This window comes from Micropterus salmoides, unplaced genomic scaffold (assembly GCF_014851395.1).
Source record: "Micropterus salmoides isolate LMB-PRFRI ecotype aquatic unplaced genomic scaffold, ASM1485139v1 Ms_hic_scaffold_5, whole genome shotgun sequence".
Classification (NCBI taxonomy): domain Eukaryota; kingdom Metazoa; phylum Chordata; class Actinopteri; order Centrarchiformes; family Centrarchidae; genus Micropterus; species Micropterus salmoides.
Genome location: NW_024044237.1, coordinates 16719219 through 16770625, shown reverse-complemented (window position 1 = coordinate 16770625; position 51407 = coordinate 16719219). Strand labels below are relative to the sequence as shown.

Sequence of the window (51407 nt, the reverse complement as noted above, 5' to 3'; positions counted from 1 at the left end):
ATTTCTAAGATTTATTGACTCACTCGGAAGCTGCTGAGTCTTGTGTGCATTCCTTGAAACTAGTGTAAAACAGATTTTCAGAGATGCTCAACTGGCGGTCCAGAATTCTACCAAGATGTTTCAAACTTTCAACAGTTTCAGCAAGTTGGTTGTCAAATACCTTTCTGAGAAATCCTGCTTGACACAAATAATATCTTTAGTCTTATCAACATTAATCTCCACCCAACTAACAATTATTTTCTATATAAAATGACTGAAATGTGAAGTAGTATGCCTGGAAACAAAATCACAAAAATTAGTTATTTGCTTGCACTTTAACTTCTTTACACGTAGTCTTGGTAGACAACAGTGTGTCAATGGCTAAGGTGAATGAGACATATTAGCATTTATTTCTGTGTGAAGGGTAAGAATTGTTGCCGCAGCTACATTATGTCACCTTGCCACAACATTGATGATGATAAAAATTGATCAGAGCAAAAAACAAATCTTTGAAATCAGACACACGGATGTCCATGTATCACTTGCAGTATGTGCAGCGATAATTAACAGACATTTCACTCAAACAACAGACTGCGAGCTTACTGAAAGCATCATATGCTATGCCTCAGTGTAAGATTAACAGGATAACACAGCCTACTGAGAAGCAAAGGGGGGCTAACAGCATGCACCTACAGCTCATTGATTGGCAGTTGTTTTGAGAGGCAGGATGGTCTATGACGACCTGGTGGCCTCTGTTTGGTTTATCCCCAAGCTTAGAGGTGGCAGCAACCTCCCTATGGCTTGCACATCTGGAGAGGGGATTAACAGCATCATGGAGGATGTTTTTATCAAAGAGCTCTGGAACCACGCCAGAGATATAGCCATGTGTGTGATTTGTGCATCCATATGTGCGTGTGCGTCTCTGTTTCTCTTTTTTGCCACTGCTTAATGCTGCACCGCATCTCAAGGATTTCTCCCCAACTCGCCACTGACAGCAGCTGCTGCGGCTCCTGTCCAGCTGCCTGCACACTAACAGAGCTGTTCTCTCTCTCTGGCTTCCAGCACTCATAACAGTTTGGAAGTAACAACTCGAGGGGGTTATTAAGTTCTGCTCCTCTGAGTTCATGGATGCACATCTGAGGTCAGCAGGTTTGGCGGATTTGGTTGAGAGCACTGCTGATATGATGGAACTGTAGCTGGACTAATTATTAACACACCTGTTACTCAGGCCATCACGGCCTTCTCCCATGGTGAGGAGGACATTATCTGTGGGTAGTGGGGTGTGTAAGTAAATACGTGTGCGTGTGTGTTAAGAAGATCTCAGAAAATCTCCCAGATAGTTAATTTCCAATCACAACATGCTTGATCTTGTGTCCTGGCAAAACACACAAAAGTGCCTGAACATTCAGTGCAAGTCAAGCAGATTACACTGAACGTGTTTGAAATACTTTCACTGACTTATCTCATGGAAGAAATTATCACTTAATACCATGGCTTTAATCTCTGCAGGGTTACTGTACGTGATGATGAACAGCAGAGTTGATACTTTTCTACCACCATTTACCACCAGATGTCAGATTTCCCCAGCTCTTACATGTAAAACTAGGAGAACCTCAAAGAACAAGCATCATAAATCACATCAAACAGTCCTCTTAATCTTGGAATGTTTATCTGGCCCCAAATCAGGTGAAAAGTAGCTGGCTGAGCAAACATCATTTATCACCTAATACACAATGTATTTTCCCAAAGTATGCGTCATTAAGTTAAGGCTTTTGTGTTATTGATTAACAGTGAGGTCTCTGATGATGGAGCAAGTTAATCTACAAGAGATGAGTTGTTCCTCCTGACAACTACAGATTTGGTGGCGTATTTAAAGATGATTGACTCTTCAGTTTGACACTTTCCTTTCCAGGGGGTCATACACAACACCTGTCTCAGTCAAGGTAGGATATTTTACTGCATATGCCAATGTCAAATATTTAAGATAAGTAACATTTTCACACTAATCCCATGTGTTGAAAGCCACTATCATCAACACTGAAGCTTTCTGTTGTCATTTGAAATGAATAATTTATTCTAAATTTAATTTTTATCTAATGCCATGGGACCTACGACTCATGTATCCTTTAGAAATTGTTGGCGAGTCAGCCATCACTCACGACAAGAGTCACATAATGTTTCAGTAATCCTTTTTGTTTTTCTACTTCCAGTAAAACTCTATTAGTGCAATTTTGGTGAAGCACAAACAGCATAAAAATATACCCTTGAGTCATAGATACTTAAAGGCAAACTCACAAAGAGTACAGAAACAGACAGAAACCGAGAGTGGCAGACCGGCAGACAGATGAGCGTGGGGCAGATAGATTAGAGGCTAACCAAACACACACACATAATAAGTACTTTCAGAGTTTCTTCAGCTGCAATCTATGGAACTTGTCTCAAATGCTCCCACATACAGATAGCTGGATGTACACATGCTAGCCGGGCCTCCCTGCACATCAGAACTTGCAGGAGGATGCCACACAAAAAGAGAGAGATGCAATGACTGTGATTACTGTCATTTTGGCTGCTGTAATTGCTGAACTCACTTCCATCCTCTTTGCTTTTAAGAGACACATTAGTACTCCCTCCTTCACCGGGGTCCCCAAAATACGGCAAAGTGGCTGACGTGAAAAGGGGGAAAAAACAGTCTCTTTAAACTGAGAGAGTGAAAAACCTTTGAAAAGGCGTTGCTGCTCTGTAGACAGTGGAGAGTCCCTTTAAGAGCTGATTTGCAGCTGCAGGAAACGGAGGACAAGACAAGTTCCATTGGTACTGATGTTTCCTTATTGATTCTGACAAGGCATTCATTTGTTGAGAGGCGAAACGATGCCTTCGAGGTGTATTTGGCCTAAGTGTGTGATTTGACAAGGAATTAAGGACAGCTGCCAATTAAAAAGAACGTGGGCCGCCTTTGTTCTCTCCTTATTGCTTGTGTGTTGATCTCAGTAGCATGGTGAGTGATGGGATCACGCACTGTACAGACATGTTGGTCTCCTCTGGCTTCTTTTTACTGCTGCAAGTGGCTGATAAACAACATTCACTCTCACAATAGCGTCATCCTGGGGTTTTAATTACCTCCTTGTCTCCACACAGCATTCAAAGCAGCATGTCATCTCGACCTATAACTATAGTGTCCTCTAGACGGAGCACAGGGCTCGACTACGATGGTAACTTATTCTGTTAAACTCCGAGCATTCTTTTTTATAAGCCTTTGAAATGCGTCAGAACTGATCTTGACCACTGGAGTGTGAATTCTTTTTCTTTGTTGTAGGGTTGAGGATTCACAGCACTCAGCTCTCCTCACAGGCCAAACTCCCGCTGGAGGAGGACAGGGAGTCTGGCATCGGCTCCACACTTGACATCAGCAGCAGCATTGAGGGCAACAACCAACATACCAATCACCACTCCAGTACAACTTCACTCAGGGAGGCAGACAGACTCCCTAAAGAGAAAGGTACAAGAGTGGCACGAAGAGGAGAATCACGCATTCATCTCCAGGGTTGGCAGCAGGTCGGGTCTCTTTGAAATAACAACAGCAGAAGCTGAACCACATGCTCATTAGATAAGAACATGCTCAAAAGACACACAGGGCCAGTGGGATAATGCAGTCTGGGCAGCAAAGGCAAAGCCCTGCTGTCACACTGCAGTATTTGGCTGCATATGGATAATGTAGTACATCAGATGGCTTTGCTCTCTACATGTGAGATTTCTTACTGTGGCTGTCTGTCTCATCCAGAACACAGAAATCACAGAAAGACAGAAAGACATATTTCTGTTATCTGTGATATGTTTTTGTTTTTATTCGTTTTTTTTTTTAAACAGGTCAACTTTGCACTCTAGATTTAGGGCACATTGTGAGGCTAACCATCTTCCTGGTTGTTGTTTTGAACAGATAGCTCTCCACAGGCCACAGCAGTGAGTCCAAACAAAATCAAGCATCTCCTTATAAATCTATCCAAGATCCCTCTCCTCTTCGTCCTCCTCTTCTTCTTTGTTTGCTCCTTGGACACACTGAGCTCTGCCTTCCAGTTAGCAGGGGGTAAGTACCATAACCCCCACTGCTCGTGACTAACACCAGCTGATGTTTGACAAATAAGTGAGTCACCCACTAGGGCCCCGCTGTATAATTAACTGCAAACCTTCATCGGGTGACCTTTTTGGATTTGGGGAAACAAGCAGTTTGAATGTTGTTTAACACGGCTCTTGGCGACCCTGTCATGTTTGAGACCAGTATGTGTGTGTGTGTGTGTGTGTGTGTGTGTGTGTGTGTGTCTCTGTGTGTGTGTGGGCGGCATATTTAACCAGGTAAAGTGGCAGGGGACATTTTCCAGGACAATGCAGTGCTGTCTAACCCTGTGGCAGGGCTGGTGGTGGGGATCTTGGTGACTGTGCTGGTCCAGAGCTCATCCACCTCCACCTCCATCGTTGTTAGTCTGGTGGCCTCTGGACGTGAGTAGGCGTATGAAAATGTGTGTTAATGTGCTCATTTAGTCTGAGATGTGTGTGTGTGTGTGTGTGCTGTATACTCTATATGCCTGTGTATATCTCCAGGCTAGTATTTTGCATGTAAAGATATTAAAGTAAACAGAAAAACAGTAACATACAGTAAATATACAGAAAACTCCCATGGTGCATGTGTGGCAATAACAAATAGATCAAATTTATTTGCGGTTTATGGTTATAATCTCAGTTTTCTGGCTTCTAGCCCAGTCTCATGCTGTATTAAGTATGGAACATACAGAAAATTATTCAACTAGATTTGCTGCTCAGCATTAAGGATCAAATTAGCAAATATCACTTATGGTGAATACATAAATATGAGCAGATAAATGTGTGTTAGGACACAGGAAGATTTTCTCCAGCAGTCAAGTACAAACTTCCAGGTGATGAGCCAAGAAATTTGTTCCTATTTTGTAACATAATTTAAAATAAGGCTGTTGTTATTCTATATTGATCTTGTCACCAAATCCCACTAAAAGAAAAAGACAGTGTTAGTCTGTTTCTCAATATTTTGATACTTCCACACCCTGTCTGTGGTTTTCAGGCCCGTTCATTCTTACTAAACATCTTGTTTTCCAAATACATATTTTCATTCTTAAAAAGGCTTTCTAACTGGAGTTTTTAGCAAACATAGTAAAATGAGTAAAAAGTAATCATTTGTTTTATCACTATTTTTGGCTGTGGATTAATACACATTCAGGGCTCTTGTGAGTATTTCCTGTAGCCAGACGGTATTTGTGGGATTGACTCAAAATATTGTCCTAGAGAAGGGAACATTGGTGATTTAGCTCGTTGATGTGTTATTAATAGTTTTTGGACAACAACACACATAATACATAACATTCCATTAGAGATTTTTGATAATTAGAAAAATATAAAATATCATTGGCATTATCCTTTCTATTGAATTAAAATGGCTAAATGAATAAACTTTCTTATGTGTGATTACCATCTGACTGACTGACCTGAAATTGCCCTTTTGAGATTGTAGTGCTCTGTTGAAAAACATCTGAGCTTATTGTAATCTAGCAGGTTGGACAGAAATCAGAGAGGTAATCAAATCAAACCATTTCACACCCTAATACTGTATCTTAGTCTATATTTTATCGTGCCTATCATTACTGGCGATGTGTTTCTAACGAGGCTTGAGGTCTCTTTTGTCTGTGCGATTACAGTGAATGATATGAAGTGAAGTATGCAGAAGCTGCATCGCTGCTCCTAAATCCTTTCTGTAAGAGCGCTAGGAGAAAGATTATTGGTAATTATCAGAGACAAAAAGAGATGCGGAGGCAGAGTGTCTGTATGAGTGTGTGTGTGCGTGCATGTGTCCTCTAGGTCATCATCATTAGAGGCATCCTGAACAATAAACCCCAGTGCAGAGTGTGAATGCTAAGCTGTCTCCTCTTACCAGCAAATTACAATTACCTTTTATCTCCATTAAAACTCATGTAGCATTCTGAAATGGGGAAGGTCATGTGTAATGAGTTTGTATGTGACACATTACCATTCACAATTATGGCAAACATTTACAATGTTTTTTGTTTAACTATATAGTTTTAAGAGTTGTTGAGATGACTTTAAAGTAAAATGTATCATTGTGTGTTGTCTCACCTCACAGTGCTAGAAGTGAGGTCAGCTGTTCCAGTCATCATGGGGTCCAATATTGGGACTTCAGTAACAAACACCATAGTGGCCATGATGCAGGCAGCACAGAGGACCGAGTTTCAACGGTGAGTGAAGAACGGTGGCGAGGCAGAGGATGAGCGGAGGGGACGCTAAAGATCAGGGAAGAAGAAACTGAAATGGAAAAGTGAAGAGTATAAGTGGGGAGATGGAGAAAACAGGGATAAAAGTGATGAAAGTGCAGGAGAGAAAGCAGAAGAGAAAGCTTTAGCAGCTGTTCACTGCCTCTTTGCTTTTGCCTCTATTTGAGAGTCATTTCTGTAACAGTGACAATAATGGCACCAATTCACATTGATCCCACACCAGTAACCCTTTGGCATGAAAAATACGGCACCGAACAGATGGCATGTTACTTAATCTGTGTCTGGTAAAATAAGCAGAATTCATTAATCTTTCACAATATACTCACACACTGAGTCAAAACTAAAATGCTCATCACATCACACGCATCCAAAAAAGTTGAGCCAGGAAAAGCAGATTAACAAGTAATCATTTAGAGTAGTTGATCATGCTGATGGCTGACCTTAGCAGAAAATAATTGTGACCCACTGCAGTGCCTTTGCCGGGGCAACAATCCACGACTGCTTCAACTGGCTGTCTGTCCTGGTCTTGCTGCCGCTGGAGGTGGCGACTGGCGTCATGACCCGGCTGTCGCACCTGCTCGTTACCAGCTTCCGGCTTCAGCCTGGGGAGGAAGCTCCTGAGCTGCTCAAGGTCATCACCGAGCCAGTCACCAAGCTCTTTATACAGGTAAAACTATTAGCCAATCATAATCTTTGTAGCTGAGTGTTTGCTAAACACCTCCCCCACACAGCTATTGTCCAATCATAGCTTAGCAACCATAACTGGTCACATCAGGTCTGTCAATCTTTGGATTTCTGTAGTAAGAGCTGTGGTGAAATGGTACAATTTTGATGTATTTCACTCAAGTAGTTCCATTTAATGCTACTTTATACTGCTCTCCATTACATTTCAGTGACAAACATTGTACCTTTTTCTCCAATACTTTTATTTGACACTAAAATTTTTTAAGTGCTTACTGAATTACTGTGCTACAAAGTATCTCAAATTGGCTCCACATTGATGAACCACAACATAAAAATATTCTTACACATATTTGTTTGATAAAAACAGAATGATTATATTATATTCAACATAACATTTTTAAATGTTCAGCATACTGAGTACTTTAACTTTTGATACTTTACATTTGGCTGATAATGCTTCTGTTTCATTTACTTAAGTAACATTTTGATTTCAGTAATGGAGTATTAACCTGTATGGAATATCGACTTTTACTTTAGTAAATGATTTGAGTACTTCTTCAACCAGAGTACGAGCTAGTATAGTACTCTGCATTTGTGAGTGTGGAGGGTAGAGCTTTTTCCAAAACCAAAAACACAAGAGTAAAAGTGTAAGGAATGCACTAAACACTATACTTATCTGCTTAAATGTAAGCTATAATCATGAACATGCCTGGCTAACTAGCTTTTTTTTTTTTTTTTTTTAAACCTGTCCTGCCCAGCAGCCTGGTATAGAGTATAATGACCTGGATACCATATTGTGCCAGACAGATTTTACTTTAACAAGAGAGTATTAAAATACTCCTTTGTCTGTTTTATTATTTATTTAATTATGTATTGATTTGTCACCGGGCCGGACAGGGGGGCAGACACGGGGATGGGGGGGCACAAACAGACAGCACAGAGAAAGGACAACACCTGCAAGAGAAGGGGGAAAGGGGGATGGAGGGTGGGGACAACAGGGAAAAGCTGTGGGAAACACCAATTGCAGAAAGCAACGAAACCTGCAAGAGAACAGAGAGGGGGGCTTGGGGAGGAGAAAAACAACAACAAACAAACACAAACAAAAAAAACAATAAAAATAATAATAATAGTAAAAGAAAACCAGCCGAACAGCAGCAATAAACAGCTGACATATTAATGACATATTAAGACAACTAAGAGAACAATGAAAACAAGAAACAGTCACACACACTAAATAAGCAACACAACACAGCCACGAGAGCTGGAATAATAATTAATTTAAATAAGTAACTGAAAGAAAGGCATCAGGAATAATTCTACCAGGGACAACCTAAGTTTGTTTGTGTCTGTGTGGGTGAATGTGTCTGTATGTGTGTGTATGTACATGTGTGTGCGCATAAGCCTGTTAAAGAATGTAGTTGTTAGAGAGAGTGGGACGCCACGACTGTAACAGGCAGGCAAGAACCCCAGTAGCCAATAGGGGTGGAAGAAAGAAAAAGAATAAATCAAATCAAAAAAAAACAAAGACTCCCAGATGCACCGCGATGCAAACGCAGAAGACCCCGACCCAAATGCCAGTTGACAACGTAATGCCGACGGAACGCAAAAGAGGAAGAGCAGCGCCCGGACCGACCGCGGCGCAGACACAACATAGACCAGTGGCCTCCCCCATCCAGCACCCCACCGCCGCGCAGCAAACAACCACAATGCCCAAATGCCACGCAATCATCAACACCAATGCACAAGTGACGAGCCCAACGCGCACACTGCGCGAGCACGGCGACACCCATGCCCAGCAGCCCCCCGCGAATCCCGCGTGCGAGGTCGGGCAAATGAGAGAGAGCAAACGGAACAACACGACAGCGAAAGCCAGCGGAGAGAGACACCAGCAGCAAGTCCCAGCCCGGCAGCAAACGCGCCGCACAGGTCACCGTGCACCCGCCAATAAAAGTCCACCGTCCCCCCAACCGCCGGAAAAAACTAAGGCCGCCGGCGCCAGCCGACATCCCCCATGCCCAGCGCGCCCCCCGGCCGCCATGCAACACCAGCCAAACCAGCAACGAGGCAAAATCAACTAGCTCAGCTGCATGCCACCAACAACCCACCCATCCATCAAGGGCCGAGAACTCCAGGCACAAACCCAGAACAAACCGGAGCACAGCCCTGCCCCGCACCCACACTGCACATCCCGAAAACTAACTATATACCTCAGTATCCAGAGGGGTCCAACAACTGGCCGACAGAGAAATGGGCAAGCACGGATCCGAGGCCAACGAAGCAAAACAGGAACGCAAACAGGTCCCTCCAAGCCAATGAGGAGATGCCTCCCCCGGACTCCAACGCACAAACTAAACGCCCAGCAGCCATCCAGAGACCCTGCCCAGGGAAAAAGTATAATACATCAAGATGCATCGATAATCGCCCCACAATCCCACCGCAGACCCCCACCCCCAGAAGCCAGGACACCCTGCGACCCCCCAAAGCGCAAAGGACCCCAGACCGCATGTCCAGGGGGAAGCTGTACCCCGCCCCAAGGAAGAACAGCAGAAAGCCGTGCCGGGAAGCTCGCTACCGCCAGGGAGCGATAACGCGGGAGAACCAGGCCAACGGTCCCCCAGCCCAGCCAGAGGCATCCCTCCCTACAGTGCAGCCAGTGACAGCAGCCCCCGAGGCCGATCTCATCCCCGGACAGGGGCCCAGCCCCCCCAGTCAAGCACCCCCAAGGAGGAGCACCAAAACCTACCCCGACAGCACCGGTCATGCGCCCCAGAGACTCCCGAATGTCCCCACCGTGAGAGAGCTGGCAGGGGGAAGCAGCGGGAGCCTCACCTCTGCCGAAGAGGGCCCAGGCGAGGAGAGGAGACAACGGGCCCCCAGGCCCAGGGACACACCACCCGCCCAGAAATGAGCAAAGGCCACAAGCCCGAGTCCGCAGAACCCTAGGCCAAGGGCGGGCCCCCACGCCAGGGGAGCCCCGACCCCCCCCAGCCCACCCCAGATCAGGCAAGGCCGCCACCAACCCCACAGCACCCCCAACGCCCGGGGCTCCAGGGGTAGGACACGAGGCCAATGAGAATCTCTCCCACTCCTTCAACCCCTCTGCCTGCCTCTGTAAATGTATTGTTTTGTGTTGGATGCATGTCATGGATTGTGAAGTGTTGTATGGTGGAGTGAAGATAAGGTGTGTGGTAACTAAGGTGCAACTAAAATTGGAGGGTAGTTGTGACACAGGCACCCCACAACTGTCAGGTAGTGGAGCCTCCCATCGTGCCCCTCCCACCCCCCAAGCCCTCTGTGTCTAATGTGTAATTAAAATTGAGGGGCAGGCAGTGAGGGAGGAAGAAGTGCGAGGCCGCAATAAAGCAGCCCCAAACGCCCTGCAGGCTGCCCGTCCCCCAGGATCCTAAGGGTGTATGTTGTGAGACATGACCAAAGGGGGAAAGGTGAAGGAGGTCATAGGGAGGCTAGAAGACCAGATTCCTGACTGGCCCCATCATTTATTCAGTCCCGTCCCCCACCCCCCTAAGCAGGAGGACGCCAGGTCCCTCCAGCCCAGGGCTTATAGCAAGAGCCCCTCTAGCACCGGTAGCACCCCAGAGTCAGTGACAACCCCGCCCATCCCCAGGACGGGCCCAGGGGGGCCCAGCCCCCCAGCGCGCAGACCCGCCCCAGACCCAGAGGCCCAAAGCCCCGTGCCCCAGACCCCCACACACTCCAGAGGCAGGTCAGTGCAGCCCCAACCCAAAGTCCAACAATCCCCCGTCCTCGCCGGGGCCCCTCCGGCAGCCCCACTGCTAACCCCTCACCTCACCGCTCCCCCACAATCAGCAGTACTCCGAGCACCACCAGCCCCCAAGGGAGCAGGTCCGGGGCAGCAAGGACCCCACCCAAGGACAGAACGGCCCAACAGCCCAGATCCGAAGGTCGGCCCACACCCAGGAGGCAATGCCACTCAGGCCAGGTCAGGCCAGAAGACCCCCACCCCCGCTCCCTTCCCTCCCTAGCAGCGAAGCATCCCACACACAAACCCCCACCGTCCCCAAAGAAAAGAGACAGCAATCACCCCGCGACAGCAGCAACAGCCCCTCAGCCCTAGGGAGTCAGCAGATGCAAATAGCCCCTAGGACTCAACACGACCACACTCCAGAGGGCCGCGACGCGACTGCAAGCAACCATCGACACACCCCAAAGCACAATCCCTCCATACACAGGATCCCGGCACAACCACCAAGCATCCAGTCCGGGCACTAAAATCCAGAGGAGACACCCCCCAACCAGCTCAAAAAGGACCAGCCCGCACCCCAACCCACCCCGTCAACCCCTTCTTCCCGGTCCCCCACCCCTCCAACAACCAGTCGCCAGACCCCTCAGAGAACCGAAATGCAATTATCAGGATGCACAGCATGCACACAGGACAGAGCCGCACACCAGCCCAGTCCCGGCCCGCACCCGATGCCCCCAACCCCTGACAAGCACGCAAGCCAATAATGACCTACAGATGAGCCAAGCTCTTGGGGAACTGTATAAGATTTTAATCCAATCTATGAAAGAGTTTCCAAATCCAAATTTATATAAAGTAGCGAATAGAAATTTCCAATTTACTCTGTCAAATGCTTTCTCTGCATCTAAAGAAACAACTATAGTTTCCAGGTTATGAATAGTGGCATAGTCTATTACGTTAAGTAGCCTGCGTGTATTGTTGGTGGAGTGCCTACCCTTAATAAATCCTGTTTGGTCAGAGTGTATTATACCAGGAGTGACCTTCTCTAGCCTTCTTGCTAGGGTTTTGCAGATGATTTTAAGATCTGCGTTAATAAGTGATATTGGGCGATAACTGGACGGGAGTGTGGGGTCTTTGTCTGGTTTAAGGAGCAGGCTGATATTAGCAGAATTCATTGTTGGGGCAACATGCAAGTACCCCTAATTTGCATAACCATCCTATAGAATGTGGGCGCAAGTATTTCCCAGAATTCCTTATAGAGTTCAGCGGGAAAACCATCTGGCCCAGGGGCTTTATTATTCGGCATATGTAAGAGAGCTTCCTGGAGTTCAGCCATTGAAACAGGTGAATCCAGAGCCCTGATCTGTTCATCATCTAACCTTGGCAAATCTATATTGTTCAGAAATGCATCGATGTTAGAGCTAGATGGGTCAATTTGTGATGTATATAAGTTTTTATAATAATCTCTGAATGCATTGTTGATTTCTTCTGGGTTATAAGTCAGATTCCCAGCTGAGTCCTTTAAGGAAGAAATAGTTATTTTTCTTTATTCAATTTCAATTGGCTGGCTAAGAATCTGCCGGATCTATTGCCATGTTCAAAGTTCTCCAAGCGTAGTCTTTGCAACTGAAATTGGGTCTTTTTATTAATAATTTCATTTAATTCAAGTTTTGATTTTCTCAGATCATTCAGCATGTGTTCCTGTGGGGAGGCAGCAAGGGTAGTTTCTAATGTTTTTATTTTTTGTTCTAGCTGTAATTCACAAGATCTCTCTTTCTTTTTTTGTATGATGAATAGGAGATTATTTTACCTCTCATGACTGCTTTTGCTGCCTCCCAAAGAAGACATGGCGAGGTTCCTGGCAGGTCATTAGTTTCCATATATATTGCCCACTCCTTTTTGAAGTAATTTATAAAATCTAGGTCTGTAAGCAATGATGCGTTAAATCTCCAACTTCTAGTTGGCTGTGTGACCCTTTTTTTAGTAAGAGTGATAGAAACCGGTGCATGATCACTGATAGTGATAGGGTGAATCTGAGTGTTGGAAATGTCTGTCATAATTGAGCTGCTAACCAAAAAATAGTCAAGGCGAGAAAATGAGTGGTGGATTGGTGAAAAGAAGGTATATTCTCTAAGAGTGGGGTGGTGAGAACGCCAAACATCACAAAGACCAAAATCGCTCATGTATTGTTTAAGGATGTCTGTTGATTTCCAAATACGGTGACCACCTGCCGTACTGAGCCTGTCAACTGCTGGATTACATACCATGTTGAAGTCCCCTCCTAATATAAGAGCTGTGTCTGAGTGAGCAGAGAGAGAGTTGAAGAAAGCATGAAAAAAGGAGGGGTCGTCAACATTTGGGCCATAGATGTTAGCAATGCATAAAGGAGTATTTTGAATCGAAATGTTAACAATAATGAATCGACCCTCTGGATCAATAGTAGTGTTATTATGATTGAAGTGTGTTTTTCTATTTATCATAATGGTGACACCCCTTTGTTTTGAGTTATAACAGGCTGAGTACGAGTGAGGAAACTGTGGTGAGGTTAGCTTATCTGCTGTCTTGGGTAAATGAGTCTCCTGTAGTAGGACAATGTCTGCTTGCAGATTATTTAGATGGTTAAAAATTTTTAATCTCTTTTCCCTTGAACCAACTCCGCGTACATTCCAAGAGGTGATTATAAGTGAGGTCATCATTCAACTAAGGGATGTGGTGATGGCTAGTGTGTGCAGTGTGCGCGTTGTATCATTGTGTGTGTTGTATGCGCCTGTATGTGTGTGTCTATGTGTTCATGTTGTATGCGCCTGCGTGTGTGTGCTAGCGGTGTGCCCGACTGTTTGTGAATTAAACAGTATGAAAATTGCGCAGCTGATCGATGTGTAAACGGCGGAGGAAGAGCAACATTAACAAAAGAAAGAAACAGTGAAACAAAAACAGGGGAAAATACACAAAACATTATCGGACAGTCAGATAACCACAGTATAGGCTGTTGAGACGTGCACTGTATTTTATAACTATTAACTTGCCATATGTCACGGAGTAATTAACTGATAGGGGAAAAAATGATCGCATACTGATACAGTTCACCTGTTGCTGGACTTGGTTCTTAGTAGAGCCAAGGAGTGGTGTCTCGGTCGCGGTACAGCTGGCCATCGACGTAAAGTTTATCCACAGCGATGACAGCCCGTGATCCTTCTCCAATAAGCTTCTTTCTTATCGGGAACAGGACTCGGCGTCGGTCCAGGATCTCCCGGGGAAACTGGTCGTTAACGCTGAAGTTGGTCCCTCTCAGCTCCCTGCCGCGGCCTTTAACCAGTTCCTTCTGCTTGAAGTGTTCAAACTTCGCGACGATGGGCCTGGGCCTCTGGTTCTCCTGTCGCCGTCCTCCCAGGCGGTGCACCCGGTGGAAGCTGATGTTCTTTACGGTCTCGGCCGGGAGCTTCAGTTGATTTTGGATGAAGCTTTTAACGGTCTCCTCTGGGGTTTCATCCGCCTGCTCCGGGATACCCGAAATGACCAGATTATCCCGCATACTACGAGCCTGGAGATCGATGATTGCTTCTCTAATGTTTTTATTGTCTGCCGAGAGCCGCGTCATTCCCTCCGTGAGGGATTTAACCGAACCTTTGAGGACCTTGTTTTCTGCCGCGAGCTCAACCACCTGTTTCTGGCTGAACTCCAGGGATTCCCGCAGAGCCTGAAACTCTTTGTGAAGTACTTCCACAAGAGATAATCGGGCATCAAAGCTGGACAATTTCTTGTCTATTGAATCCAGAATCTCTGTAAAATCTGCACCTTGCGAGGAGACTGCTCCAGGTGATGCTCCAGGTGAGTCTTCAGTGCGGTTTCTTTTTGATTTCCCCATGACCACTCGATGAAAACACTGGTCAATATAAACTTCAAGGTCCTCCAAACACTCGTCCTCGAGGTCCTCCAGTGCGATTTGACTGCTCTTATTTGTTAATTCGCTTAAAATTGGCGGATTGTTTGTTTAATGAATTGTTTGTTTAGCTGCGCTCTGCCATGTTTGAATTGCACCAAGTCTCACGAGATTACACAAACGCTCACCGTGTCATCTCCTAGATGGCTAACTAGCTTACCTACAGTAGTAACTGTTTGTGACTTTGCAGGCCAATGAGCAAATTATTATGGTTACATTAGTTTGTGGGTTACAGGTTACATTATGAAAAGCCTAGCACACCCACTGTGTGGAAGCTTTATCCAAGTTTATCAAACACTTTGATTACTCATCTCACTAAAAGCCTATACAGTTATAACGCATAACCTATAATGCTCTGCCTATCTAGCTTTACACTTCAATGCAAGAACAATGCTGTTTCTCTAATTCTATGTCTTTTAACTTCAACGGATCATCAACTCGTGAGGATACGTTTTGTCCATCAATTTCATATTTAAGAATCAAAGTTTTTCATTTTAAAACAAGTCAGACAGAAACATAAAAAAGCCAGAAGGAGATGGTGTTTTCAACCATCTCATGTAGACAACATTAGCTTAATTAACATGGTAAATCTATCGCTGGTACTGTTATAAATTGGTGCATAGGTGCCATGCAACAATGGATTACAATGGAAGGTTAGACAGGGATAGCAACAGTAAGTGGGACAAAGCTTATCAAACAGTCAGATAGCTTCCCTTAGTGTCTTGCTCAGAGACACTTCAGCAAGGCACTTGCTGTGAAGTGACTTGAACTTAGGTTTAATAACTCAACCTTGACTCACTGAATGATTTCTCCTTTCACCCTCAGCTGGACAAGTGTGTGATCACGGGGATCGCCATGGGAAATGAGGACATGAGGAACAGGAGCCTGGTGAAAGAATGGTGCCAGGCTGACCTTGTTATGGTAATGGCTCATCTCCACTGCTGTCTCCTGCACATGCAGACAATTGTGTCACGCACTGGCGCCAAATAGAGCCCGTCACTGCTGCCAGGGAAAACTGTGTTGCTAATTTATCTTTCATCACAGTCGCTTCTTTCATCCTTCTTTCTATAGACGACTGGCAATGTGAGCACTGAAAACTGTGGCCCCAGTCCGAACATGTCCCACACGCCACTGAAGTGTGAGTTCAAACTCAGTCATATCTGTAACCCGCCCACTTTTGTGAAATGTACAATGTTTCTGTAATCATTTTGTATTTCTAGAATGTATTTTCTTTTCAGTGCTGGTCCTGTTAAAAATGAAATGAAACTAAGTGTTTCTGGGATTGAATACTGAGGATAGTTGGTCCTGTCACTCCGCAGGCAGGCATTTGTTTGTGTCTACCGAGCTGTCAGACCTCAGTGTGGGCCTGATTCTCCTGGCAGGCTCCCTGGCTGTCCTCTGCACCTGTCTGCTGCTTCTGGTCAAGCTGCTCAACTCTCTTCTTAAAGGCCAAGTAGCAAAGGTCATCCATAAAGTTATCAACACAGGTGGGCATGCTTCTGAGCTTTTACATAGCGTATAGAAATAGAGTTTGCAATTAACCAAGAAAACCTTTTTAAGCTGCTTTGGATGCAAATTTCACAAACGAGGTTGTGTAGAAGATACTAGTATTGATGTTTATTTGCATATACATGTAGATAATTTCCATCTCACCTCTCTTTATTTTAACAGACCTGCCATATCCGTTTGGATGGCTGGCAGGATTTATGGCCTTGTTTTTGGGTGCAGGGATAACATTTCTGGTCCAAAGTAGCTCTGTCTTTACTTCAGCCATGACTCCCCTTGTAGGTGAGTGATATATATGCTTTTGCACCTGTGAAAACTATGAGAGCCTCTAGTGGGGATATTATAGGCTACACTACATTCTGTGAAAATAAAGTTAAACAAATTTAGAAGATAAAATGGTAATGTGATAACTACTGTAAGTAAACAGGACATCAGCACCTCATGAAAAATCCATGTGCACAAAAGACATTTGTCACAGACATGCATTAAAAATAACAGGAATACGTAACCTTAGAGAATGGGAGGAAAAGGTCTGCAAACAGACCTGTTTGTTATTTACTGTTATTAAAACCTCATATATTTTTTGCATTAAATTTTCACTGAAAAAAACAAATTAAATAAAAATGATGATGATCTGATTTTTGCTGGGGTCTGTACAAGCATGTTTCCTTACGTCTGGAGAAAATTATTTTTAGGTCGGGGTCCCTGTTGCACCACAGTGCTTCCTTTATGATGAATGGTATGTTGTGATACATTTTACCTTTATCAAAAAATTGCAGCTCCTGCGATTAGGCCATATTGCAAATTCGATAATATAATATGTTGTTCAGCCCTAATATCAAACATGATGATATTCACCAACACAATACTTTCAACAAATGTTATGTAACACCAACATCTAGTATTAAGTAAAAGCACAACAACTGAGGATAAACTACATAGTTTAAAATCCAGTGGAAACATGCAGAATGAGTTTATTGTGGTTAACTGTTTCTAGCAGCCTTTTTGACAAGAGATATGGAGCAAAGTCTCTTGTGAAGTCACTTCAGCACATGGGGAAGTTCTTAACAGATTAAAATAAAACTAAAACTAAAACCTGATATGGCAGGGAAGCCAGTTAGCTAATCACGGCCCTTTGCTGCCTGTCGCTCCCTCTTTCTAGCCCAAATTTCCTGTCTCTCTCTCCACTGTCCTGTCACAAAATAAAATAAACTGGCAAATTTATCAAAAATATAGCTGCTGGAAAGAAAGAAATGATCTTTGTTAGATACCTCTAACTGCCAATGAGACAAGTAATCATCAGTGACTTGTCTTCTGCAATAAATTGTTGCTGCTGCAGTTTTGTACCGTCAATTTGGGTTAGTGTTCAAATTAAATTTACCTAAAGTACTTTAGTGTTGCCTTAGTATGTGAGCCAATTCACCAACTGGCATACAGTGTGCACACAGCATAAGCAGAAGAAATGCCGCTCGGCTTTGTTTTACTCTCCTGGATGTGTATCACCTAGCCCAGTGACCAGGAATCTGACAGACAGCATATTTTAACACAGTAAAATAATACTTGTGTGACTATAACCAGCGTGACGTCTTATGGAGGAGATGACTCTGTAGATGATTGGATGAAGCATAACATCAACAAAGTGACAAAGCAGATTTAATTCATCGTATGGCAAACCAGTGAGATTGGATTGTTCACATTCATAGCTTCTGAAAGTAGTTTACTGTCCAGATGCCCCCCGCCCACCCTGAGACAGCTACTTGTTTTAACAACCTGCCTTTACTTTATAACACCACACCCACTTCTCCACTGTCCAACTTTACTTTGCTACTTGGTTTGGTTGGTTTTCTCCAGTTTGTTTCGTATGATCTCGGAGAAAGGTTTATGTCATGTATTTAATGGCTAATTAAGATTTGTGTGTTCTCATTCTAGTGAGAATACCTCAGATTTTCTTGTTGGCTAATAGCTCATTTGCCAGCTAGATGCATGGGGCCAAATAAGGACATAAACCTGCTCATTTCCACAGATCAAGTCTTGTGAAGTTTATAAGAACATGTTTCATAACCGGCACTGTATACCACTGGCTAAATGAAGCATGTAAAATCAGTGATGACTGAGTCATCAGCCTGCAACACAGTGATAAATGCGAGATGGGAATAATTTCTCATTTTAAACAGGAGTAATTAACCAGCTTGAAAAAGAAGCTAAAAGACAAGCGACTATACACATGGTGGATGATTTCCGAACCACAGATATGCTTAATTAAGTGTTTCTATTTATTTTACTTGCTGTTACTGTGTCATAGAGTCGAGCAGAGCAAAGCTTTAACATCCACAAGGAGAAATTTGGCTTGCAAACAGCAGTCAGTTGTAGTAGATGTTAAATGCAGCAATCCATACAGTACATACATAGTGCAAGTACATACAAGTATAATATAGTATCATCAAATTGAAAACAAATGAAAAAATAACAGATAGAGAGCAACTATTTCACACAATTTCAACAATATTAACTACATAAAAACTAGAGCAGCATTGCCCTACTTTGGTTGTCAGTTGCTGTCAAGCAGCCACTCATTTGTCATTAGTCATCTTATCTGGCAAAGGCATATTTCAGCCTCTATGATTCCACTGTTGCTTTTTCAAATATTTGGCTTTTGTTCATCATAAACACCAAGTATGAATTATTTTATGTTTTTTCTGTTTATCTGAGATGTAATTTGAGTCGAATAATTTGAATAGTTTAAATACTTATTTTTAAACCTTTTGGAGAATAGTATTCACAACTCTTAAGAACATTCATTTTTCTGCTGTGCTTGTATGCTGCTTCTAATCCTTGTGAAAGCAGTGATTTAAGATCACATCAGCTGCTCAGAAATGGAATCCCAATCACAGATGTCCACATTTTACACGACAGATCAGTGTAGTTTGATTAGACAAATGTACCTATCAAGTATTTTATAAAAGTTACAGTTCATCATCGCTGAAACTTGCCTCTGTTGTATCTTTATCTCTGTTTTCGGTGTTGTCTCTCTCAGGTATTGGTGTGATCAGTCTGGAGCGGGCCTATCCTCTCACCCTTGGGTCCAACATCGGCACAACTGCCACAGCCCTGCTGGCAGCTCTGGCCAGTCCCGGGAACAAGCTACCAGCAGCCATACAAGTAAGCCAGTGTTATCAGATATGACAGCCAATTTAAAATAGAAGGAAAATGAGACGAAGGAAAGTGAAGGCAATGCCACCCTTCTCTTTTGTGGCGGATTACATTTACCTTTATTCATTTAGCTGACGCTTTTATCCAAAGCGACTTACAACTGCTATACATGTCAGAGGTCGCACGCCTCTGGAGCAACGAGGGGTTAAGTGTCTTGCTCAGGGACACAATGGTGGATGTCTCACAGTGGGAATCGAATCCAGGTCTCCCACACCAAAGGCAAGCATCTTATCTATGCGCCATCACCGCCCCCACCTGTGCCATCACCACCCCCATTATTATAATAACAATATAGGTCATTTGTGCAGCATGTTATTTACGATTATTGCGGCAGCGACCTCTAGAGGTCGTACAACGGTAGGAAAAGAGGAAGTCAGGTTACGTGTCTGTATAAGGAGGCAGGATGGGTCAAACCCTGGACTTTCACTCAGGAGAACGGAATTCGAGTCCCATGTGACAACTAGTAAATGTTGAGTTATTTTAAGTTTTAACTGAAATAGCGTTACTGACTTCCATCACGTGACTTCTGTTATTGACTTTGGTCATATTACTTACGTAATTTACTTACTTTAACCGAAACCACAACGTTTTTCTGAACCTAACCAGGTAGTTTTTGTTGCCTAAACAACATTAACTACGTGTTTGATGTCGTTTGACGTAGGTCACGTGACTTACATAATGTAGTTAATGCTAATGTGCTATTTTGTGAGGGATGAACAAATGTCACTGGTAGGTGTGATAATTTAGGAAAAGCTCATATGTGTCATTTTGTGAGGCATGGATAAACAACCTATGTTGTCGTTTAGGATGGAGGACTTATTATTTTTTTGTATGCTACAGCTCTCTGTAAATCACTTGCCCTGGAAAAAACATAAACCAAAAGGGAGAAATTTATATTAAACTTTTTTAATGCCGACCATAAGTTTTGCATCTTTCGATCGAATACCATTCCATTATCCGTCTACATAGATGAAGACCTGATTTCAAAACAGTCAATAAAATCTTGCATAAAGCTGTAACATCAACAGACATTCACTTGGGGAAGTGCACTGCTAACTTCAATTTGTAGGCTAGATAGAAGTTCAGCTGCAGCACGTTAAACAGCATGTAAACAGCATGTCACTTCCATCCAGTTAGATTATTAGTAAATCTGGCCTTGTAACTTTTTATCTCTCTTTGTATATAGATTGCTCTGTGTCACCTCTTCTTCAACGTCTTTGGCATTCTGCTGTGGTATCCCCTTCCCTTCATGCGTCTGCCGATAAGGATGGCTCGTGTCCTGGGTGAGCGCACTGCCAAGTACCGCTGGTTTGCAGTCTTGTACCTTCTCCTTTGCTTCTTGCTCCTGCCCTCGCTGGTGCTGGGCCTCTCGCTGGCAGGCTGGCGGGTGATGGCTGGCGTCGGGGGTCCTTTTCTGGGTGTGACCATCTTCATCGCCATGGTAAATGTGATGCAGGCCCGCAGCCCCGGTCACCTGCCCGCTAAGCTCCAGACTTGGGACTTCTTGCCCCAGTGGATGCACTCTCTCAAACCGCTCGACCGCTTAATCACCAAGGCAACTGTCTGCTGCAGCTTCACATGCGAGGAAGGGCAGGGAGAAGAAGAGGAGCACATCTCGACACAGACCACCTCTATCGACCTGAGGAAAGAGTCCGCCCAGAGGAAGGCAGAGCTGGCTTATGACAACCCAGTCCTGGATTACCTGGATGAGAGCAGACCAGGTGTACGGGTTCTTAAATTAAAAGGATTAGAGAGGTGTAACAGCACTCCACTGTAGTCAAACAGATAACAGAGGGCTATTTTCTACTCCATTTTGTCAATATTGTGGGAAGAATAAAATTGATAAAACCATTCTATAATGCTTTGGAAATTAACAGATTTCTCATTATTGATTGATTGATAATTAGAGAGAGACTCCCAAATGCCAGGATAAATATCATGAGCTCAGTACAAGATTTTAACCACCAATACATCAAGTGAGAATTGACTGAGCTCTGCAGCTGGTACCAGACCAGCTGCAACAGCCATCTATAAGCTGTTATTCCCATGCTTGAGTCTCAAAACTCATGATGAAGAAGGGGGAAAAAGTCACCTCAAGGTCCATTAAGTAGCTGTTCTGGATCTTTCTCTCATATTATATGATCTTCATTAGCAGATAGAGTTTTTCAATTGTCAAAGGTACATTACCTTAACCGTTCACATTACCATTTTTATTTTTATTACCATATTTTTATTACTTTCGTCTGACTGGGCAGACAGGTAACACATGAACAGCTCATAGAATTAAAAATGTCTTTGTAAATGCATTAAATGTGCCCTGTGGAGTTTTTCACCACTTGTAGCACTGTGGAGTGGTGTAGTAATTCCTATCCTGCCTTTGGTTTTATGCTATTCCTTTGATTGACAGTAGGTGGCCGTAACACAAAAACAAATGTAGCAATGCACCAACAACGGCAGTGAAAAAGAAAACGTCAAACTAGATTTAAAATCTGAAAAAATGGTATTTGCGAGGAAGGAGATGCGCTCAACACATTTAGGTAACACATAAAGATAATACACAATGCATTTTGGTGAAAAACATAACTTTTTCTTATTAGTGTACAAGGAAACTCCACAGGGTAGTTTTAATTAGCCAACAATAACTCTTGTACCCACTGTCATCATCATTTTGAGGAAATTTGAAAATATTTCCAGAATAGCTACCATGCTCTCCCGTTTGACGTCCCTCGCAAAGGCAATAGCGACATTTAGTCATGCATATAAATGGTTTATGTTGAGTGAGTATAAAACTTATCCTTGTTAGCGCTTACATTTCCCTGGATTCAGCAGTCCTGGGTGCAACGTTCATCCATTAAGTGTTGTCTGTTTGTGTCAAGAACAGACAGGAAGAAAAGGAAACGAGCACTGTAGCCCAAAGTCTAATGATAGTCATTTCCAAGTGGATACGTTTGATAATTATGTTAAAATACCATGCACTCACTTGTTATATAAATGTAAGTGGGTGACTGACTATACGCAGACACTACAAAGGATTAAAAGAATCATCACACAAGCCTCTTAATGTTATCTACAAATGGGTGTATGGATGTGTTGTAGCGTATGTGTTTGAGTGTGTGCTGAAGTGTTTGTGTGTGTACGCTTGTCCAAGTGGGAGACTATGCACGCCCGGGAGGTGTTGTTGAATGTGTGAATATGTGCTGTGTTTTCTCTATTGCACTATAACAATTGATCATGTGTTGTAAGAAATGTTGACTTTCTGAAGTCTGTTGATTTAATGAGAGAATAAAGTCAGACTCTTTCACTTGTAAGGTGATAAACGTACTCTCTTTGTCTCTGCTGGTAAAATTACAGCTCGGTGTTCATTCATTCTTGTGTGTTTTACTTGAACAAGCCTTTTGGTAGGAAGACATATCCTCCTTGTCCTCTCGTCACTCCCCTCTGCTCCTGCCATGGACTTTAATGTTCTTTAACGTATGAGATGCAACCATCTCCACCACCAGCAATGGCAGTCTGGACAGTTTCTGCGTCATCCTCCTGAGTCTAATGTGAACCTCGGAGGCATATGAGAGCAGTCTGGGAAGGACGGGGGAGGGGAGGAACAAGAATCTACCATGACACTTGCTCCTCAATACACTCACAGAAACATGTCCATTCTCTCCTTTGAGTGAGTGCTGATTATCTGCTGTGTGGTTTTTGAACAGAGAGAACTGCTTTTGGATCAGTGCTAAAGTCCAGCAGGGCAGGGTAATGGTCCTGCCAAGCCCTCATGTCCCGGGATTCACAGCAAGGACCTGTTGCTGCCAGGGTTCTCTGCTGCCTGTCTTTGTTGAGCTATTGTTATCAGATAAAAAGTAGCACATTTTATTTCAACAATGACCTTTTTTCTTCACTTCTCTAAAAACTAGAAAGATTTTTTTTCCTTGACTGTTTTAATTTTTTGTCCTGTGATTGTTGTGATCCGCATGGTATCTGTTACTTCCTAACCTGCGCTCACTCACACTCATTTACTGTAGATCCGTCTCCAGGCGGTGTGAATTATTCAGTATGTGTGTGTATGTGCGTTTGTGTGTGTTTACAGAACACAGGAGAAAATCCTGGACTCCCTTCAGAGACTAAAATAATTTCTTTCTGCCATTTAAGCACTTGCCTCATGTAGAGCAGAAGTTATACCACATTCTTCAATTTCACAAATCCTTTCAACCGTCTAGTACTTTGAAAACATTTTGCTTCACTACACCTTCACCTGTAGTGCTGGATCAGCACTTGTAATGCTGGTCCCGCAATAACCTATCGACAGCTATTGAATTTTTTGCTGGGTTAGTTGTTGTCGAGTATTTCTCAAAGGGATTACAATACAGTCAATCAAAATGATGATCCAGAGACATCATTACTGAGAGTGTTAAAACATGGTTGCCTGTCTGCTACTACTAAAATAGAAATGTGCAATATTGTCCAGAAATGAAACATACTAACAGTGTGTGGAGAGTTTCCCATTTGGGCAGCCATTTTCACATTTAATAACGTTAGACATTAGATTATTGTATATCTAACAGCACTTAATGATTAACAATAATGGCCAAGCCAAGCAAACTATCAGTCACGAAGCAAATGAAGCCATGTTGCTTGCTGAACCCACAATCACACTGCGTATATGAAGGATTAAGATAGTTAAAGAAAATAATTGGTTAATAATTAGTTTTCGGTTCCATGTATCCCTCCTTTCTAAAGGTATTCAAATGCAGAACTAATTTCAATTTACTTAGGCATGACATATGTAGCCAGGCCTAAAGTATAATAAAATGAATGCAAATTAATATTTACTAAGCCAGATGTGAGATGACTTTGATGCACACATTTGCACTCATTAAGAGGAGCAGATTCATGCAGGTTCCACAAACAAGCTGCGATGTTGAAAAAAAAAATGAAAATCACTCATGGATAGTTTTGCTAAAGCTAGTAGGACAAGGCGAGTTACCTATTCATAATTTCTAAAATGTTAAACACTGAACTGAAAATGATCCATAATTATTCAGCCTCTTATGTGAAAGCAAACTGTTTTTCCGTGGCCGGTGGCTGTTGTTAAGTCAGCACTCTGTGGGCCTGTTGGGACTACATGTTTACCCAAATCTGCAGAAGGTGCTGCACTCATACTTCAGTGTGCACGTCTTATCCAAATGTGCTCTTAGTTTACTTCACATCTTTTCCCTGAGTCCAGTTAGCCACTAGTAACAGGATCAGACCTCGATGGCCATGGCAGAGCAAGGCAAAATGTGTTAAAGTATGGCGAAGAGTAATATCTAAAACTCCTTTGCGCTTTAAGGGGAGGCATTAGAAGAGGTGTGTCAGCAACAGCTTGTATGGTAGGTTGTCAAACAGTAATAGAGGTGAAGACTCAAGTATTTGTCATTGTAACAACAACAGCTGGGAATAATGTTAATTGTTAGAAGTTCAGAATTTAAATCAAGCACACGCACAGGGGCCTAATTAATTGGTGGCAGAATGTATGCAACTGCTTTTCAGAAAATTTATCTATATTATCCAGAGAAGACAGTTTTTCTGAGTTTTTAGTTCTCCTCCTTATCTGTGCTGCACTCATATAATTACCTCCTTAGCAACACAAACACATTCATATTGAATGAACATATTGAATTCAGCTGAAATAGAGGAGAAGGACGGAAAGAGACAGAGAGAGAGAGTCAATACAGATGGAGCTTTTGGGGCAAAACAAGCTCTCTTCCTGCAGGGCAAGGTGGGTGGTTGATTTGAAATATGCACGTTAATGCTCTGTTGCTGTTATTGTTTGCAGGCTGTTAGTAAAGATTGCTTTACAGCATGTTATGTATAACTGAATGCCGGCTAATGCAATCATACTTCACTTCAGCTACTTAGCATACACGGAATGCGTAATTTGTTCTTGTTTAAACAGGAAGTTGAGCAGCATTGTTATCCTTATTTAGATCCATTTGTGACCATTATTTTAAACTATGCAGCATCAAGCTAATGCCTACAATTTCTCAAATGGTTTGATAAATAGGTTTGTCACTATAATGAAACACATGATTACATATACATCAGGTGGAGAATCCAATAACAACTGTGTGTGTTTGTGTATGTGTACTCACAGTGGGAATGGTGCTAACCTCTGGGCCATATGCAATTTGTGCTGTGTTTTGAAATAATTCAAGCTTGACAATAAAACTTGCATAATGTGTTGATACATTCCATTATTTCCAATATTTGTTTGGCTAGGGTCTCCATGACCAATGTTTACACATTGTGCAAACATGATGTTTGCGGCAAAAACCAGGGAGCGACAATTTGTGTTGGTTTGTGAACAACCACAATGAAACAGGGGACACATTCTTCGTATTTGTTTAATATGGGACAAAAAAAGCAGAATTCATAAAAATTCAGAATATGACAAGTGTAAATAACAGAAATATATAATAAAACAGAAGTTAGTGAGAAAAGAACCTTTGATGGAAGGAGGAATCTGCAGTCTACATAACAGGTTGGCTTCTATTTTTAAAACTCAGCCTGTAAAGCCATGTGTTGCTCGGTCATCTTGAGATGCAGAATGGAAGAAGAACATAAATAGCAGTTCTGGAGAGAAAAGTAGAAAACAACATCAGACCAGCAGATGGATTTCCAGACAAAAAGCACACAAAAGTGTCTTGGATCTTCTTTGATGCCCAGCAGTCCAAGCTGACATGTATTTGTACGTCTGGACACTTATTCTGTATATTTGGCTTCCTGTAGACTTGTTACTTTGACAAAGACACACACACATCCTGCTCAACACTTGTGCTTGCTCTACAATGGATTTTTCATTATACTTTTTACATGTGTAATCAAGCTTTTACACTTCTGATTCATTTGGTCACCTACAAATCTATATACCAGTGTAGATAATGTTAATATGTCAATGACATTTTGTATATTCCCTGTATTTGCCCACACTGGGAATTATTAATCAAATCTAATGTAGAATTACAACATTTTGCATTCAAATGTTTGCTTGATTTTTAAATGAATGAATAACATTTGATAAACATAAGCCAAAAGACAGACGTGAGACAAAACAACTTCACTCCAATTAAAAACATCACATTATCTATACAAATAGAATCTGAGATGAAGTGATGTTTCAGTTGCACAAATTCAAGATGTGCCATGAACTCAATGACCCAGTGATCATGAGATGCTTGAGTGGTGGCGTGCCAGCTGAAAATGATTAACCTTCTAATTAAAAGGGAAGAGAACTCAGGCTTCTGCCAGATAATATTAAATCTGTCCCTCCCGCCCCCGTAATTTGGTCAGTGATGATCAAGAATGGCTGGAGCACAATGGAGCACACTTACACGAAACCTTACTGGGACTTAAACTGAACAAAAACCAAGACATGACATTTTTTTAGTGTTTAACAACTATTAGACAAAAGAACTGAAACACCACATGAAATAATTATGTATGTGTGTAAGTGTCTAAATCAGAATAAGGAAAGTAACTACTTGGGTGCGACATTTTAAATGGAAATATCAATATTTTAACACTATCCCTATACATGATTAACCAAAACACACATGTTTAATTACAACATAAATTTTTTAAATGTCATAGTTTCATAAAAGAGGGGTTACACGCTCTGTCGGCTCTTGTGCTAAATAATATGTGTGGGCCTCCATTTGTCCAAATTTAACTTCTCTTCTTACTTCTAATACACTAGTCAACTTCTACTACTACTAATATTACTTCTACTACTTCTTATTCTGCTTTGTTTGTATTCAACATAGTGACGAAATGCACTCTGTAGAGACTTTTGTCCATTTGGTCTACTGTAGCGCAACATGGCGACTTCCATCTAAGGGGACGAGTAGTGTGTGTAGATAGAAATGGCTCATTCTAAGGTAATAAAAACTTAACGGTTCATTATGTAGGGTCTTTATACACCACTGGAAACATAGCTATGTATATTACATTGCATTTCTGTCACTAGATCCTCCTAAATATTACACACCAAACCTTTAACTGAGAAAGCAGGTGAGGTTAAGGTAGTTTTATTGTTAAATTTTGATACAGTCAAAATAAAAAGGGCTGTCGAAGTTTATCTTGAAATATAATGCAAAATTAATGTGATCTCTAAATGGATTTGGGATTAATAAAGCAGAAATGAATGTGAATGTAAGCTCATTTGTGGTTCATAGAGATATCCTAGTTGTTTGCCCCATAAGACTGAGCTGTGCGTGTGTGTGTGTGTGTGTGTGTAAAATGCATCTGAAGCTTTGCTACAAAAAAATGTCAGTTACATCATTGCAGCATAATTATAATAATGAATTAGGTGTGTGTTGTTTTAGCCATAAGTCGGATATACAGAAGGTGGTTATGTACTGTCTACAAGCCGGCAGAACATTTTCACAAAAGAAACACAAACCAGCATTTAGCCACAGTGAGTAGAGTGAACATAAACTCTGCTTTATTGTTTTGTCGTTGGACCAACAGCAGCAACAGACTTAGCTGATGGGAGCCAGCACATGCTAACAGAACAGAACTGATCCAGCAGACCTGTGCCACAGTGACTTTTACTGTGGGATGTTTATCTTTGTCAGATTGTATTTACCATGGCTGGCTGGAAAGTGTATTTAAAGATAAACAGAGAGAATTAACCACTGCCAAAAGCCTCAAAAGAGGTGTATCAATGACTCAAAAATGTCACACAATTATCTAGGCAGCAGAATTCAAGAAACATCATTGAAGATTTAAAATGTGTATTATCAGCCATAAAATGTATGACATAGGTTTTTTTTGTGCTATTGATCAAACAAATGTCTGCATTTTTATAAAGAAGTGTTGACTTGCTGTTATCAGAACGCAAATATAAAGCAAGTTTGTTGGAGTTTTGCTCCATAACAGCCGTTGTTATAGCCTTGACCTTTTCAACGATTGAACTCAATTCAACAGTGGTGCATGGTAGCCTGCTGGTGATAGCTGGGTAGCTCTTGTTCCTCACTTCTTTCTTCCTTATTTCTTCTCTTCTGTTTTTGTCTGAAGGTACATTTGTTCACTTCTCTAAGAGAAATGACTCTTGAAAATGCCTGTGATATAATAACAGACATTGTCTGCAACAGGAACATTATTCTTGGCAAAATTATAATTTTCACAGTAGATCTTGCCAGCATGTGATGACAAAAACAGTGCCAGGTCTTTTTAAGGGACCACTGTAAGCATAACTTTAGTTATCATGAAGTTCATGCAATGCATTCTGTTATTTTTTAGCAGCGAATTCTTGAAAACAGGATCCTGTAATCCCATGCAGTCCTCAGCTGTGTCAACCAGACTTCTTCTATCCTACCTTCATTTGGTGCCGTGACCAGTATTCATGGATGAGTTTGCCTCAGCTCACTTGTTTTTGTGGATAACCCTCTAATCACATGCACATGCACACAATCAAAGCAACCAAAACATGGAAACACACACACACATATACACAACACAGGGCAAATGATCCATCAAATTACTGAGAGGGATGCAGGACAATGTGTTTGTTTATCCTCAGGATCTGAAACCAAAATAAATGGCTGCTTCATCACTCAACCAATCCATTCATTTTGAAGAACAACACACAGAGATACAGTAAAAGTCACATTTCAGAGCAGTAAATCATTAGTGCTGCATGTTTAATTCCACCAGAGCATTGAGAGTCTTGAGAGCAAAACAATGTTTCTCCCCGATGGGCAAAGTCGGTGGTTGATTTGAATGATGCGATGCATGTATCAGTGCTCTCTGTAACTGCAAAGTAATGTCTACAAGCTATGGTTGAGAGATGTTGGGTGATAAAAAATCCAGTCAGTGGTATGACTTTCAACAAAGACACATTTTTTCTTTCTTAAGTCTCTGACTGTGGCCTTTTGATTTCTGAATCTGCCTTGGACTGGTTCTCCTCCAACATATAGAAATGAGTTTGTGTGATTTCATCTTGCTAACTTCAGAGTACTGTTCTCATTATACACTACACGCTTCCCTTAGGACATACTATTTATTATAGTAAAAATCTCATTTCACTGTTGAGCTGATGATGTGCAGATGTACCAAGTACCTTCAGTAAGCTGGACACTTGACACAGCTGATTATCATCAAGACAAAATTACTTACTATTTACAGTTCAACGGACACTGTTTAAAGGGCCCAAACATTACTCCATACAAATTGGTCTCCTTACCCTTGATAATACTTTAAACTTGCAGGAACTGAATTTGGGGGCAGCAGAGACAAGTTGTGAACAGTTGTTAAGTTGATATGGCAAACTTGTTAGCAAACAGTTGCTTATTTGCACATCCGGCAGTTACAGAGAAACATAATCATTCCCTTGGAGTCGTGTTTCTGGTGAATGTAAGTCTAATATTTACTCTGTGATTAGCTCAGTTTTTGTTTTTTGGACCAAAACAGTACAGTTGCAGACACCACAGCTAAACAATGAGCTGAAACTCGCCATAAAGCTTCAGAATAAGGTGATTATTATCTAGTTCATCACACAAGTGAAATATTTCGTTTTCACATTGTCCCATTTCCCCGGAAATACACTTATTGGCTTTCTTGTCAAGATGATAAGATTGATACCACTTTCATGTCTGTACTGTATAATACTGTATAAAGCTACAGCCTGTATGGTTACCTTAGCTCAGCATAAAGGCTGGAAATCAACCAGTTTTTACATTTAAATTTTTAGGTGGATTAAACAAACAGATGTAATGTGTTAATTGGTGAGCGGTTTGCATTCTCTCTCTCTCCCTTCACTTCCCAGTCGTTTCCCTCCTGTCTGTGGATCGCTGCCACAATGGAGAAATTGGATTCAGGGCTGAAAGTTCCATTTACAACCATGAAAAGCAAACAAGCGATCAGGCAGAGCATGCTTAACTCACAAATCTGATCTGATTGTTTTTTTCAACTTTAGGCATTCAGAGAAGTCCTGCAAACATGCAAGGTGCTCCGATCGTCAAGGCGCCTAGGGTGCATTAGCGTCGCTGCCTATAGAAAACAACTGGAAAAAGAATCTCTTACTGTGAATACTTCACTCTGTCTGACTGAACCAAGTGACGTGTTCTGGTTCTTCAGCGCTGTAGACAGCTCCAAACCTACACACGCACCCCAAAATTTAGCCAGACTAATTTCACAGCACACCCACTTGCTCAGCTGTGGGGCTTACAGTAATCATATGCCAAAATATTTAGACACCAAAAAGCATTAAACCTCTTGCCAGCATACAGTGCATCTACCGGTAGGTCTACATGTTGGGCTTGCATTTTGATGGTGACAAAGGAGTTGCCAGATCCAATCAAATATGTGCTGGGCCCAATCTGGGTGGCTGATATAGTGAGTGTATTGCCTTACTGCTTCTGTGTCCTCATGTTTCAGTGCAAGTTTGTTATAAGGTTAGAAATGTTACACTCAGAAAATTTGATTAATGCTTTGATGTACTTTGTAATGAAAAAATACATTTCGTATATCTATGAACATTCTCAGTCATCCAGGTCATAGTTATCCAAGGGTTAAATCAAGGGCCACTGCACTTGACTGAAGACACTTGAAGAAGTTTCTCTCATCCAAGAGGCTTCTTCAGTTCTTCAGGCTTTTCTGAATGAAGGAGCCTCTTGGGTGAGAGGTGAAAGTATCTTCAGTCAAGTGCAGTTACCCTTGATCTTACCCTCCTTGGATCCATTTCACATACATTTTAATTGCACAGTATATCGTGTTATTTTATTTTTTACATCGTGTCAGCTTTGGATCATGTACAAATCAGCAGCTTCTTACCCAGACCAATTATTATTTTCCACATTAGCTCAGTTTTGTACAGAGCTTTATGGTCTGGAGCCAGATTATTATTATTAGTGAACTGTTAACTCCCTGCCTTTGGCCTCTCAGGTCCACTAGTTTTGGTCTTTGACTGTTTACAGTAACTCATTATTGTCAATCTTAAATACATAATACCTAGCATGCAATATATATATATATATATAGCACAGAGCATAAACAGCATAACAATAAAGAAGCAGTAGTTTTACAGTTTGTTGTTTTTTTTTAACCTTTCTTTTACCTGCCAGGTTGCTATGTACAATTCTGCAAAATATTCTGTCTAGCACCAAAAACTAGAAGAATCCTGCATAAGATTGAAATATGTTCATTTTCACTATATTTGGAGAACTATGATCATACTCTATTTGAATGACCATATGCTACAAAGTAATGAAATTATTAATGACAATTTAAGTGCACTTTGGCCTTAACTCTCATGGCTCTCTACTTGCTTAAGTGTTGTTTTTTCCAGCTGTGTGTGAAGTGCTGTTTTATCATCAAGTGTCTGTGTCGGCTCTAAAAGAGGAGTTCTCTTAAACAGATCAGAGGTTGGACCATGTGTTTTTGATCTTTAAAGTCAAGTGTCTCTGTCTGCTTATCTCACTCATGTCATCAAAACTGAGATAAAACTCGAGGTTTCCAAATGGTGCAGAAGTACGTGTTATTTTCCACATCACATACAGCCATGATAAATGGGTAAGATAAAAAAAAAATGTATGCAAAATAATGACACAAACTGACCATTTAAAAGTGTTTTAGGCATTATTTATGTTCTGTTATGTTAACACCAATTCGACCAATTCGAGATAAGATAGTAGAGTAATAGTAGTAGAGTTATGTGATTATTTCAGTATTTACCTACTTCCTATCCGATCAGGCATGGTGGTTATCAAGTCTGGAAACAGGCACATTCAGAATATATATAGAAAAAACAGATTTTGATGTCAGAAAGTAATTTTTGATCAAGACTATATTTTGTTTAATATCTATACTATTGCAGATAAAATTCTTTGATTAATATTAGATTGAAACGTAGTTTCTTAGGCAACATCTGATACATTTTTTCCTTTCTAATTTCAAACCACTATGCTAATTCAGCTAGCTAAACATTGGCTGACAGGGGTGGGGTGTCACAACCATCCCCTATAGGGACTTTGTTGATTTTAAGATTTACAGAGTGCCCTTTGCAGTCTGGGCCCACCGCTTACACTCCAGGGTTACCAGCATTCATTTATCAGCTCTGTGACCAGTACTCACCATTCACATGTACTTCGCAGGTTGGCGTGTGTTTTGGCACTTGATCTTTTCCACACTCCGTCTCCACCGGTGGAGAGGGCAGAGAAGCGTACAGGCAGCTTGTGAGAAGTGCCGGTGCGCAAGAAAAAGTCCTGGTACACCAAAGAGTAAAATATACAAGTGTACTGTGTACCGATGAGTACTGGCCCACTTCAAGCACTGACTATGACTCTGATTAAGAATACACACACACAGACACACAACTCTTTTTTGTTAGACCTAAGGATGTACAAAGATGTTCTTTAATTAAGTATATAGTAGTAGTATTTATTAAGTATACTGTTGAGTAAGTTTATTCTATGGGCTACATAAATTTACATACACATACAGGTGCGTGAGTCCTCAGACATAGACTGTTACAGTGAGAGAGAAACATTCTTCTTTTATATCACTGCCTGTTTTTGAAGCATATAATGTGGCATCTATTTTTGCTTCTTTTGTCTTATTGTCACTGTGGTGTCCAAACAATAATGCTGCGATGATGTGTTGAGAGGAAACCCGCTTGACACTGTTCTTGATTATAAAGGTTTATTACATCAAAGAGTTCAGCATCAATTACAAGCTCTGCAGCAGCTTGGAGAGTGACCCAGCCCGATGGCCACTCTGTCTTTCTGTACATCAAACATAGCTTATATAGGATATGTTTAGGTATCTGTTAGGTACCATAGCAGGGTTTGAGTCTGCAAAATAAAAGGTCAAACCCATAGAAGGGTACAGCACTATTCTGAGGTAACAAAACAAGGGGTTAGAGGTCAAATTCTATAGAAGGGTTCAGTCCCTACATAACCACCAATCACTGCTCTCCCCTTAGGAGGTCACTGACCCTCTGTCCTGCTGCTACAGTGCTATTTTAAACTGTTATGAGTCAAATGCACATATATTGGACACCACATCACAACTTACCCCGGTACTGGGGTAGGTTGTCAACTCACAAGGTCTTTGATATTCTTGTGCAGAATTTAATTGGTGCCATTTGAAGTGAACAAATGTGAGTACTTTGTATAAAAGTTTGAGAACTCTTAGAAAAATTTAGTGAGTTATAGTTGCTCAAGCAAAAAGTGTTACAACCATACCCGGTCTTCCCTATCTTAAAACAATGGCACACTGAAAAGATCTATGTGAATCAAGTACAGATTGTGATGCCGCCTCCACTTAATTACAGACCGCAGACAGGTCGCTCCTGCCTTTGTGTCTGTGATTTCCAAGCACATATTCAAAAAGACAGATGGAGAGAGAGACATTGCAAGCATATAACATTGCAAGCATGTTGATTTTTTTTGTCCCTCTCTCCCTGTTGACAGGTTGTTGGCGGCTCTGGTTAGATGCCTCCCCCTCCAAGAAAAGCGAGCCAGATGTCACAGGGGGGAGTTCTCCACTGGGACCCAGTTGTGGTGTGATGCCTAAATTAAAATGATTATCTATTGATGGAAATTACTTTTTTGACTCACCTAAAAATATCTGCAAGACAGTTACATACTCATTTTCAAAACTTTTCCCCACAAAACTTAAACATTTAATTTGTGAACATTAATGTGGTGAATTGTAATGACCAACTAAGAATAAAACACTGTTTCTGCATGTGCATGACCAGATTTAACAGTATCTCTGTATGGCTTTGTATATCACAATTGCATTTATTCATGTATGTGTATATTTTTAAAACAAAGCTGTTTGAGGGGATTCAGAGCAATGCACTAAGGCCAAATTAATTTTTTTATACCTCAAGAACATCATGTCCCGCAGTGCAGCTCATTGCTTTTCCCCTCTTCTGCACCATGCTGGGAAAAGAGAGAAGAAACTGCATCATTTGAGTCCTGTGTACGGCATACTCTTCCAAGGCATGTGAATTCTTGTGTTCTTTGGACCAGTGGGGACCAGTCTTCCATCAGCTCCCAGTTTCAAGCTCACACAGCTATGTGTTTTAACCTTCATGTCACCTGTGTGTGTGTCCTGCTCCCACATGGCTGTGTACAGCCTTTTTAAAATGTCATTTTGACAGAACCACATGGACCCACTAGGGGGTTCAAAGGCAAAACTGAGTTGTGGGCCTTTTTTGATCCCCTTTGCTTGGCAGCACAGGTTGAAAACAAAAGTACTGCTATGCAGGAATACTATACTGCCCAAAGACTGTGGATCAGTTGGTTTTTCAATCTTGCAAATTAAGGGCAAAAATAAAAAGGATTCTTTGGTGTTTGGTCGTAAAAGAACAATGGTCAGAAAAAAGTAAATGATGTCAAAAAATATAGGTCCCAGAACAGAAAGATAAACCCACTGGTAAGAGAATATAAGAGCGGGGCTTTTCATTCATCTCATGTACAAGTGTGATTACTGGGGATAGATAAAGGCGCCATTATTAAAATCCTCCAACCTCAATCACATAACACACAATTTACTTTAATTTTCTGTTCCACTCCCACTCTATTCCCAGGAAGTTACCCATGCTTTTTGTGTGTGTGTTTGTGTGTGTGTGTATATAGCAAGCCCCCGGGAACAGCATTGGTGATTAAAAACTCACTCGCTGAATTTTCACAATTTAAACCATTATGTCCAATTATATTTAAAAGTTACCAACATCCTTATCAAGATGTTGTTTCATTCGTGTACGCAGGCAGTGAGCAAGAGAAGAAAGCTCCTGAGATTTTGTGAGGGCCAACAAAATCATACAATATCCATGTATGTGGTAGGTTTCATTGGAAAATAAACGGCAGCCCTCTTGGTGCTCATAATATCTCCATGGACGAAAGGGGTGCGGTGGTGAGAGTGGTGGATGGGGATTGGGGGTCAGAGGTTGCCATGACAATCCCACCTGGAGTCATTTACAGTTTGCAATCAGCACCGAGCATCACCGTGATTATGTGTGAAACACCACAACAGACACTGACTAGGAGCAGCCTCGCTGGTAGATGCAGTCACTCTGTGGGTCGCTTTCACACATACTCATGATGACATTCTATGAAAACGCTTTCCTCCTCTCCTCCTTTCATCTTGTGCTGTCCTCCCCCTCATAGTCTTCTCTTAACCCCCCGCCTCCTTCTTCCCCTGGGTTGAAGTAGCTGCACAATGAGCAGAATGAATCCATTGTAATTGACAGGTTCCTGTTGCACTATGGCCTGGCTATGTGCAATGGGTAATACATGAGGCACATACCTGGTTTGGTTTCAAATGAGGAATAACACTGTCAGGCACTAATGGTGTGAATGTGTGTGTGTGTGGGTGTGTGTGTGTGAGTACGCGCATGCATATGCTCAACTAACCCAGCATCAAATGAACACTGGCAGAGCCAAATGTGCATCAGATGACAGCATGCATATCAGAGTCTGTTTATGGAATCATTTGGCTTTGATTGTGCGCTTCAGTGGGCAGTAGTCATGAACAAAATCACATAAGGAAACACGTCGCTTTGTTTCTGGAAAAGATTTCCAAATCAAGCTCTTAATCACTGGAAAACAAAGCAGATACCAGATAAGCACAGCTTTAAGAAAGGCATTCTTGTGATGTTAAATAGCAAGCGAATGACGTCAAAAGTCCTTGTTGCTTGTTTAAATGAATAAGGGAGTGAAAATAAGACATTAGATATTGAGATAAGAAGGAGGAGCAGAATGAGCTCAAAAACACTAAAGGATTCAAGCTGATGTAGGTAGCAGAAGTTAGGAAATGTGAGTAGCATCTTTTCTTATAACGACGAAAGAAAGAGCTGATATTGTGGTCCTAATTCTTGTAAAAATCTATTCTCTGTCGAAGGATCTCCACAACACATCGCACTACTGGGTTGTGCCTTAGAGTAAAGACAGAGATAAAGCATTTACATAATCCTAAAGCATAAAACATTCATGCAATAAAGACAGGCTGATAGGCAGAAAGGAATCAGACAGAGTTGCAGAAGCAGCCTGGCTCTTTTTAAGTGTCAGTTTGTAATTGTCCACGCTCGATTTAATTTTTTTATTTTTTTGCAGGTTTGGAGATAAGCAGCCTTCAGGTTTCATGATTCACTGTTGAAACAGGGGCTTTTCTTCGCTGCCCTTTTCCTACCTGTGCACCAAATGATGACACTCAGCACCTCAGAGTGATTGTATCAGTGTGTACTCTAACCCAGCAGTCGCTCTGCAGGCTACAACAGAGACTGTGGTTCTCACACATCATAAATAGCCTCTTGGTTGGAAAGTAAGCTGATGTTTATTGGGCTGGGGGGCTTTCAGCTCACAGTGGGCTGCTGATCACGACATGAAATAAATGAAATTGCAGAAAGTAGAGTTTAGAATTGCACTACTGGGACTGCGCAAGGCTTTAAAGAAGAGTGTTGGAGAGCCAGATGGTTGAGAAATATTGTTGATTCACACAATACACTTATCTTTTTCACATAAAATGAGAATGAATTTTCTTTCAGAGGTAAGAACATTGATTTTTTTGATTGTGTGTGCTTTCACTCCATACGCCAAAGGATTTGTTCAGCAACTTGTTTCTTTCATTCTTCACTTGAGGCACATTCAAAAACACAAATCCTCTAATGGCGAATGAAATTGAATTGAGAGTTGTGCATGGTCAGGTGTTCTGAGGTGGATTTATTTAGCCGCTGCTGCTATGTTCCCCTCACACATGGTTATTTTAGCTCTATCTCATCAAACCATTGAGTCAATCTTTTCTCACTTGAAATCAACTGACACACACACACACACACACACACACAGATTTATATATATATATATATATACACATAACTTGTCAAATCACTGTTTCTATGAGTCAATTTTGGTTTATACTACTATTTTATGTAACCTTGCCCGAAATCTTCAGAGTCAGAGTGTGTTTACACAGTGTTGACTCTAACCTTTCATGGGTTGGAGGCAGTGAAGGCCACAGTGACACAAATATGAGAGAGTAAGACACCTGAAGGCCAGGAATGCATTTAGACCTTCTGAGAAATCAGATTCTTTTGATGTGAACCTGCTTGTTTATGTTCTTGGCAGCTCTGGAGTAGCATGAAAGAAGATAAGTAAAAAATTGGGGAAGAAGCAAAATTTTTAATTCACCCCTTTGTTTAAGTGCCTAGTTGCAGACTTTGGTTGTTGTTTTACAAGAATGATGAGCACGGGAAACGGTTGAACCATTTTGACCTAAACTGGTGCATAAGAGCATTTTTAAGTTGGGAGGGGAAATTATTGGTGGGAGGTATGTAAGCCTTTTTTAATTCCTTAGATTATGTTCTAGTAGGTTAAATTTGGAGGCAAACAAAAGTACAGATGACAAAAATCAGCATGGGCTGAATGTCAAGCCATGAAAGTAGTTAACCCTAACGCTGGGAATAGAATTTCTTATTATACAGGGTGGCAATGGTGCAATGGATAAGACTATGCCTTTGGTGTGAGAGCACTTTGTGTCAAGACACTTAACCCCTAGTTGCTCCAGAGACGTGCAACCTCTGACATGTATAGCAATTGTAAGTCGTTTTGGTAAATGAATAAATGTAAATGTTATTAGCAAACCCTGAGTGATCTTCAGATATTTCTGAGTATGGTCAGGAAAGGTGTTCTTCATACTTTGAAGCTGGAGTACAGAACATTTACAAATAAATGAACATCTGTTACATTTAAGTCCTTGCCCTACGAGTTCACAGAATGCTGATGAAGCATCGGTACTGATGTGTTACATTAAATGGAAATGATTAGTTTGCCAGGGGCAACCCAGAGCCATGTGGAGAGCTCCAAGATCTGCTATTGCTGTAAAAAAAAAAAATAAGAGGTACATTGGAGAGGTTCAGGATTACAGTAAAAAAAAAAATACAATTGACGGCGAGAGTAGGAGAACTATTGGTGTAGCTTGTCCTAGAGCGCTGAGAGAAGAGATGGGACTGAGGGCAGACATGGATGTCACATCTTGGACAGGTTGGTATTTGTAAAATATTTGGAGTAGGTTTTGTAATTATTACATTTACTTTACCTAAATAATGGAACTGTGTTGTACTGCTGTTTTTACTTTGGCAACTTTTTCTTTGCTGCAAAAGGCAGACAAAGTCTGCAATTAGCTGGTGAACATTTAGCAGCTAAAGAGCCAGATATTTTTCTCAGGAGATTGTGATTGGACTTCATCAGGTTGCCAGAAACATGGCAGAAATCTGTCTGCTGGGAGTTTAAATATGCAAATGTTTGTCATTGTTGTGTTTATAGTTTGTTCGGTTGCACGAAGTTACCCAAAACCCAGTAAATTTACATTTACTCATTTGGCAGACGCTTTTATCCAAAGCGACTTACATTTGAGGAACAACATACAAGCATCAACAGAGCATCAAATACAGATCTACAACTGACAATACATACTAGTAAGAGAAGCAATAAATACTAGTAAGAGCTCATGGATCATATATATATATATATATATATATATATATATATATATATACACATAGGGAAGGAAGTAGAGTTAACATAGGGAAGGTAGTAGAGTTAACAAAAAAAGAAGGAAGTAGAGTTAACAAAAAAGTGCAATCAATGCAAGATAATTGTAAGGGAAGAAGAAGAGCACAGTAAGTGCATGTTAGAGGTTAGGAGTTAGAGGTGTTATAAGAGGAAGTGTTCTCGGAAGAGATGAGTTTTCAAGAGCTTCTTGAAGTTAGAGAGGGACGCCCCTGCTCTGATGCTCCTGCTTGTTCCACCATCGTGGTGTCACAAATACAGAAGCCGTGCGAGCGAATGATCGGCCCCAGTTACACGGTGTAAATTGAGAAGAGAAGGGGCCCTAGCACTGAGCCTTGTGGCACCCCTGTGGAGAGGCAGTGGGAGGAGGATAATTGTCCTTGCCACAAACATTGTAGAAAAGGTAGGATTCAAACCACAGGAGTGCTTTACTCGAGATGCCCATTGCTGAGAGAGCAGATAGCAGGATCCTGTGGTTGGCTGTGTCAAAGGCAGCTGAAGCAGGACAAGAACCTAAGATTGGGCTGCAGCTTTAGCTGACCTTAGGGCTTCTGTTACAGACAGAAGAGCCGTTTCAGTAGAGTGGGCACTCTTAAAACCAGACTGATATGGATCTAGGAGGTCATTCCGTGAGAGGAATTCTGAGACCTGTTTGAATACTGCCCGTTCAATAGTTTTGGATAAAAATGGTAGAAGAGACACTGGTCAATAGTTCTCAACTTGAGTTGGGTCAAGTGAGGGCTTTTTGAGCAAGGGTGTAACCCGAGCCCTTTTGAAAGTGGTCGGGAAGGTTCCTGAAGCCAGAGAAGTATTTATCACATGCGTGATTGCTGGGACCACGGTAGGAGATATGGCTTGGAGGAGATTCGTAGGAATTGGGTCCATTGGGCATGTAGTGGGACGTCTATGGGTCAGGAGTTCTGAGTAAACGAGGAGAGTGAAGAATCATTGACCTGGGAGGGCAGAGGAAAAGATGTAGTAGGACTGCTACAATGGTGGCTAGTTATAGCCGCCACTTTGACTTTGAAGAAGGCAGCAAAGGTATCAGCACACAAGTTTGTGGGTGGTGGAGGTGGAGGAGGATTTAGTAGCGCTTTAAAACCACCTCCTACCTGGCGCCTATTTCTAGGAAAAAACGCCTAAAATAACATCCAAAATAAATCAGTAATATCTCCTCAACCATTAGGCCTGGATGCATAATTCTGGTCTCCTTTGAAAGGTCAGAAGCTAAGGAATATAAATCAATTGTAGATTAACATATTTATTTTACCATTACAGACTACATGGATATGAAATACAGAAAAAATTTAATATTTTCATCCTGGCCTGGTAAAAAAAGCTTTATTTTGATGCAATAAACCATCAAAACCATCCTAAGGTAGACTATAATGCACCTGAATATCTTCTAATACACCTACAATACAACTGTAACTGTAAATTTGTTTTTGGCCATATTTACTGTTTATATGTTCACTTTTATTGGTAGTTATCTTCAAAACATTATTTCTCTCCATACAACCACGTTCCAAATAACATAAAGCTTCCAAAACATTGAAATATTGATAAAAACAGTCAATATTAATGACCAAAAGCACTCCCATGCTTTACAGGCCCACAGCTTGAGAACAGAACATCCTACAGGGCTGTGGGTGGGCTCATTTTGTCGTTTTGTTGCATGTCTGTGGAGCTCCTATGGTTCGCCAGCAGAGACCGATGAAGTTCGCCTCCGCCAAACTGCACTCTTCTTCGGCTCAAAGAAAACACAAAGCGCAGTTAGCGCCAGTAGCCCAAGAGATAATGTGTTAGCATAAACAGTGATAAAGTCAGCTTTGTTGACTGCTGACTGGCAGTTCCATGACCCAGCAGACATGTAAACAGATGTGGGTGGTGCCTGTTTTAAAGGCTTGAGGAGTGCCTGATTTCTGTGCCTGATGGCATAATACCTCTTGCGTGGACCGGAGTCAATAGGAATAGTATAGTAGCACATGGCCTGAGTGTAGTTGTAGCTGGCAGCTTTAGGTGAGTAGGTGTGCCTCGGGAAAGGAAAAAGCTACTCTTGTAGGTGGACTCGCACATGTAGACTCGCTGGTCTTTACCCAAGTAGGTCTTCACACAAGGAGCCGACGCTTACGCTGACGCTTCAGTGGTAGGTTTCACTGAAGTAGTAGTAGTAGCTGAGATCGCCCTCCGGATTAACAAGACAAAAGCTTGGATTCAGGGGGTGGGACACATACCCAGTTGTTTGATCTCGCTCAGCTGGCCTTCAGATTCTAGTGGATCACAATGCTGTTGCGTTTGATCTTCTTTTCCTCATCCCCCGTAGTGTTGTTCTTCCTGGATCTTTGGCTGTTTTCACAAAGGTCCATTTAGGGTATCCACAGGCTGTAAGTGCTCCCTTCATGTGAATCTGTTCCTTCTCTTTGGTTTGGGCGCTTGTTTGTATGTTGTCCGCTCTGTGGTGCACTGTTCTGATGACTCCTAGCTTATGCTCCAGTGGGTGGTAGGAATCGAAAAGTAGGTATTGGTCTGTGTGTGTGTGGGTTTTCTGTATACTCCAATCTGCAGGCTCCTGTCCTCTTCAATGTGTACGTCACAGTCCAGGAAGGCCAAACTGTTGTTGTGAACATCTTCTCGTGTGAACTTGATGTTACTATCCACAGAGTTGATGTGTTCTGTGAATGCTTGCACTTCCTGGGTTTTAATATTGACCCAGGTGTCATCCACATTCCTGTACCAGTGGCTCGGTGCTATTCCTCTAAAGGAGCTCAGGGATTTGCTCTCCACTTCTTCCATGTAGATATTTGCCACAGTGGAGGATACCGTTAAGCCCATGGCACAGCCGGGCTTCTGTCTGTAGAATCCTGCGTTGGACTGGAAATAGGTTGCAGATCTGGTCAGGGCTGAGGCTGGTTCTGTTGTCCAGGGTGTTGTCTTGTAGTAGCCGTTTCCTTATGGTTTCTACTGCCTCCATGGTGGGGATGCAGGTGAACAAAGGACTCACATCATAGGATACTATGGTTTCATCTGGGTCCAGTTTCAGTCCTCAAACTTTGTTTACAAAGTCAATAGAGTTTTGGATGTGGTGAGTGTAAAGGGTTAAAAAATGTGTTCACAGTTAGGCATAAGAGAGAAAAATTAAATTAAATTAGTTCAGTTCATTATACTACCATTCATCGCTAAATGACACCCATAATTTTTTTCATGATATTGTGTATTAAATAGTTACTAAAAGGCCAATTTCAATGAATTGTACTTTGGTGGGGCGATACTTAAAGAGGTCACTAGGTGGCGCATAGCGCGTAGGAGGCAAGCGCTGCAGAATAAATACTGCAGTCGAGCTGAACGCAAGCTAAAGTTTCTGCCTCATTGTTTCTGCATACAGGTGGGTTAATGTTCCTCACATTTGCATGCATGTACCCCAGTATAAGGGATAAGTGTGTTTTTAATCCTTAGTGAGAACGTGCAATGTTTAGAGTTGAATAGATTTGCCGTAATGCGTGAAATAGTGATGTTTAGCTATACACTGCCATGCTAGGCTAGCGGACCTTTTGCTAATGAGGAACCCACAGTACAATAGAAACGCTAATGGTCTAGTTTTGTGTTGTTAACTGATCTGAAAAGGCATTCACTGCTAATGTGTGTGTGTATAACGCATTATGTTAAACGGTTTCCCGGTGTATGTAAGTATTGTACTCGACTTAAAAAGTGATGGAAATACAGAAATTTCTGAATGTGTGACAGAAGAGTAGTACTGCAATGAGCGGCAAATGTATTAGTTACTCACTGTAAGCTTGTACATTAGTGTTTGAGGTGCAACGTGATCAAAGTGTCGAACTTGGGAAAATGTTAGTTAAAAGAACCAAATGAGTACAAGTTCGTTTTTTGTTGTTCTACTGGTTAATATGTAATTCACGTCAACTGAAGCACAATGAAAAGTACAGACCTTTTATATTGTTTAGTTAGCTGTGCTATGCTATCATTACTTTAGTATTTTCTGAAGATATGGTGATGTCTTGCATATTTGAAAGTACTGTGAAATACCTGAACAAGCATTTTGTTTTATTACTACAGCGAGTCGAACATTAATTCCTTTTTTGTTGAAGCAGAATAAATACTGCAGTCGAGCTGAACGCAAGCTAAAGTTTCTGCCTCATTGTTTCTGCATACAGAATTTAAGGAACCCCCCCCCCTGTTGTAGGTGACTTAATGCTGGGTATGTCATTTCTTTATTTACTTTCCAAGGTTGTTACTTTCATATTACAGATTTAAAATATTTGTATACAATCTTGTGACATTTGTCAAGAAAGATAAGATTTTATGACCATGAAGGCCTTCTTTTTTCATCAAATACTAACATCTGATGGAAAAAATGTCATCTGATCAGCCTTAGTAATTTGTAATTAGTACACTATTGTGATAGTGGGCGACTCGAGTGTGTTTCTGTTATAAGAATTAAGGCAGAGGACTACTGTGTTTACTGTACAGCAAAATGGCAAGGTGTTATCCCTAGAAAATCCATTTTCACACTGACTAATCACTGTCAACATTATTGTTTGAAAATTTTACATTTATATAAGAACTGACCTCTATGATGAGTTATTTATGCAGAGCTGCAGGATTGACTCAACCTACATGGCATACCAGTTGCATAAGAAATTACGCGAGTTAAAATGACAAGAAATATCACAACACAGTATATGGCTTTATGCTGCCAGCCGAGAAAATGATATTTTTCTCCTTTCATTGTCAGTGTGATATGGGACTTCAATAAATGATATCCCATTAGGAAAAAGCAGCAGAGGCATAACACCTGACTCCCAATCTGTCACTGAATATGACACAGGTATACACACTCACACACATATCCTGCTTGTTTTGTTCTCTTCCTCTTTCCTACCTCCTCCTCTTTGTCAACCAGTTCTCCCAGGAGCAGCAGTCATCAGTCTTTCAGCACGTCTGCCTCTGTAGGATGTGCACGGTGGCCAGCACTTCATTGTGATGTGATCACTTTGACCTTTTCATGGGACATGGACCAAGCTTTGGTTGTCACGCCTCCACTGGGGGCACTGACATCTATAGAACAATGGAGGAATAATGAGCTCCCAGTTGAAATGTAATTGTTAGGTTTTTCTCTCACTTTGAAAAATGTTAACACCAGACTAACAAGTGCAAAGTATTTAATCCTCAACAGGCAGAGGATGTTTATGTCTCTACTTTTGAAAGTGTGATTGATCTCACACAGTAATTAAGCTAAGCTTAAGTGACATTCATATCTTCAAACTGTTCTGTGTTCAGTTTGCATGTTTGCGAGTTTCTTCCACGTCCAAGTTTCCTTCAACTTCAAAAGACATCATTCTGAATACTCGTACAATTGCTTTGACTTATGATACTGTCCTGACCTCGTCTGTGTTTTCATACTCAATACTTACTGTACACTACTTGCCCAGCACCAATCAACAGACTCAAAATCAAAATTTAACAACAAGCTGGTGCCTTTACAAGCTATAGAGCCAGATATTTACTTTATTCTTCTATAGAAGTTGGTGGAGACCAAACAGAGCGAAGAGGAGTCTGATTGTTGGATTTTTGTCAGGTGGCCAGAAACATGACTCCAAATGAATACTGATGTCACTCTGTTTCTGCTGGATGTGCAAATAAGCAACAATTTGCCAACACCTTTGGCATATCAACTTATCATATTCCCTGTTATGTTTAAAGCTTGTTGCTCTGTCCCCAAGTGGACAAAAAACAAGTCATGCAGATTCAAAGATTAACTTAACACACCCTGAAAAGTCTGAATTTGTCTCATTCTTGGTAAGTTGGGGAAAAAAGCAGCAGAATTCCCCTAAACTGTACTTTTCCTTTTATCATGGATTGAACTGCTATGGGCCTTCGGATCCCAATTACACTCCCATTTCTCCCACTCGCTGTGCAATGTGTACAGCTTTCTACACTGAAATACAACATTGCCCCAGAATTTCAGAAATACATTCATATAGGAGTTAAAAATATATAACACAGGGACCCACCTTTAGACATGGCCTAAACAGTAGGTAAAGCAGGACTGTTACTGTAATGGTACATATTTCTGAACAAAATGTCAAGTAAATTGGTACAAACGAGCAGTAAGTCTGGAGCTTTCAGGGCACCCTGGAGCTCTGGTGCCTTAGGACAATTTTCCTCCTTTCCCTCTTTGTGATCCTCAGAGGAAACCAAGAGGCTAGAATTTATATTTTTCTCCCATGACACACATACACCACAGACATACCCATTCATCCCCTCTGAACTGCATGAACTGCACACACCAGACACTGGACGGTAGCCCAGAGGCTGCCTCACCATTAGTATGTCCATGTGGGAGTGCTGTCAGGATGAGGAGGTGGCCTTCACCCTGATCTAAGCCCCTCTGCTCCACCAGCTGCTCTCTGCTCACTTTCACTTCTTTGCTAGCAAGCAAGCAGAGGGAGAGCTGATGTACACGTCTCACTGTGAGACGCAAATAGACTGAGATGTAAATTCTAAATGTAATTTTTGTACAGTAACCTACATGGTTGATTGTATTACACATTATTTAAAAAACTTATTTGCAGACCCCTGTTGTATATTATTACTACTTGTTGTTCTTCTTCTTCTTCTAACATACGTATTCGATGAGTGTCTGCACTGCCTGAATTCTACCAGAAGTAGTACAAGAAGAACGTAATGACGAAACATGCACTATAGCGCTGTTTGTCCGTTTTCAGCTAATGCAGGAACATGACGATGTAACGCCGTGACATCCATGGAAGTCGGAGCCCGTGGTTATGTAGATATAAATGTCTCATTCTAAGGTAATAAAAAAATAATGGTTTCTTATATAAGGTCTTTACACACCACTGGAGACATAATTATGGATCTTATATTGCATTTCTGTCTATAGATCGTCAGAAATATTACACAGAAATATTTCCTATCGACTGCCATTCCTAAAACAACCTTTGCTTACATGTACATGACAAGAACATCTAGTATGAATTATGGCTTGTGGCTGTCAGGAATAAAGGCACAGGTACCGTGACGCTCATATGTGTCATTTTTAAGGCAATTCCAATGACATATTTTTTCTTTCAGTGTAAAGAAAGTCTTATAAAGCATCCTGTTTGAACAACAAAACTATCAGACTGACACAATGGTGTGAAAGTAACTCAGACTGCCTCAGTAGTAAGAACAATTTGAATGTCTAATAGTTGAAGTTTGAATCAGACAGCAGGTGCAGGAGTGCTGAAGAAAAACACAGAGTCTTTCCAACATCACCAATGACTAAGTGCCAAATGGCTTGAAAATTGTGACACTTTGGCCCTTATATAGCCTTGGACAGAATAATCCATATACAGTAACATCTGGAGATGCTTTAGATCTGATGTTTGAAGGCCAGTTATGCAACCCATCAATGAGTACAGGAGTATGGAGGGTTTTGAGGGCCGAAACTAAATAAATACATTTAATAAAAAAAAATTAATGCTTAATAAATATATCATGTAATAAAATGCTTGAATAAATAAAAAAAATATGTATTTTAATGCTAGATTGTCACCATAAATAAATAAATAAGTAAATCAGAAATTACATTAGATATTAACTATATAATATGTATCTGTGCAGTTATTTATTCATTAATATATACAGTATTGTGTGTTGTGGTGGCAGCCCGGCTGACAGTGAGTGTCCTGGTTTTTTCTCCTTTTTATCAGTTTTCTGCTTTTTTCCTTGGTTTTCTGTTCTCTGCCTGCATCCCTGTGTTTTCTCCCCTGTGTGCTCTCTCTCTCCCTCTGCTCCTGAGCCCAGCCAACTACCTGCACCTGCATCCCATCAGCCACCTCGTCAGCCTGCCACACCTGCCAATAATCACCTCATGACTGCCTGTATTTCAACCCCGGTTCTCCACACCATCCTCGCTTGATTGTTGTTGCTCCATACCCGGTGCCACCCCCACGTTCAGGCTTTCATGTTTCTTGTTTTTTCACGTTTACCCTGTGCCTTGTCGCTGTCTTCCCTAACCTTGTCTCTCTGTCTGTTTCCCTCCCAGGTACACTCACCCTCGTCCTCCGTTCGGCTGGGCTCATCCACTGGCCCACTCCTCCTCGGACTTCCCTCACGGCGTCCTCCCTGTTCCCCTGCCTCTCCTCGCTTCCTCGGCCCCTGTGTCCTTGGTTCCCCGTGCCTGTGCTTCCCCGACGTACTCCTCTCCCTCCACTCCAGTCCCTCTCACCCTTTTTCCCTCAATAAACCTCCTTCCCTCAGAGTGCTGCATTTGGGTCCTCTGTCCACACCCCACGCAATCCCATAACAATTGTGCAAATGTTTTAGGCAGGTGTGGGAAAATGCTGTAAAGTAAGAATGCCTTCAAAGATAGACAACAAAAGAAAAATCCAAATCAATATTTATCACTTTGCCTTCAAAACAGAATCAAATCTTCTAGGTACAGCATATTTCCGTGGCTACCTAAAACTTTTGTACAGCAGCCTATTTTATATTCATTTATATTTATTTATCTAGTTTTTATTGTATTTATGTATCTATTTGTATTGTATTTATTAATCTATATATACTTTAATTTAGCCATAGTGTAACTTGATGCAGCGAAATAAATAAGTGTGTTAACTTCCATCAACCATCAAAAGTCCGGGGGCAGATGAATGAACAGTATTACGGACCCAGCAGGCTCAACACATTAATCAACCTCTCTTTGAACGAGCTATAGGTTTGCTCCATCAAAAGAAGAAGACTGCCAGGTCGACCAGCGTTGCTTTTCCAGTCCTCCATCACTTGACCCTGTATTGCCATCCAGTTGCTGTACTATCTCCATGAGGATAATGAAATGGATGATGTTGACAGATTAATTCATTTTGCTGCAGCAAGTTACACTATGAATAAATGAAAACATATATTAATAAATTTCAACATTTTTAAAATAGATAAATGTGTAAATAAATGAATAAGTAAATAAATGAATAAATATATATGTAAAATTAATGAATAAATAAATGTAACATTTAAATATTGAATATCTCATTTAATTTGTGGTTTATTTGTTAATGGTGACAATTAAGCATTCAATTATATAATTATTTAGTTATTCGTTTGTTTAAGCATTTTATTATATATAGAGGTGGGTAATAACGAGTTACATTTACTCATTTAGTAAAATGTATTTGTCATCATTTAATGCTTTAAAGGAGACCTATTATACTGCTTTTCCAGTCCTATATTGTAGTTCTGTGACTCCTGTATGGCAGCTTTGCATGATTCAAAGTTCAAAAAAACATTTTTTTTTCTTATACTGATTCTTTATGTAGGCCTTCATTTCAGCCTCTGTCTGAACAAGCTGTAGATGCTCCTGTCTCTTTAAGGCCCCCCCCTCAAAGCCCACTGTCTTCTGATTGGCCAAGACCTGAAGCATGTTACCAGGCTGTTGTTGTTGCTGTCTGTTGAACAGGCAGACTGAGCGTTGCCATGCCGTTAGTGTGGGAGCACATGACCATATATGGAACACCAGCTCCGTCTGGCTCTTATTACATAGAACTGAGCCCTTGGTAGAAAAAGCAGTTCAGAACAGGAGGAAACCTGAGGTTTTTGCTCACAGTGATTTCTTATAAATGCTTTAACCTCATTTTTTGAAACTTCAGCCATGTTTAACATCCAATCTAACATTGTAGATAAGTCATAAAATGTGGGAAAGCATAATAGGTCTCCTTTAACTCTTACTTGTGTAGTTTTTAAGAGAAAAATCATTAGGCTACTTTTACTCTGTTACATTTGGTTACATTCATTGTGCTACTTCGCTACTTATTTATTTATTTACTGCAGTCAAGCATCCACATGACTCTATTAGAACAGAATAATGACTGAAGCTACAGCATGGTAGTATGGCTTTCAAATGGCAGCTAATATTTAGGCTACAGAAAAAAATTTTGCGCACCATGCAGCCAGCCCCATCTCATCCCAGGATGTCCTATATCGATGCTTTGTCGGGCTTTCTCAAAACGTCAGTAACTGACGCCCTGGGATGAGGCCATGTTGGTGCACCGTGCTGACACTGAGCTGACAGAGAGCAGTGTCTGTTGTGTTACTGCTAATATGTTTAATAATAAATAGCTACACAAAGAATATCATGCTTAAAAGCTCCTCCATCTTTTTGCCTCAATGAAAATATTCAAGCTAACAGTGTACGAGCAGTCAACTCGTTATGCTCATTGGTGTAGCCTGATGAAGACAGACCAAATTATCTCACACGAAAAAGACAAACATTCATGTGGATGTGACTGATGTAACATTTCTACCACAGATGATCTTCCTCAGGTAAACATGAAGAAGGCAACACACCTGTATTTAATAGGCAATAAATGATGAAACATCACACTAATTTGATTTGTTTGCCAAATCCTAATTTAATATTAGAGACAACAAGAAAATAATTTGTATTTTTAAACAATCTATACTCATTGGAAAACTTACAGATTATAATATTTTGTAATCACACTTGATAGATACACACTTTATATTTACAAAAAGGAAGGCCATTTCACATCATTCTTGTCACATCCACATCAAATACAAGTCTTGGGGGAAAAAGACCCTTTGTATTTTTATTTTTTTATTTCTCAAGTTGCTCACTAAGTTACTCACTACTCAAGTAATTGTTTTTGTAGTACTTTTACTTGAGTGCAGTTTTTGGCTACTCTACCCACCTCTGATTATACAATTATATATTTATTAAGCATTATATTATATAGTTATATATGTATTCATTTATTTAAGCATTTTTATTATTAATTTTTTTATTTGTTTAATTATATAATAAATTATACAAACCCTCTTGAACCCTCCATACAGAGGGGCCAAAGGTGAGACTTCCCATATTCATAGACCTAAATGATGTTCTCACTGAAGAAGTCCAACATATTGTATTGTTTTTCATTCAATTTCATTTTCCCCCTAACACGACTGCACGTACACTTCATTAACCATGACAGAGACAGAGAAGGTTGTGTCTTTTAGATTAAAGCTCGCTCTCAGCAAAGACGTGCTGGGAGAAAGATCTGCTGCAGACGCTTAGCTGTTGTTGAACTTTGGAGACTTTGATACATGCAGTTTGCCACTATAAGCTTCTCACTAACTGAACGCAGATGTTCAGCAGAGTGAGGCGTGTAAGAAAGAATAGAGAGAAAATGTGGTTGACCAGAAATTCATGTGTGTGAGCAACCATTGTGTGTGTTTACACAAGGCCTCTTTTTATAAGCCAAACTAATAGTATCACATTTCTGTAAAATAACATAACTGAAAACAAACCAGCTTTGGGAAATTTTTTCTTATACAGTATTTCACAGGCTATCTGAACAGAGCTGTATACATTATTTACTGTACAGTATATTTTGCAAAATATACAATAAGGAAATGTGGATATAATGTGACAATATATACCAAGTTTGACATTAATGTCACTACTACCAGACCACACAGTGCATTAACTTTTCGAAAAAATTATTAAAAACAAAAGGTTTTCCTTTGGCACTTGGGGGAAGCTATAAACATAGCAGTGAGATATTATCAACGAATAAAATTTAAATTGTGAACATGTTAGCAAGAAGTTGCCTACAGTATACAAGATCAGATAACATATAACTATTAATCCCCCGTATAGGGGAAATTTAGGTCAACATAGCAGCACGAAGGAATATAAAAGAACAGATGCAGTAACACACTATTTACACTATACAATCCATAATAATGATTTAAAACCATTTACAACCAGATAATGTCTCAGATATAATCAAGCACAAATCTGTCAGTTTGGTGCTGTGGTGTTGTGGAGCCTGATGTCTGATGGCTCAAATGAGCCTCCAAAGCGCTTTGAGGCTCGGAGCTGGATGAGTCTGTGGCTGAAGGTGCTCCTGAGCTGCCGCAGCTCAGCATAGACAGGATTAGAGGGGTTGTCTATGATGGTTTTCAGCTTCCCTCTCACCCTCCTCTCAGTCACTGCCTCCACACTGTCCAGTTCCATCCCCACCACCAAGCTGGCCTTCTTCACCAGCTTGCCCACTTTGTTGGCACAACAATGTCCTGATGCCGCCTCCCCAGCAAAGAAGATGACACTGACCACTACAGACTGGTAGAACATCTATAGCAGCCTGGTGCACACATTGAAGGACCTGAGCCTCCTCAGGAAGAACAGCCTGCTCTGTACTTTCCTGTGTTGTCTGTCCAGTCCAGTTTATTGTTGATGCGCACCCCCAGGAACTTGTAGGGCCTCTTGCTGCGTCTGAAGTCCACCACCATCTCCTTGGTTTTTCCTGTGTTGAGCTGGAGGTGGTTGCTGTCACACCATCCAACAAAGCTCTTAATCAGGTCTCTGTACTCCTCCTCGCTGTCATCTGTTATACAGCCGATGATGGAGGAGTCATCTGAGAACTTCTGGAGGTGGCTCGTGCCAGAGTCGAAGCAAAAGTCAGATGTGTAGAGTGTGAAGAGAA

At 41.3% G+C, this 51407-nt stretch overlaps 1 protein-coding gene and 2 long non-coding RNA genes across 4 annotated transcripts; 2 read left to right on the top strand and 1 right to left on the bottom strand.

Moving 5' to 3' along the window:
• The first annotated feature begins 1881 nt into the window (after positions 1 to 1881).
• slc34a1b (solute carrier family 34 member 1b) lies at positions 1882 to 22669 on the top strand. Its single transcript, XM_038699235.1, has 13 exons — positions 1882 to 1922; positions 3115 to 3188; positions 3293 to 3475; positions 3914 to 4060; positions 4327 to 4470; positions 6140 to 6251; positions 6759 to 6954; positions 15458 to 15553; positions 15704 to 15770; positions 15952 to 16119; positions 16304 to 16420; positions 19173 to 19297; positions 20535 to 22669. The coding sequence occupies exons 2-13, from the start codon at positions 3128 to 3130 to the stop codon at positions 21123 to 21125; spliced, it is 2007 nt and encodes a 668-aa protein (XP_038555163.1). The 5' UTR covers positions 1882 to 1922; positions 3115 to 3127; the 3' UTR covers positions 21126 to 22669.
• Positions 22670 to 33325: 10656 nt separating this feature from the next.
• Positions 33326 to 43860, bottom strand: LOC119888595. Its single transcript, XR_005441908.1, has 3 exons — positions 43796 to 43860; positions 34212 to 34269; positions 33326 to 33891 (listed from the first exon to the last, which is right to left on the bottom strand). It is a non-coding gene; the product is annotated as an uncharacterized LOC119888595 (long non-coding RNA).
• Positions 42193 to 45478, top strand: LOC119888594. 2 transcript variants are annotated; one of them, XR_005441907.1, is made up of 3 exons: positions 42193 to 43111; positions 43649 to 43741; positions 43817 to 45478. It is a non-coding gene; the product is annotated as an uncharacterized LOC119888594 (long non-coding RNA). The 2 variants fall into 2 exon arrangements; XR_005441906.1 differs by lacking the exon at positions 43649 to 43741.
• Positions 45479 to 51407: the final 5929 nt, after the last annotated feature.

Bases quoted from the DNA above. Each gene is read 5' to 3' on its own strand.
- slc34a1b (XM_038699235.1), top strand. From the start codon at position 3,128: ATGTCATCTCGACCTATAACTATAGTGTCCTCTAGACGGAGCACAGGG. The intron at 15,554-15,703 runs GTAATGGCTCAT...TTCTTTCTATAG, and splicing joins GCCAGGCTGACCTTGTTATG to ACGACTGGCAATGTGAGCAC. The intron at 16,421-19,172 runs GTGAGTGATATA...TGTCTCTCTCAG, and splicing joins AGCCATGACTCCCCTTGTAG to GTATTGGTGTGATCAGTCTG.